Raw genomic sequence first — 72,089 nt, forward strand, 5'->3', positions numbered from 1 at the left:
TGGGATTCAGTGTTAGATTCTCTTGGCAAGTACACTGATAAATTCTTAAAGGTAGCCGTTTCTCCATGGGAGCATTGGAGTGTCATCCCCCCCAACACTGCTACGCAGAAAGCTTGACAAAATAAAATGGTAACAAAAGTATTTTATTACTATTATATTTTTCACTCTCTGTCAGCTAATGGAGTGTGCGGGCAGGGCGGTGCCAGTGTGTTACTGCTGACAATGATTAGCAACAGTGTGGAGAGCCCACTTAAGTTTGAAGTGCACATGTCGGTTTGGCCAGCTACCTCGCTATGACCAAACCGACATGCGCAGTTAAAACCTCTCCAACCCGCCTGTCTTGGACAGCTGGGTTGGAGAGCAGGCACAGGCCTATTGTGCCTTTTGGAGCGCAGAGCCAGTCCACTTCAGCCAATGAAGAAGCTTTGCTCACATTGCTTAACAGCATGAGTTGACTGTAGGCTTTGCGCTCGCTGGACATGCTGCAGAACATCGATTGGCAGTGTAAGGTAAGTGAATTATTTATTTAAACATTTGTTTCACGTCCCTCCAATGTAATATGCCAGCAACCACCACTGCTTAAAGGATCATGTGGCTACTACTAAGAGCTACATTAAAGACAGTGATGTTATTAAAAACTAAATTGAAGGCATTCCTTTCTACAGTATGAAGGAAATTCTGGTGTGTCTGGACATTGAGGGGGAAATTTACTAAGATTTTGCGCAGTGTTTGCATCACAAAAGTGATGCAAAATGGTGCAAAACCTTTTTCTCCTAATTAACTTTCCAGCGCTAAACCTAATTTGCGCCATGGGGGCATACCAAGGGTCGTGCATGGGCGTTCCCATGCAACTACCCAAAGTTTCTCACGCTAAACCCAATTTACTAAAAACTGTAGATTGGGTTCAGTGTGAGTAAACTGCGCTCTTTTCAACTAGGCGCAAGGAAGGAGAACTGCTTTCATTTCTCCTTCCTTTTCTGACTTTGCATGAGTGCTGCACTGTGCAGCACGTATGCAAAGTGGGAAAGGCTTTGCTTCGTGCCTAGAATAGTATTTTGTACAGGAAGGGTGTACTTGCTGTACAAACCAATGCTAGACTCATGCACACACCCTAGCGCTACGGCGCTGAGGTGTGTGCATGGCGCACAGCAGCTGAAATCAGTACCGGCGCAAGTCTCCCTGTCACGCAACGCAGCACAGCCTCGCAGGGGGCTGCGCTGAATTGCGTTGAGATTTTGTAAATCTCCCCCTTCGTCTCTTTACATGACTTTACCCCAGACAGAAGCCATTACAATAATTGCTATCATGCTTAACGAACGCAATGGCCCGACTGGCATCTCTACTGTGTTCATTGTATCTTTACTAGAGCTGGCCCACCAAAAGCACTATTTTGAATTTGATGGGATAATATTTCCAACTTAAAGGGAGCTAAATGGGGGTTTCTTTTGTCTCTTATCTCGCCATTCTGAAAAGGGACGATTTTGTAAAATCAGCATATATTTGATGTCAGGACCAACTCCTACTCTAAGAATGTGCTGTTCTGTGAGAGACAGTTAGGCAAATCTTAGAGAATGGTTATTATTATTATTACAACGTTGCAAAGACCTGCTACCCCCGTAAGGCAAAAGGTTAGTTTATCAGTATAACAGTTTAATCCTACTAAGCAAAAGGGAAAGCTGAAAGTTAAATTCCATTAATGTGAATTCATTAGCATAGAGCTTAAAACAAAAGAGAAAGTTGGTTCAGCAAGAAAAGTCTCAGTCCATCAGCTACCAATTGTAACATCAACAACTAGTCCAAAACCAAAGAGGATGGTTTGTGATACCGAAAAATCAATCAGAACGACAAAGCGTCAGCATCTCATGAAGGAAGGGAAATATGGTGTTGGCCATCCTGTGGGGTTTCTTCTTTTATAAAGTTTTTCCAAAAGTCCAGTGGCGTAAAATCATATCACCATCGAAAGATCATCATGTGTTCACCATGAGCATTATGTCACCTAACTAGTCGCAACATCAGGATGGTTTCCCATGCTCGACATCAGGCACAGCCCATGCAGGTAAGAGTGGTGGGGGGAGATTCGACAGACGACGATGAGGGAAAATTAGTTATTCACTTAATTTTCCCTCTGCATTGTCTGTTGAATTCTCCCCACCCACCTTGCCCCTCCACTCTTACTTGCACCTGCTCGCCATGAGAAACAACAACTTCATGAGTCCACAGCAATTATCAATAGCGGAAAGAAACATAATTGCAACTTATAGACTGGTAGAACTTTCAGTCTTTACCCATCCTTTCCCATGGGAATAGTTTTACGGAAGGGTACAAGAATGTCAATGTGCGGTACAAGAAATGCTACAGTTTACAAATACAAACTAAACTATTGTATCAGTAGAAAGTAAGTATTAGAGAAGGCAATTTCAATAAGGCCTTTAAGTTGACTTTGCACATTTTTATACACTAAGCGTTAACGCATCACTACATGAAGCAAATCATAAGAAAATCATAAAGAAATTTATAAATGTCCATGAATCATTATTACATGAAATTAGTTAAGATTAGGAATTTCCTATTTATGCAAGTTTCACCATGTTATGTAAATGCACCTCTTTCTAGATAAATGCTACCAATTACTACATTTTCATAAACTATAACAGCTCTAATATCAGCTAATAAAATGTCAAGCTTATATCTTATTGCTAAAAGATGTAGTACCTGTTTTTCTAAGTGGTTTATTCACTATGGAAAGCATTCAATAAAACTAGGCCACTTCACATATAGCATCAAATGGTATCCGGTCGTGTATTATGTCTATTAAATTTCATTTCATGCTCCATCAGGCCCCCCCTCTGATGGCAAATCAAGCCATCATCTTATCTACCACATCATATTTAATCTCTGATAAGGATTTGCCGTTTTAAGGACCTTATTACGAGTTTGATGGTCCATTTACAATCAACAAGCATCCGCACCGGTGGGGCCATACAGAGGCGCTGCAGACCGGGGGACATACATTGGACTGAGACCCTCCGCCACTGAGCACTGGGAGCAGTGAGGCTGAAAGGAGAGCGGTCTGGCAGTGAGCGGCCACAACGAACATGGCGGTGCCTGGCACCGACAGAGGGGCAGTGGTACACAGCATCCTGGCCTGTGGGTCACGGCCCCTGAGTTGGAGCGGGGTCTTGTTAGTACCCGGCAATAGGTGCTGAGCTCAGCAGCGGGATCCCTCCTAACCTAATCGGACCGGTGTACGGGGCTAGGCCGACATGTCCTGTAACACCCAGACCGGATGAAGGGTGGAAGCATGGCCCAGCAACGAGGGCTCTGGCCGGCTGGTTACTTGGGGCAGGGTGTAGTGTTGAAAATGCAGTCAGCAGCACGGATGGAGGGTGAGGGTGGTTGTTCTCGGCCCTTTGGCAACACCCCACTCACCCATGAGACCCGAGAATGGTGCGTCCTGGGCTTCCCCTCCTGCCACCATATCTACGACCCTGCATCACAGCCATAGGAGGAAACATCTCCTGAACGGTGGACCGGAGGACAACCTGGTGGTGACAGTGATGGGCCCATGACACAGGCCGGACCCATGCAGAGACCCATGAGGTGAGCCCTAAAATCACACCCCACAGTTCAGCATCATAATCGAGGTGCCGGAAGAGGGACAGACTTCTGACGTGCAGGGCCTCGGCGGGAAGGACTCCAGATCTGAGATCCCCCTGCCCGCCCCCGGAGCCCCATATCAATGCCACTGCTAGGCAGCAGAACACGTTAGCATGCCTCACCCCAAGCTTCATTTCAGCACCACAATCGAGGCGCAGCAAACGGGGGGACCCCACAGAGCAATGCGGGCCTTGCAGTTCACTGACATCTGCTTATCCCCTAGGGGCCTGACATCCCATGGGACATCAGAGGACATCTGTAGCCTTCCACAGGACAGGCACAATAAAGCTTTTCACACCCTGAGAGCAGCACCACCACCGGAGTGCACATCCGCTGAAGGACTCCCCCTCTGAGGGACCAACCACCACTTACCGGTTCTTCTCCACCAGACCCAGCCTACAAGGGAGAGCCTAGTCCCCTGTGTTTGCCCCATGAGCTCCAAGCCGGTGTCATCATTGAGGTGTGGAGTAAGGATCCCCCACAGAGTGATCTGGACCTTGCAGTCCCCCGACACTTGTCTACATTTTCGGGGCCCGGCTCCCATGGGACGGGACGGGCAGTAGGAAATTCACATGGAATAGACATTAGGGGTATGTATCGATGTTTCAACCAGCTTGCGCCTGATAAGACAGCCCCCCTTCGGGATACCAACCGCCACTTGCCAGCCCCGTCACCCTTGGCCCGTTCTACACGCTGAGGCCCAGTGATCCTGCAGGGGGCGGCCCTCCCAACCTTTGCTCTGAGACACACAAGGGAAGGCTGCCCACCCCATTGGTGAAGGTCCTACAACCGGCCTGGTCTCAAGGGGCGCTGACCATGGAGGAACGGGTATGGCCCATTGCAGTGGGAAGGTCCCTACAAGTTACCACTGAGGAGCACAGGGGAGCCACCATCCCAAAACCATGGAGAGGCTTCTCTCAAATGTTGTGCCACAGGGATCGGCCCCAACACGAAATTCCTTCCCAGCCACCAATAACCAGCAATAACCAGCAAGTGGACACCCTTTCTATGTCAGACAAATTTGACAAGATGTTAGCTGTCATAAGCACTTCAGGGTCACCATGGAGGATCTTAATCTCCTACAGGGTGATCATCGCAGTTGGGCGACAGGGTCTCAGAAATACCGGCCTCATTCTCCGTGGACAGGGCGCACATGGTCCCATCACAGCACGTAAATCCGGCTCAGCCACTGATGGTAAAACTTTTCCACTTCCCTGACAGACCATTTGGTGCTCCATGCGACGAGGCAAAATGGACGCAGTGAAGTGGAGGATAAACATGTCATGCTATTTTCCAACTACACTCGAACAGTAGAACGCCAATGGTCACCCTTTCTAGAGGTAAAGTGTTGCCTTCACCAGAAGGGGATTTAATACTCACTGCTGTTTCCAGCACTCCTACATGATGGGGTCACCTCCTTCTTCACAGACCCGGCTGAAGCGTCAGACTGGTTTGATCACCGCCCTCTGGACCCACAACTCTTGGTGTCTTGGTAAATCTCATGAGCACAAGGACCCTGGAGCAGGCGTCGACAAGAGAGAAAAATCCATCCACGCTCAAAATCTCTACTCCGCGGCTCCCCCAATTTAGAACAAATTATTCCAGAAAGCAGGAGGGCCTTACAGGCGGTGATCCTGGGACCCGCTTCTCTGGCCTCGGATAATGGGAGTGTCATGTCCTTTAGGCTAGTCCTGTCATGTATGCCCCCGTTTTACATACATTGTCCTATCCACACGGCAATAACGGTTCTGAACAGGTGACCTTTTACCTAGTAGCTTGCTCCTGTCTCTTCGACACCAAGCTCTTAGTATTTTATCACAATCCCTGTAACTGACGTACATAAAAATGTGCTCGAGCTCTGCATAATTATTCTGTATAATGTTCACCACTTTTTTCATCCTTGTCCAACAGGCCCGCTGTGCATGATCGCATTTGTTTGGAAAAACACTGATGATTGTTTTCAAAACATTTATGATTGCTTTCAAAACATATTCATTCTAGAAGAAACCCTGGAGTGACCACTCTAGTGTATAAGACCCTTATTCCCACCTACAAATTAGAGGAGAATTTCTTCCACGCCGACAAGGAGTCCTGAATGCTGAATATCCAACACGCAGCGGTCTGATATCCCTTGCGGGGTGTCATCCTCGGAGCAGAGACAGGGTCCTTCATTCTCTACCAATAGGTGAGGGGGTTGCTTCTTCTCTAGGGGATTTTGGCTATTTACATATATACCTATACTCATATACATGCTACACCTACATATCTAGGCTAGGTACGTTTAGGCAAATTACATAGGGGGCACATTTTAGGAGTATGGAAGTGCTACTGTCTTATATGAACTGTATATGTTCATGTTCTGAGCACTACAGTAGAAATGTATCTACTGTTTACTATATTATTACTTGCAATTTCTTTTGTTTGCTTCTCTCTCCTGATTGTCGCAGCAAATATGTTTTACACAAGATTGACGCTGGACCAATAAATACTTATTGAGACATCCCAATCGCCATCCTGTGCATTTTCTGAGAATAAGTAAGCACGAGTGACTGAGCAAAAAGTACTGTACTGTTTTCTACAATCCCTGAGGAATTAGGGTTGTCATGTTCAGTGGTTGCCAGATCTACCTACGCCACTGTAAGATACAATGCTAGCTGGTCTAATGGCTGACATATTCTGTGGGGTGTCCAGAAGCGGTTTGATCACCAGCCTCAGTTTAGGTCATCCAAAACGTGCAGGTCCTGGGGATTCCTAGGAACTACATGACATGGAGCCGCCGACGTTGGTTTGGTTCTTGTGTTAAGAGTTAAAATCAGAGTAGTTCAATCGTGATTTTTCAGAAAGCACTAGTCACACTTTTCACAGACGTCTTAAGTTTGAAGGGAGATCCGCCTCAGCTGAGCAGATATACCCGGTGTATTGGCTGAAGGTTAAAAAAGCTTTTTAAAATAAAAGGTTCCCACATTGTGCAAAACCCTAATTACTGAAAAAATGTATTCTTCTCCTTCTGAGAATGCCTGACAACGTGAATGGTGGTTCGGGGGAAGACGAATTTGCAAACACTGTCAACATTACAGAGAACTGCAGACATGCAGTTACAATAAAGTTGTTAGAACATGGCGTACCTGCAACAGGTGGCTATGTTACCTCCTTGATTGAGGCACACAAGGTATTCGGATCAGTGGTATTCTATACTTGGGTTCAGATCCCACCTGCAGATCCACAGATGAAATTGTTTCACAGTGTAGTTGTACCACCAGAAGAATACATTCCGTACGATGAAATTGAAGTCCTGTTAACTTACCAGCAACACAGAAACTGGTTTAAAGGTGCCCTCCAACACACAACATCCGTCGTAAGATTTGGTCCACTCAGCATAGAAGGAGCAACTTTGCCGGTCTTAGCGACATACACTCCAAATCCTGAAATAGATAGACTACCAGTGGATGAAGTCCGTTCAATATACAAAGACATAGTCCGGCTATACAGACACTTTGTTCAGTTTGTCATGCGAACATTAACAGCCCAACCTGCGAGAAATGCTCCAGTTGGTCAACATCTGACCACATCTACGATTAACCCACAGACACTAACATTTGTAATTGGGACAATCCCCTCCAAACGGGAGCAAATTCCATTCTGGATAGTACAAACAATTGCATAGCTGGAAGCAGTAGTTTCCCATATGGGTCAGCAGGAAAAACACAGAATGCTGACCATTTTCCTGCCAATGGGGATGGTTCCCTCGAATGATGATTGTACCACTCGGGGAACAATCTTTGCTGACGTTTACATCAGAATACACGGTACTGCTTCCATAGCAGTCATTCCAGAGGTATTGAAACAGATACAGAATGAGTAGGGAGCATAACCAGCCCTGGACATGGGGATGAAACTGATGGGTAATTTTGCCCAAGTATCTGCAATCATGCTGAGCAACATAAAAGGGGATGCAGCAGCAGTGGCCATACACCACCGCCTAAGGGAAATAGCTCCTATAAATAAGGATCGAGAATTACCAAAAATCATCAAAGAAACCTATGCCACATTAGGTAGAGATAGTTTGGGAGCCAAACCAGGGAAGCCACAAATGGCGGGCAGTCCCGACAAGGACAACTCAAAGCAAACAACCTCTTCTTCCAAAAAGAAATGGGATAACAAACAATATAAAAATAACAGTACAGAAAATAATTAACAATCAAGGTGTGGGTCTCCCCAAACGGGAGTCCTCTGAAAAGAGGTATAACCTTTGGGATCGTTTTAAAATTAGGAAATCTGACAGGTATCAGGACTTTGCTACACGTTATTACATTATCGAACAGGAAGAACAACCTAAAGCAAAGCCTCAATTCAAAAAGAAGAAAGCAGCTGGCTTGTAAATTAGACATGCCTAGATTACTGACGGCTCAGCTTGTGAACTGGGAATGGGCTCTGACGATGCTATCCAGCGCGGCAGAAGTAACAATAGCTCACTAGAACCTGAAGGATTTTCTGGTGACAGAAGTATTGAATGAACATATCACTGTGGAAACACCTGATACAAGATTTAGTGTCCCAAATAGACTATACGAAATTACACTCCAAATAGAGAGGGACTTCTCAAGAAAAGTTAAAGGTCTCTTTTGGGAGAACTTGACATTTGGATATAACATCCTGTTAGCAGAAACAAATTGGCCGCCTGAATTTGTGATGGATTGCCCAAAAGGGGAAAGCGTTATTTTGCCTGCTTTCTCCGTCCTCCTTCCAGAATCTTTAAAACATTCATATATGCAGAAGTGGGCACTAACGTTAACTCTGGCATTATACCACAACCATGTAGGGTGGGACCTGGAGTCTACTCACCACGAAATCCCATTAAATTCTACTCTAAATCCACAGAGGCAGTACCCTATTAAAAATGATGCAAAAAGACAGGTCAAAGAAATCTTAGAAAAAACTTGAATACCAAGGTGTGATTGAGACTTGCACCTCCCCAATGAACAATCGTTTGTTGTCCGTAATGAAACCTGACAACTCCTATCATCTAGTTTTGGATTACTGACATTTAAACACATGCACACTAACATTTGCAATTCAAAACACAAATAGTGCTACATTAATGAATAACATTCTGCGGAAGAAATATAAAACAACATTAGATATCTTGAATGGATTCTTCTGCCAAAACATAGCTCCAGATAGCAGATATTTAACAGCATTTTCTGCCCTCCACACTAAGCGTCACACCTGTAGTTTGCCCCAGGGGCATAAAGACAGCCCAGAATTACTACAAACATTCAAAGAGAAGGCAGTGTCCTATGTAGATGATCTCTATCTGATGGATGATGATTTACTTGAACACTTGTGCAGGTGAACAACATAATTGTGGGATTCACCAATTTGGGCTACAAATTTAATTTCAAGAAATCAAAAATTGCCCCTGTCAATGTCCTATTTTTGGGATTTGAGCTATAAAGTGAAGGCAAGAGCCTGGCAGCCAACTTTTTAGAAAAGTGTGCGCTGCTCCAACCTCCGAAGACTCTGAAGGGTTTGCAATCCATTTTAGGATTTCTAAATTTTGGCAGAAATACATTTTGGATTATGCAGAACGAGTAAAACCTTTCTACGAGTTAATCAGACCTGATTTTACAGCACATCAGTGGACACAGGAACACACAGATATTCTCCATTCCATTTAGGCTGACATGATAGCATCAAAACACTTGCATACATGTGTAAATTCCACCAACTTGGTGATCCGGGTGATCCCGGGTTTATCAGGATATACATACATCACTTTCAATGAAAGTGAGACAGTCTCAATTGCATACAAATCACATTTACACACAAATGCTGAAATGCGATTTGGGGCCTCAGAAAAAACTATAGAGGGCTGTAGTGAGAGAAAGAGCACTTGCACAGTGGAAACGCATAATCGTTGTAATCCCGGTACTAACTTTAGAAGCTGTGACCAAAGTGAGCATTCCAAATGCAAAAGTGCTGCATCCACGATGGATACAATGGGATAATTCTCTCACTGCAAGAGACGTAGATTACAAATATGATCCTACACTGAAAACACAAGCATTCCTGCAGTACGAACAAGAATACCCTCTCCCGAATGAAATATTGCCTCTAGAAAAATATGAATACATCATTTACACCGATGGTTCTGCTCATCCTGCCATTGGAAGTAAACAACAGTATAGCACATGTGCTGTAGTGAAGGGACGTATGAGGGATGGTAAGTTCCATCTCAGCAATACAACTACACAATCTCTAGGATATTGCACAGCGCAGCTGGCAGAACTGAAAGCCCTGATACAAGCACTATAATATATGGATCGGGAATTCCCCACACTGACAGTGTGCGATTTGTTTTATTGTGTACAGTCTTATAATGAATATCTTCATTACTGGGGCCAGAATGGCTTTAGAGATTCCAAGCGTTGCACAATTAAGCATAAATTTTTATGAGACCAAGTGGCAAAGTTGAAGGAATGCCTGCCAAGGGCTCAAGTTATTCACACCCTGAGTCATCAGCGTGTTGGCATATACTTTGAAGGGAATTCACTGGCTGATGAAGCCACCAAGGCGACAGTGTGTACTGCTGCTGTTTCTGCAATCAATAGTTCTAGCACGAGGATAGACAGAACATACTGATAGCTGTCAATGCCTCAAAAAATGACTCTGCCGTGCCGAAGGGCTTTCCACTCATATACTCCTATAAATTAGATGCGCAAAATACACTGTATGCTTAAATTCCAGGAGTGGGGGATAGAGTTATACCAAACATGGATCGCAGTTTAGGTTTATTCTAGCTGCACACGAGGGTCTGGGCTCAGCACACTCAGTAGTCACTGCTACAATTTCAGTACTGAAGCAGCGATATTGGTGGCCAGGTGTGTCTAGACAAACCAAGGGTTATGTCCTAAAGTATGACATCTGCCAGCAGATGAAACGTTCCACTGTAGTACGGCCACTGCAAATACCATAACTCATTTCAGACAGACCTCTTGCATGTGTCTATTTGGACCTCTGCGGCCCCCTCAATTCAGATGGGGCCTACAAGTACATCTTGGTGACAGTGGATTCATGCTCTAGAATCCCATGGGTTTGACCTCAGTGCTCGGCTGACGCCCAAACTGTTATAAAGGATTTGAGAGTCTTCACCGGGATATACACAATTGGCATGTTACACTCCGATAGTGGCCCTGCGTTTTGCTCTCGGGCTTACAAGGAAGCCATGGGAAGTAAGGGTGTGGCCTTGCTGTACTCCTCCCCCTATCATCCAGAGGGAAATTTAGGGATAGAGAGGAAAAACTGAGACCTAAAGAAATCCTTCAGAGCAAGGATATTAGGTGTGGGCAGTAGTTGGGTCAATCACCTGTATGGGGTCCAGAGGGCACTTAACTATGTGCCAGGAAAATCCTTGGGAGGATGTACTCCCTATGAGATCCTGTTTGCGACAAGAATGTGGGTACCTGATCTCGATTGTGTTAGCACAGTTGCAGACGCTAAACCATTTGAATTGAATGATTGGTTGACTGTTTTACAGGAACTCAATGAATTCCAGGTATTACAAAGCAACATCCAAGTAAAATGCACTGCCGCTGGGGAAGTGAAACCGGTTCCTGTCTGGGTCCCGAAGATTGGAGATCTGGTCAGAGAAAAGATCATGGACAAGAAGAAGTTTGGGCCATCTTACAGAGCACCAGTACCTGTCCTGGCAGTCGCAGAAACGAGAAAAAAGATATGTCTCCATTGATCTGATAAAACCACACTATGGGCCTCATGTAGGTAGCCAAATACCGGTCGGTAACGGCCGATTTTCGGTAAATATGCCGTTACCGACCGGTATTCAGACAAGTGAGATGTAGGAGTCCAAAAACCACCTTTCGGTAAATATGAGGCGGTAAATACCGAATCATATATACCGAATTCTAAAATACCGAATCAGATTTACCGAATACATACTTAACGAATCGGTAAATATGAAGTGGTAAATATGAAGTGGTAAAAATGAAAATGACATGTAGGAGCACTCGGTAATTAAGAAATCCAAGAAAATCGGTAAATAAGAGTCGGTAATTAACACGGATTGAAAGCAGGTGGTAACCATCAACAGTGCATATTAGCAATCCCAAAATGCAACAGCGTGGACAACATGGCCGCTATGTATGTCATTGCAAGGCGCCTACGTCTACAGGCAGCAGGACTGAGGGTTTGGCGACGGGAGGAACGCATCTACAGACAGCGCATCACACTATTCCAGCTGACTGATGCAGAGATACATGAGAGGTACAGGCTACACCCCGAAACCATCATGGACTTAATCAGGGACCTTCACCCACTCCTAGACCAGCCAATAAGAAGGGCGCACGCCATACCCCCACATGTGCAGGTGCTCTGCAGCCTACATCTGCTGGCATCCGGCAGTTATCAGGTGGTGATAGCTGCGGTGGGTGGGGTATCCCAGAGTTGCCTGTCCCGTTTCTTCAGGAAGTTCCTGGATGCCATGATGCAGAGAATGCACCACTACATCAGCTTCCCCAACACACAGGCTGCACTGCATAAAACAAAAACAGACTTTTATCACATGGCACAGTTCCCCCATGTCATCGGCTGTATTGATGGTACACACATCCCAATCTGTCCACCAGCTGACACAGAGCACATCTACAGGAACAGGAAGTCCACCCACTCCATCAATGTGCAGGTGATCTGTGATGCAGGGAACATCATCACACATATCGTTGCAAAGTTTCCTGGAAGCACCCACGACTCTTACATCTTCCAGAATAGTGGGATCTACACACGACTGAGTGCAGGAGAATTCGGAGAGGGATACCTGCTAGGTAAGTAACAGTGACGCCCCTTGCAACCTGCAAATCATAGTGTATAGAGGCATGTGACTGATGTCACCCTGTTACTCATCTAGGCGACAGTGCATATGCATGCCGGTCATTCATCCTCACTCCCTACCTACACCCAGCAACCCAGAGTGAGAGACGATACAACGTGGCACACAAAACAACACGCAATGTGGTGGAGCGCACGTTTGGACTACTGAAGAGCAGGTTCCGCTGCCTCCACAAGAGCGGAGGCGCACGCCAGTACAAACCCATCACCTGCTGCAAGATTATTGCCACTTGTGCAATGCTGCACAACCTTGCCACGAAAAAAGGGACAGATGTGGAACTAACATATTTTGAGGACAACGAGGATGAGTCAGGACAGCCACAGGGCAACGCAGCTAGAGTGCCAACTGCAATAGATGGGAGAGAGAGACGGGCAGAGATCATGCAACTATTTCTGAGTAAGTAAGGGGACACAGCCAGTTGTGAGAAGTCATGACGTAGTTTAATGTGGCACCACGCCATGAACACATGAACAAGCCAATCTGGCAATATCCCATCTATACAAGAAGTAAGTCCAGGGTTACGTCACCCAATGGGAAGTGGCTAAGCAGGGCCACATCAATGTTTGCGCATACGCGCTGCAGTGGTGGATGGCACGGCCTGTGCATCCTCACTAGAGCCAACCCCAAGCCGCCTGCTGCTCCTGCGTGCTTCTGGGACGGGGGGTGTGATGCTGCTCCTGCTGCTGGTGTCGATGCTCTCCGCAGCATCCCCTGCAGCAGTTGTCGACGCCTGACTAGTCAATAGCACCCCTAGTGCACTTGTCACCTGCACCATCCCCCGAGACAGGTCGCTGCAGCACTGTGTTAGGCCCTCCTGCATCGTCACAGAGCGCCGGCACAGTAGAGAAGTCGCAGTTGCCAGACGGTTGAGTGCCCTGTTGGTAGTGTCCCTTCTCTGGCGTTCCCGGCGCCGTGCTTCGATGTCAGCATCTAATTTGCTGCACAACTGCTGGATTGACTGGGACATGTCCCGAATGCCCGCAGCCATGCCGCTGATGTTATTGTCCATGGTGACTAATGTGGTTTTCATCACCCGCATGTGCCTCTGGACTGACATGACTGTCTTTGTTTGCAGGCGCTGTTGCTTCAACATTTGGCCCTCGAGACCCAAGAAGACACCATGGCCGTCAATGGGTGCTGGTGGACTCTGGACACGCGACCTGCGGCGCCCTCTTGCTCCCGTCTGTGCTGCCTGTGAGGTGTGGGGCACAGTGGCATGGCTCCCTTCCTGGGACATGGTGAGTTCGTCAGGGCCCATGCTGTCGTCTGACGAGGTGTCTAAGGCTCGTAGCCTGGCTGCTGGACGCCTCATCATTCTCACACCTGCAAGCGGAGATGTGGCCGGTGACTCAAACATGAGTGGCGATGCTGGCTCTTGGTGAGGTGATGCTGGCTCTGGGCGAGGTGATGCTGGCTCTGGCTGCGGCGAGGCTGCCTGTGTTGGTGGTGCGGGTGCCAGTGGGCCTGCTCCCTGGTCTGTACTTGTGCTGGCTAGAGGTGATATTTGTGGCTGGTGTGCCGTCTCTCCTGCAGCATGCCCTGTCTTGCATGATGTCACATCTGTGGACAGAAATACAACAATGGCTCAGTGTCCCCGAAGGGCTGCATTGAAAGCGTCACAATAAATCATTTCACATTCCAAAATGTCCTCTGTCTCCTTGTGCCTCGAGTGCGTGACATGCCTTGTTGCCCTGTTACATTTACGTCATGGTTAGTGTTTCCCTGACTACATCTCCCGGAATGCATTGCCTGTCTGCACTGACACGTGTGGACTGCAGTGTGATTCTCGTTTCACAATGGGGGATGTGGGATAGGGATAGGGGGTGCTACATTGCTGTGCTTTCGTCTTACCTTGTTGTGTGGCGGCTCTGGCAGAGCTGTCGGCGTCCCCAAGACCCACGACGCTCTCTTGCTCGATTGTGGCCCCCACCAGCTCCTCCAGTTCGGTGAGGGCAGGTGCCCTGTTGGTTCCACCTCCAGTCTGGCTGGCCTCCTTCTGGATGTCGCCCATCTTCCTCTTGGTTACAATCCTCAGGTCATACCAGCGCTTCTTTAGGACCTCTATGTCCCTGTGGGTCACTCCCACTGCATTCACCTGGGCCTGGATGGCCAGCCATATGTTGCGCTTTTCCGCCTCAGGCACTTGCAGGGATTGCCTTCCGAACAGCTTCTGGTGCTGCTTCACCACCTCCTCCACCAGCACCTGGAGTTCCTTGGGGCTAAATTTCAGCTTCCTCCTCCTTTCCCCTCCGTCTCTCTGTGTTCTCTGGCTGGACATGATGTTCGTTTTCCCGCTCGCACAGGCACCGGCTCCCTGCCTCTCCTCTGCACTCCAAGACTCTCCAGGGTCGGCTAATTATGTACACCTGCCTGGGTGTGGCCACTTCCTGGTTGGGTGGGCTGTGGTTGCACGGGATTAGCTGTTTCGTCAAGTCATGTGATTTTATTTGCCGAATCCGTACATACCGATTCGGTATTTTCCGATTCGGTAAATTCCACCTCGGTATTTTCCGATTCGGTAAATACCACCTCGGTATTTTCCGAATCGGTAAATACCACCTCGGTATTTACCGATTCGGTGGATTCCGAATCGTGATTACCGAATGTTACCGAATCGGTAACTGTTACCGAATTTTTACCTACATATAACTTACCGATTCTAATTTACCGATTCAGTACGGCTCGGTATTTAAGAAACGGTAAAATTTATTTACCTACATGAGGCCCTATGTGGCCGAATCTCAACAGTAGGCCGCGTGGAATCCTCAGTAACCGCATATCACCTCTTGACACTATACAAGAAGTTCAGATGGAAAGACTAATAACGTTTCAAGAATCCCCTGTGCGAAATGCAGGAGTATCAAATAACGAAGAACGAATTACACCAGTTGAAATTGAACAACATCCAAATACAACTGAAACACAAATTGCAATTCAGCCCAATAATGACATCTACATCAATGCGCCTTCACAACTGACACCTGCCAGTTCTACAAACCCTGCAGAGCTACCAAAGATAGATCAAACTGCATCTGGCTAATTCATCAAGTTTGATTACTTTTCTTCAGATCCAAGTGAACCTGAGCAAACGCCACCCATTTTCAAAAAAGAGAAATTTCAACAATTCTATCTCTGGCTGAAAAATACTTACTTCGTGTACCCTTGGTTGCATCTTTTGTTTGCACTAGGAATCCTGTTCCTGTTTATTTGGATTGGTATAGTAACTGTCTTTTTCATACTACTGAATGGACATTACCCCCCACAATGCTCTGCAGTACGATCTGTGAACTTGGTCCTGAAACCACATACGTCATCTCACCGTGAAAAGAGAAACCTGTCCCTAGTGAACATCACAGCAGTTCCAGTACCAGATGGTATAGTTTGGGATAGGGTTTCATATGATGTATTTGGTCCTACTGAACTTGTAAAAATTCCACATGTATTTAAATTTCATTGAATGATTTCACTCTCTAATGATTGGGACATTGAAACTGTAAATATTATGCTCTCAGACTTAAAACAATCTGCTGTATTTTCTTACAGGGAATTGTATGAAGATACACCTGATTTTGATGCCATGTATTGTTACCAACATTATGATCATCACTTTTTACACAAAGCTAGTGTCCTATGTACTGTTAACACTTACTATCAATGGGAACATTGCCCGACACTGCCAAAAGGTAGTTCTGCCACATTTGCACAGAAATATGCATACTTTATAGGGTTCAATACATCAGACCCAGCGTCATACTACTATAAGCTTGGGCAAACAAATGCAACTACGAAGAAAATGATGCTGACAAATACCAAGCTTATATATTCAGCACCCTTTCTTCGACTATTGGAGTGACACGATAGACACAAAATCCATCTGGGGGACAAAAGAATGGCAGGTTCAGGGAACAGAGGCTTTATTTAGAGCTTGCCTCATACCATTATAGATAATCTTCCTGAACGAAACAGTGCAACAGACTACCTGCTATGGGTTTGCAAAAATAAAACATCTGCAAACACCACACATCCCCTCACCCACACCTGTTTAAGGTACATCGAGTGATACACTGATAAGTGAGGAGGTACTGGGTACAATAATACAGAATGGTATTATTATTATTGTTATTACACTTATAAAGCGCACAGCTACCCGACAGGGTCTCCCGACACTCAATGGTACAGACAATTCATCAGCTCCCAATTGGAAGGGATGGTTGGTCTGGCCTATCAACACAAATAGGTGTCAATCAAGATTCAAGGGTACCACCGGAGGGTTTAGTATCCATAGGCCTGACCCATGCTATGTACACACAGACAAGCCAGGAGTAGTGCCTTCTTATAGTGCTGGGAAGTTATGCCTAGAATGGCTAAACACCACAGCACTATTACAGGCAAAACAACACTTGTCCCTTCTTCTGATAACATGGATCTTAGGGATTTCTTGCTAGATCCCAAGACACCGCGTAAGAACGCTTCTTATTTGCCATCTACAATAAACTATGGGAAGTCTCCCAACAGGAAGCCGCTGAGAGATTACTTGAGATTGATAGAATTAACCTAGAAAAGGCCTTAGCTGTGGTAGACAATGGAATGACCACACTCTCTGCATGTATTTATTCACTGGGCAAAATTGTGTCCTCAGCAATTGACATAATGGAACAAAAATTGTCTATTCTACAACATGGCCAATCTCAATTGTGCTCCAATTTGCTTTTAAACTGAACGCTACAATCATTGCATTCTTGCCACGTGCCATGGTGGTACATTAACGCCACAAATCTGTTTTTGGCTTATAATCTGACGGACTGTGCACTCAGAGATGAGAAGTAAACCATGCAACTAATTGAAAACTTAGAGAAGATACCTTTTACAGTAGCGGAGTCACATCTATGGAATGGTTCATTCATGGCTAAATAACTCTGCCAATCACGACATTCCAGTTCCAATCCTGCCTTAGATACCACCAGGCAGGTATGAAGTGTTCGGTGAAGGGTACATACAGGAAACCTTGGAGTTGCCGTACAGATATAGATTTAGAAATAAGGATACTGAAGTTTTCCTAAGTGATTCAGACAGTGAGAAGGATTTAAGAGGTTCTTAGTGTGCAAGGAGGTCTCGCCTCACAAAGCAGGTAACACTTCAAAAGCGAACTATTGTTGCTACTTGAAAAGCTCCCCAGTTGCATGATTCATCTAGTTTTTGAGTTACTCTCGCAAGGGAGTTATTTAATGCTGAACGATCAAGGCTGTTGCAGGATGGCACCAGGCATCGCATATCTGGTCACAGTAAACTTCAGGGTTGTTTGCTGTAAGCAAGTATTGTTTCCTCCAGCGTGCATAGTTAGGGAGGCACCACTGTGGCCTTCATTGAATGTTTCCAGTATAAGGATTGATTCTCTGAGCAGACTGAAAGCCATGTTGTTTTACCAAAGTGTGGCCTTAACTTCAGCCCGGGAGACTTTTTATCTCCAGATTGCAAGGTCTGCGGCATAGATACAGGCCCTGGTCCGCTTGAACTTCCCGATCCATTTCGGTAATAGTTCATCACATCTTTAACATGTCTGATACGAGGGGGATTGTACACTTATTTAAGTGCATTGGATGAGGTCTGTTAACCATCTTTCAGACCATCCAGCTTTCATACTCTCCGTACTTGGAAGCGTTTTTGGAGGGCTTCCTTTGGTCCTGCTTTCGGTAGTGGGCATCCTGATTTTAAAACTCTTGCTTCGCAATGGACGTCGCAATCCCCCACGAAATGGAGAGAACACTGCAGGAATGTAGTTGTTGTGATCGCACGGTGTTCTACCTGTCGATGCCTCAGCTTTGAGACCTGAGTGAGCATTGGTTCCTTTCTTTCAGACTGGTCTGGCTATACTGTGTCTTGCCCGTGTTCCTTTGCCTATTTTGCAGATTTGGCTGAGCGTTAGACCCAGTGGCGTAGCTAGAGCTCATGGCGCCCGGGGCTATCCCCCAGATTGCCGCCCATGGCAGGTAGCGGCAGGGGGAGGGGGGGATCTGGGGAAAAATGACCGCGAGCAGCAGGGGTGGATTGGCAGGGTTTAAGTTACGACGCCACTTTCTACTCCACTGCACAAGAAAGGGTGTGACACTGCGGCGTAAGCATAGAGCAAACCTCGAAGGTCAAGTCTCAGTTGATGAAGGCCCACCAGCACTAAAATGGTAGCTAAACGCATAAGTAAATGTATCCCTTCCTCCTCTTTACACCACTCCTTACTTAACTGCTGCTACAAGACCACAGCAGTAAAACCACCCGCTAGACATCAAGAACACCAAAACGACTCCCACATAGGTCACACTCTACACCCACTCTGTACACAACCAGAGCAGAAAAAACACTTTTACACCCTAAACAATGCTATTATGATTGGGGGATGAAGGCTGGACGCCTTCTGGCCTTGCAGGCTCACCAACAGGAAGTATCTGGGTAGAAACTAATACCAGAGGTGCGGCATGAAGCCACACTTCAGTAGCTTCTAAGATCTTACAATTCACAACTCACAGATCGGAGCACTCTGCGTTTAACAGAGCTATTGGCGATGAACGGAACAGGCTGACTTCATTCCCCCCCCAAAAACTCAGAGCATTAACCACTAGGTCACCCCAAAAAAACCAATGCAAGCTCAGCTGCTGCTACATCAGTGACCTGAGTGAGTGGCCCGAGCCCCCCCCATTTCGGGGGCCCTGAGGCAAGCCACAGTGGCCAGCTGGACCATATGAGAAGAACGAAGAGGATTCATTTGTTTAACAACCCTTGGTCAATAGTATCTGGAACCCAACTGCAGCACAATGGTGGGTTGTTAGTTGTTTTTGAAACAATTAATAAATTTAAAAAAACACAAGAAAAAATAATAACTTTAACTTGCACATTCGTGTTCCATTAAGGACAAAGTTTAATTGATCATTGGCACTCGTGTGTACGCTCGGAAGGGTGGCAGAGCATACATACAACCTTTTTAAAACTTTTTTTTTTAAAAGCTCTTTGATAGAGTACATGCTTTTTAAAAATATTTGTTACTTGCATTTTCTCTCATCATGTACAGGTTTTAATTAACTGAATATATGATTACTAAATTAACTCCAGTAAAAAAATAACTCGGAGCAGTTTACCAAGCCAATTAATGGGCTTACTCAAAAAGAATTAGTCCCGCAGCTGAATAGGCAACTCATAATATAGCACAATCCCAATTACATATATTACCAAATTCTGACAGGAAAAAGTACAAGCCTGACTCCGCGCTGATGAGAAAACCCTGAGGAAAGGGCCCTTATTAAGCAACTTTGAGTCAGTTTCCCCAAACCAATCTTAGGCAAAGATTCAAAGAGGCTGTGCTAAACAAGGTGAGAGAATCAGTAACGGCTATATCAAAAGTATGCATTCACGAAGCATGTAGCAGGACATAGAAATGGCACATAGTACACCGCAGGAAGCAGTAGAGTCTGCCAACTACTTTCAACAGCTATGAAGCAAAACCAAAGAATACGTCATTGAACAAAGAGAACTGCAGTCACGTTTTCTTTCCTACCAGATCGTACCCCCAAACACACAGTCTCGCATACAGTCAGCTAGCTGTCCATAAGGGCGTTATTTCAGATGGCGATTTAATCACCTGTTGTTCTAGAACGAAAACGCAGTCTGTCCAGGGCTGCCCCAGAGTGACAAAGAGCTGCATCTTCAGGGGAGTTTGGACAGGGCGTCCACTGAAAGTAATCGGAGGCGTCTGCAATATTATTTTGATGGTAACATGAGCGGGACTATAATCTGCACGGCTTTCCGCTGCCAATAAGAATAGTTCAGAGTTTTGCAGGCGGACAAGAGACCCACCCGATTTATAGAAATGAAAGACTCTAACCGAGTACCCTGTGAAACGGAGAATACAAATAAAATTGGACTGATTATGCATTATATATTAACCCTGGACTGATTATGCATTCTATAATAACCCTATGAAACGGAGAATACAAATAAAAATGGACTGATTATGCATTTTATAATAACACCACCTACTATGTTCGTGCTGGCGGCCGCTCAGCAGAGACGAGCGTGTGACGCGTCACTGCCGCCGTGCTGCGCTACGTTTCAGCGCGAGGGCTGGCAAAACATTATGCCCAGGGCCGTCATTGGTAGCGCTTTCGTGCGCTACAAGATTGACGGCCCTGGGACAGGAACCACAAACTGGGTACGTCACTGCTTAAAAAGCAGGTGCGCGCGCTTGCTGTTCAGACGGGGCCTCGCGGCCCGTGGCGGCTGCCTTTATCATTTATTTGGGGACAGGACACTACTGTGGACTGAGTGTCCAAACAAATGATAAGGCCGCCACCACGGGCCACCTATGCCGCGCGGCTGCCGCCTCAAAAATAGTGCCGCCTGGGGCGGACCGCCCACCCCTAGCTACGCGCCTGGTTGGACCTGTGTCTGACACTTCCATCAGTTCACCGCCGGACACAGACGTGCTCCTGGAGCCCTTGCAGGCCCTCGTGTATGGTTGCCCACAGCATATTCCCATGTTGATAATGACATTTCTAGAGTCTACCAGGAATGCTTCTGCTCCTGTTCGAAGGGAATTTGGCTCTGCTCCAGAGGTGCAGGCATCGGTTCCAGGCATGCAGGCATCTAATTTTTCCCTGGCGGCTGCTGTGGGAACCGGAGATGACCATCTTTGCTCACTCAACATGATATTGGTAAGTGCTGGAGGGATTGCCACCTGCGGATGTAATGCTCAGCAATGTTGAGTCTTCTGCACAGGATTCATAAACAATCTGGCCTTCCCTGTGCTGGGAACTATTCTGCAATTTTTAAATAAGCATTTACCAAATTGAAGGTCGAAACTGACTTTGTTTTATTTTTCTTATTCTCTGCTCTAACTGAGCATAATGGCTTTCAAGGTGCTCAGTGTAATAATAACCACTTATACAAGTTTAGAGGACCTTTAAAAATGCTTTTTGTATCCTAGTTATAAATGATTTTTATGCTTTTAATGGCCTTAGCTTTATTATTACCTATCTGACCCTGTTGACCTTTTCATGAGGAGTGGGTGTCATGCCCTTTAGGCTAGTGGTGCCATGTATGCCCCCTTTTTACATACATTGTCCTATCTACACAACAATAACGGTTCTGAACCGGTGACCTTTACCTAGTAGCTTGCTCCTGTCTCTTCAACACCGAGCTCTTAGTATTTTATCACAATCCCTGTACCTGACATACATAAACATGTCCTCAGGCATTGCATAATTATTCTGTATAAGGATCACTACTTTTTTCATCATTGGCCAACAGGCCCGCTGTGCATGATCGCATTTGTTTGGAAAAACATTTATGATTGTTTTCAAAACATTTATGATTGTTTTCAAAACATATTGATTCTAGAAGAAAACCTGGGGTGAGCACTTTAGTATATAAGACCCTTATTCCCCCCTACAAATTTGAGCAGAATTCCTTCCACGCTGACACGGGGTCCTACATGCTGAATCTTCGTCAAGCAGCAGTCTGACATCCCTTGAGGGGTGTCATCCTCAGAGACGTGGTCCTTCATTTTCTACCATCAGGTAAGGGGGTTGGTTCTTCCCTAGGGGATTCTTGGCTATATATACATATATACCTATACACATATACATGCCACACCTACATATCTAGGCTAGGTACATTTAGGCAAATTACGTAGGGAACGCATTTTATGAGTATGCAAATGCTACTGTCTTTTTTGAACTGTATATGTTCCTCTTCTTAGCACTATGGTAGAAATGTATCTACTGTTTACTACATTAGTACTTGTGATTTCTTTCGTATGCTTCTCTCTCCTGATTGTCGCAGCAAATATGTTTTACACAAGATTGATGCTGGACCAATAAATACTTATTAAAACGTCCCAATCGCCATCCTGTGAATTTTCTGAGTATAAGTAAGCACGAGTGACTGAGCGAAAAGTACTGTACTGATTTCCACGATGCCTGAGGAATCAGGGTTGTCATGTTCAGTGGGTGCCAGAAACTACCTACACCACTGTAAGATACGGGGGTAATAGTGGCACTGTAGAGCTAGCTGATCTAATTGCTGACATATTCTGTGGGGGTGACCAAGAAGCGGTTTGAACACCAAGCCCTCAGTTCAGGTCATCCAAAACGTGCAGGTCCTGGGGATTCCTAGGAACTACATGACATGGAGCCGCCAACGTTGGTTTGGTTCTTATATTAACAGTTAAAATCAGAATAGTTCAATCGTGCTTTTTCAGAAAGCCCTATTCACACTTTTCAGAGACGTCTGAAGTGGGAAGGGAGATCCGTCTCAGCTGAGCAGATATACCCGGTGTATTGGCTGAAGGTTTAAACAAGCTTGTAAAGATAAAAGGTTCGCACATTGTGCGAAATCCTAATTACTGAAAAAATGTATTCTTCTCCTTCTGAGAATGCCTGACAACGCAAATGGTGGTTCGGGTTCGGGGGAAGACGAATTTTCAAACACTCTCCACATTACAGAGAACTGCAGACATGCAGTAACAATAAAGTTGTTAGAACATGGCATACCTGCAACAGGTGGCTGTGATACCTCCTTGATTGAGGCATACCAGGTATTCGGATCAGAGGTGATCCCCAAAACAGAAGATACGCTCATTTGAATGATAGTTGCAGTGACTCCTGTTCCCCCCCTTTGAATTTTTGACTATATCATAATCCAGACACCAAGAAAGTGCTGACAGTGCAGCTTCCTCAGGCTCTCGGTCCCACCCGATTTCCTGGTTTCTCATGGGCTGCTCATGCCACTTGCTTTGGGTACATACATGGTTTAACCCAACAATTCACAAGTGCATTTGCACCATGTTTGGTTTGGATGTACTGCCAGTTGCGGATAGGTCCCAAACATTGGGAACATGTCCCACCCCAGTTCTTGCCCTACCATCCTGCCCTTCCCTACATTTTAACCCTGTCTATATGGTGGGAAGGTGCCATTGAACCATGAAAATGGCTATCCCCAGGGTCTCGGCCAAGCCCTAGAGGCGTCTCTCCATATGCCCTTCGCCCCTGACACCACCATAGTGTCATCATGACTCTTATATTAAACGCCAGCCGACACAGATAGCCCTATTACAAGAAACGCACCTTACTGCTGGAGAACTAGACCATCTGTGCAAGCGTTGGCGGGTGCCCTCTGCGCCATGACATACTCAGCATATGCACGGGGGCACTGATATGGCTACGGCTTGGGATCCAGGAAACCTGCAGGGTGGTCGATACAGAGAAACAGTATGCATTTCTACAGGGGCTCTTAGACGACCTGCGGTCCTTCTAGGCAGCACTTACGCACCTAAAACTGACCAGGGAAAATTCTGGGACTCTCTGTCATGACATCGCCATAGATACTGGGAGGGGACTACAATTGTGTGCCCAACCTTTATCTGGACAGATCCCACCTTCCCCTTCCCCACTTACTGGCTAGCGCATAGGCAGAACGCTATCGGACCTAGGTGTCCTGGGTGAACCATTGGTCGCTTGTAGATGTCTGGAGATGTCGACATCCAGCGGTCAATCTATATTCTTTTCACTCCATCCCACATAACCTCTGAGTGTGCCTCGATCATTTCCTCTGCTCTCCCACGGTTGTCCCCCTTCTTCAGTGCACAGACTGTTTGGGGCAGGTTGTATCTGATCATGATGCACACCTCATAACCCTCAGAAGGCAGCCACCCTAACCCCCGGTTATCACCTGGCGGCTGCCACACAACTGCCTTGAGGACCCAGTGTGTCGCCATGAGCAAGAAAATAACATTTGGTGCTACGTCTCTGAGAATGCTAATATGGCCTCCTCTAGGATTCTGGAATGGGATGCCTTTAATGTAGTTACCAGGGGGTCATGCATTCAACAGATAGTGGGGGTCCTTGCAACACTAGACCAAAACCTAAAGGCAGCAGAGCATAAACTGGAGGGGGCACTGGTGGCCTGGCTTATCAGGCCAAGACACTGACATTACAGAAATAGTCACTCTTTCTGGGGTTTTGGTCCACTCCCAGGTAGAAATCCTACAGGCCTTCTCTGACTACTACGCTGGCGTATCTAGGGCTCCAGAGCAGGATTGCTTGGAATCGATAGACATATTTCTTGCAACCCTTCCTTTGCCCCGAATTGCTTCAACCAAGAGGACCTCCCTACATGTGGAGATCACATCAACTGATGTGAAACAAGCCATCTTGGCCTTGGCCTGCAACAAAGCCCCAGGCCTAGATGGTCTACCACTAGAATACCATAGCACGTTTTCCACCGTTCTGACACCTCAATTGGTGGACATGTATAGGGCGGCGCTAAAAGGCGGGGAACTCCCTGGTTCACTTGGCAAATCCCTTCTGGTGTAATTTTTAAAGCCAGATCGAGATCTAACTCTGTTGGCCTCCTACAGGCCGATTGCCATCCTATCAGCGGATTACGAGATCCTTGGTAAGATCCTAGAATACACCCACATGCCCAAGCCCTCCCAACACTTGTACATCCGGATCAGTGTGGGTTTGTCCAGGGCAGGGGCACCTCCCAAAATATCCGTTGATTACTCGATGTCCAGGATCGGGTAAGGGGGCTCTTTCCTCATGTCGCTTGTCTGTTCTTGGACCTGGACAAGGCATTTGAAACCTAGTCCTGGTCCTATCTATTTGCGGTGATTTAGTGGCTGGGGGTGGGCCCCACACTCCTGGCCTACACGAGGTTTTAATATTCAAACCCTAAGTCTCGAGTTTGTCTTGGCTGCTACATCTCTGCTCCCTTTCCGGTGTTGCGGGGCACATGCCAGGGGGGTCCGCTCTCACCCCTACTCTTTGCGCTAGTGATGGAGCCCCTGGCAGTTCCTATCTGGGGGAGGGCAGAGACTGGGGTATTCCCCTGGCAGGCGTTACCCACAGTGTCTCTATGTACGCTGATGACCTGCTAATCTACGTGCTGGATATTACAATGGACCTCGAGCCCCTCTGGTTCACGCTCGCCGACTTTTCTGCCACGGCCGGGTTGAGGGTCAACTGGATAAAATCCTCTATTTATCCTCTTGGTCCCGAACTCTCCCCACGGGAGGTACATATTGGAGACATCAGTCTCGCCTGGAGTGCGCGGGCTTCTCGTTATCTGGGTATTCGACTTTACCACACTTCCCATGATCTATATGAGGGCCACCATGTAGGGTACTGGCAGGAATACAGGCACTAGTTGGTTTCTGGAAGACCCTTTTGTTGGCTCCTATAGGGAAAATCGCACAGGCAAAGATGGTCCATTTACCTCGCATTCTCTATCACTTCACAAATTTTCCTGTCATTCCCCGTCCCTTTTTCCAGGAACTAGATGCCCTACTCTGCTCCCTTATCTGGGGTAATGGCTGCTGACAAGTCACCCTGGCCAAGGTGCAGCTTCCAGTCAACCAGGGAGGTTTAGGGGCCCGTCATTTGAAGCATATTTCCTTGTGGCACAGCTTCAGTGGCTGTCACAATGGATGGCGGGCATTATTTTACTAACTACATTGTGGAGAAGTGTGGCTCAATGATGAGAGCGGCAGACCCTGATGCAGAGGTCTAGCCCGGGACCAGGGTTCAATTCCCTGCCTCGGCGGGTCTTGGGCTCAAAAATTCCACGGACCTGGTAATTCTCGCCTCGGTGCCATTCTAATCATGGAGTCCCACTCTGCAACTCTGGGCAATAGCTTGCTTAATCTCCACAACGGCCCCCACAACGCTAAGGATGCCTGGCCTTCACCTTGGGGGTGCCCAGGAGTGGATGCCTCACAGGGAAAAGCCAGGATGGGTTCCACAGCGGTATTCGTACAAGCGCCGAGAGGCCTCCGGGTAGTCGTGCGCTATACAAGTATCCATACATTTACATTTACATTTATTTGAGGGTGGCCAAATCTGGCACTGGACCCTTATAGATACCGACAATCCAACGCCTGCTCCTGCCAGGAACCTGACCTGTCTCGACCCATTCAGTCCAGGTGGCGGTGGTATGGTGTTGCATGCTCTGAATCCATCTACTGTCCCAAAGAACTCCCCTATACACCTCCCTGCTCCCACTGGCAGGCTTGCCCTGGGGCAAAAGTCACTAAACTGCCCAGGCACTGCAGGCCCGGACGGACCATTCGATTCTCGAGGTAGAGTCCCTTTACGCTGACGGCCAGCTTCTCCCATTTGATCGATTGGCGTTGGAGAGTGGACTCCCCTGAGTGCAGTTCCTTCTCTACTGGCAAATTATCTCAGACTTCTGCCGGCTTTGGGATCTGTGAACCTGTGATGCACCCGGGACTTCACACAGTACTTTACATGGGCTCCGGCTGTCACTTAATCACCTGGATATACAAGGCCATCCGCGAGCTCACAACCGTATCACTCACCCAACTGAGGCATAAACGGGAAGAGGAATTTGAGTGGCCACTACACGACAAGGAGTGAGATAATGCCCTAGAGCTCCTGGAGAAAAGTGCCCCAAAATACTCGGCCCAAATGGATACAATTCTTTATATAACATCGAGCATACCTGACACCGGTGCAACTTCAGTGCTAACACCCAGAGTGACAGTTTTCCTGCCCCCGTTGTCTGGCCTCTAGTGCAACATTTCTGCATATGTTCTGGGACTGTCCCACCTTACAGCACTACTGGAACAGTATGAGCAATGCATTGCAGGAGGACACGGGGCTCTTTGACATTACCACCTGGGAGGCCTGCTCACTAGACATATTCCAACGCTGGAAACATTACAAAGTCCAGACTCGGTTCACAACCCTGGCCCTCCTTTTAGCTAAGCGAGGAATCACAATACATTGGAGTGTGCCTGTGGGGCCCCCTTTGTCGGCCTGTATAGGAGCAGTCTGTAAGTGAGGTGAAGCTGAGGAGGACGATGTTCGACACAAAGAGGAATTAATTGGCCATGCTCCTTCAGAGCTACCGACACATGACTGAGAATAGCCTGTCATCTCTACCACTGATGGTCTCACCCAAAACACCCTGCTGCATGCCCTACCTCAAGGTCTCAAGCAGGCCCTCCATCCTGAAGTCCCGTACATGGCATACATGAACACCTAATGACAACAGCCCCATATGGGGGCCCCCCGGTCACTTCCCGCCTAGGCCTGCAACCCCAACCGTATAGCCACAAATGACAAGCATCACACCTCTACCCCCTGTCACCTAGTCCTGGTTAGTCCTCAAGTTCGCAATTCCCTATGTCTTCCTATTTTCCCTTACCGGGTACACACGTAGGAAGAAAGCCCCCCTTCTTTGGGAAGGACTAGCTCCCTTAAGGCATCATTTGAATTATTCGCATTGTCCATTTCTATATCTTCTGCCTGTAACCATGATTAAGTACCTGTGATATGTCTTTAATGTGATTCCTGTAACTATGATTAAAAACAATGTGCATTGATCCTGGAATGTGAAGAACCCAACAAAATGGTTTTAAAAAAATCACTAATCCATTTCCTAAATTCCCCAACCAGTTGCTAGCATTTGATAATTCTTTACCTATAGTTATCCAGGCACTGTCTGCTTTTAAATCTTTTAAATCCCTACTTAAGTCAGTAATATGTTTGATATACGTCTGAAAGTCTTTGCTCCTGTCAGGCATGAATGTGCAGTAATATTGAATCTTTGCATGTAAGGAAAGACTCTCATATCGGTTTCGTTGATGAGTATATTCAGGAAAAACTGTGTCAGTCCTTCAGCTGGCAATTCCAGATTAAAGTTCAAATCAGCAACACAGTTCACTTCAGGGAGGTTTAGATGGATGTGTATTGTTAAATCAAAAGTCGCAGTACTTCTCTCCCATTCATTAGCATCGAGATATGTCCACTCTGGAGATACGTACTTTTGCCTTGGGACCTTTGCTCTTTTTGACCTTCTCACATCTGTTTGCTCATCATCAGTATCACTTTGATCAGACTGTTCATAACTTTCAGCAATAGTTGGTGGTACTCGTTCTGCGGTCAGGCAACTTCTCAAGATATAACTTCTTCTGAGGCAATGGTATCCGGGTACTACTCACTTTCTTGCTGCACTATATCCTTTGCTGGGGTCTGCATCTCTCATAGTCAACTATCCCTGCTGTGACTCTCTCTGACCCCCCTCAGGCCAAACAAGTACTGTCCCAGTAGCTTGCTGGTCCCTGGTCGGCCAGTGTGGAGTTTTCGGAGTTGCGCAAACTGTGGAGTGCATTAGGTCATGCCGTTCACGCTTATGTTTAGCATCAGGTGTTTGTCCTGTGCTGTACAATCAGCATGAATGGCACCACGTGCAAGAGGGCGCTGCTTCTTTTTGCCGCTCAAGTAGGTGTTATACCCCAGTGGCAGTTTCCCCAATGTGAATGGAAGGTTTCTCAATACAAGCAGTAGCGACCATCCGTGACCACCCGCATTGGGAAATCTCGCTGGGAGGGAGTCTGAAATAAGATTTTCCTCTCTTGCGCTTGCCAACTATCTGTTGGTGAGTGCTAGTGAGGAAAAAACTCCGCTCCGCAAATGTTTTTGGAACTCCACTTGCTATGCAGAGTGTAGAGTGGGAAAAGCTCTGCAAACTTGCCGGCAGGGTGGAATTTTATGCCCAGGCCTAGTCCCCAACAGCTTAGCTAACCTGGTCCCTCTGTCTCACTCTTACCACCGGCACATTAGAAGCAGGCACTGCCGTCTCATTCAGGGTGCCTGGGACTTTGCGAGTGTGCACTGCATGTACTGTGTTTGGGAGACATCCACACGTGACAGCAGCATCTTCTGGTACGTCCCCTTCCAGCGAGGTTCCAGACAGGGTTTATGAATGTGTTTCTTCAATGGACCGAGGTCATGGCACTGCTCCTGTCAGACAGTTTGAGTTTCTTCTCCAACCTGCAGAGAAACAGAATGTACCACATCAGCAATACCTTTGCAAAAATTCAGTAGAATATCAACAGTAATGTTTACTAAACCATTAGCAGGAACTACTGACAGTCTCATCACATGTCTCATGATCACTTCATGAGGCGACAATACTGTTCTCCTGTTTGGAGTGCTTCTCATACTAATCAACACAAAAGGCAATGCATCTGGGCACTTCAAAGACGTTGAACTACATACTTTGATCAATCTGGATTTCATTGTGCTGTTGATCTGCTCAGCCAACCCGGAAGAATCTGGTCTAGAACTGCAATGGAGCTTCTGATCAACCTGTAGTGCTGTGCATAACATTTTAAAGGCCGCATTGTTTAAATGAGTTCCGTGTTCTGACTCAAGAGTTTTTGGAAATCCGAACCTCTGAATAAATTCACACAATAATAATTTGGCTACAGTCAAGCTGTCACATCTACGAATATGATAAGCTTCAACCCACTTAGAAAAATTACACACAATGACCAAATCATATCTCAGACTATTGCAGACGGATATCTCTATAAACTACATTTGCATCCAGTTAAAGGGACCTGCAGATTTTCCATTTTGATTCAGAACAACTTGTGTTCTTCCTGGAATTTGCTGCTGACATATGATACCCTTACGGCACAAAGTATCTGCTGTTACTCTAAATCTGGGATTGTACCACAACTGTTGGAAAAGGTGCATCATTGCATCTTTCCGAAGATGTGCATGACCATGGTAGTGTTGTGCCATTGGCAACAGTAAGCTGTCAATACTGGTCTGTCATCAATATATACCCATGCATCATCTTCCCTTTTTGTGCAACCTGCCCATATCCAACACTGCTTTTCTGCCTCTGTCACCTAGTCCTGTAGTTTCCACACCTCTTCCTATGTGTCTAAGGGCGACAACAGCAAATTACAATCAGTGACGTTGGATGTCTTCATTGAATGTGTGCATTCAGAGCACAATAAAATGCCATCTTATCTGCATAGTGGTTTCCAACTGTAAGATAGTCACTTCCTTGTCAATGTGCAACACATTTAAAAGCAGCAATTTGGGCAGGCAATTGTAGTAAACGCAAAAGGTTCCTCACGCATTCCCCATTTCTAATGTGTGAACCAGAAAACATCAAACACCCATGCTGTGACCACAATTGCCCGAAGTCATGTACTTCTCCTGAGCCATACTGACTATCAGTATACATTGCAACTCAAAGTTGTTCTGAAATGGTGCAAGCTTGTGTCAAAGCTTTAAGCTCTGCCAGAAAATACTCCTTGCAGCCATGATGCTTCCACAACACCTCCAAATATGCACACAGCAAAATCTGATTCAGCCAATAGTTCATCATAGATATCTGAACAGGGTTTTGTACACAACTATGTCACATCCAAGCAATCATTATCAACGTCTTCAATCACACTCTTATTTCCAGGCAGTAGCATCAAGGAAGCTGAGTTCAACAACATATCTCCCTTCAACATCACATTTTCCGCACCCAGCAAAATTTGTTCGTACTTAGTCAATTAACTATTGGTTAAATACTGCTTTGAGTACAAGTATTTCCACTAAATGAGGCGCAAGCACTGTTAGTGGGTGACCCATAACAATACTCTTACATTGTTCAAGACTCACTCATGTAGACAAAACCACTTTCAGACATCCTGGCAAAGCAGCCACAACAGGATCAGGGGTAGCTGAAAAATAGGCAATGGGCCTACGGTTGCATCTGTGCATTTGTGTCAATGCTTAAAGAGCACAACCATCACTCTAACTGCAAACCAACACAAAGCACCTATTGTAGTCAGGTAAACCCATTCCTGGTGCCTTGCAAAGACATTCTCGCAACTCTGTGAAGGCTGACATGCAATCATCATCCCAGGGTACAGTATCTGACACATCTTTGTGTGTCAACCTCTTTAGAGGTTTTGCTGTGAGAGGAAAATTCAGTATCCACTGTCTGCATTAACCCACCATTTCCAAAAACATGCAAACTTCCTTTTAAATAACTTGAAGATTCTTTCCTGTGATACTTTCCTCACACCTTTCTCAAAGTGGTGTCCTAGATACTGGACTTAAGTTTTGCAAAACTGTATTTTTGTCGGAGATACTTTATATCCATTTTATTCCAAATGATTTAGCAAAGCAATTGTATAAATTCTTCATGCTTCTTTTGTAGTAGATGCCACAAAGAGATCATCAATGTATTGAACTATACTGAAAGATTCTGCATCACCAAAGACTCAAGATCCTTTTTAAGGATCTGATTAAAGATCAAAGGGCTTACCGTATACCCCTATGGAGCTCGGCACCATTCCAAAACACAACTGCCCAACCAGAAAGCAAATAAAAATTGGCTATCTTCATGCAATAGAATTGATAAGAAAGAAAGGCTAAAAGATCAATAACTAAAAATTATTCCGCCTCACATGGAATTTGGAATAAAATCACAGCTGGATTAGATACTACGGGACAACAAGGAACAACAATGGGATTCACCTTGCGCAAATCCTGCACAATGGGATGCTTACCATTTGGCTTCTGTGAGCCCATAATGGGAGAGTTACAATAAGTTTCCATTATTCCTTTCAGTATTCCCTGTTCAATCATTGAATCAATTATAGGTGTAACCCAGCAATTGTTTCTGGAGACAAATTATACAGTGGTATACTTGGGAAATCTACATTTGGCTTGATCATAATCCAGACTGGATCAACACCTTTGATTAGTCCAATGTCTTTACCTATGAAGGCCTAGACTACAGATAGTACTGTGCCTTTTAATTCAACGGGTAAATCTTCACTCATCAGGAGAGGATACAAACCTGTTTTCTGTTGGGCAAGTTTAAAGACCACATCTTCATCATTCATGTAGAACTCGATTCCATCGGGTGTACAATAGATTGAACAGTTTAATTCACAAAGTACATCACATCCAAGTAGGTTCACTGGCCTCGTATCACATACCAAGTATCGATGATGATCCTGAAAAGATCCTATTTTAATATTGACTGGTTCTGGAATTGGGATGGGAATCTATTTATTTGTAACACCTACAACCTGGATTCTTTCTCCTGAAAGGGGTAGCTGAGGGACCATAACTTCTTTGTACCTGCCCCATATTATCAATACCCATCTGGTTGGGACCCTTCTACACCGATGTTATCTGAGCAATCATTAGCTTTTCCTTAAGCTTCTCTCATCTCATGTCTGTGTCATCTGCCCAATATTTAGTAAAGCGCAGAATTTCATCCACTGATTTACTCTGCCATCAAAGAATAAGTTGTTTGATCCTTGCAGTAATCTTTGGTATCAATCCCATGACAAATAATTTGTAAACAAACTGTCCCACATCTTTCTCTGTAATTGTATCTGACCCACTATACCGTTTGAAAATCTGCACCGATCTTTCATAGAAGGCATGCACTGTTTCTTTCAGCTCTTGCATTGCCCTCTCTATCTGCAATCAATCAATTTGTTTTGGAGAAACCATTGTCTTCAAATGTGTAATGACCTGCTGGTATTTCCTCATTACCTCTGGAGATAGTGCTCCTGTTCTAGAAACCCTTGGAGGTTCTCCCTCCGGCCAATCCACAGGAATCTTACATTCGATCAACAAATCTGCTGGTACCTCAATTTCAAACAAAGTATTTAAATCAATCCTCAAAACCTTTGGAATTTTCACAAATTGTTCAACTTGATACCATTCCACTGGATTTTCTCTCTGTCTAGGGAAAACATTCGTAAAAGACAAAATATCTTGCCCATTTCATGGTACATGGACATAGCCTCCTCCTGCTACTTCTCTCATAGGGAGCATCTGCACACTGAAATTAATTGGTGATGACTGTACCTGAACTTTCATTATGTCCTTCTTCTTTGCTATCTGTCTTTCCATTTCTTTCGTTCATCCCACTTTCAAATTAATCCCAATAGCTTTTTATCTCCTGTTTCTTTCCTGGAGCTCACATGTTTTCAATATCTTTATCAGTAAAGTCCATCCTGTAAGATCTCTGTAAACTCTTTGAATTTCGAATGTCTACATTATATATCTGTGCTAGTTCAGCACGGCTTACACCAACTGACCTATCACAGCGCGGCACACTGTAACCTTAAATTTTCTAGAATCCTCAAATTAAATGTTCCGTAACAAGGGAGCTGTAAAGTCTCATCTTTCTCAGTAAGTGTGTGCCAATACGTGAGTCACAGACATGGATGTAACCCTTTGTCCATCATAAAAATGTATCCTGGCGTACCCTCAGGTGACACTTTTACCTTTGTTTTAGCAAATCCTGTTTCAACCTTCTTAACTAGGTTTCAAAATGTCTGGAAAAATGTAATTTTGTCTTTATTCTGTATCCAAAAATGATGTCTATAAACTCAAGAAATATTATTCTCCCACAATTCACCTTGTTCAGCAATATCAACCAATAGCAGCGTAACTCTAATGCTGTAGTCAACCAGCTTTACACCAACCGACCTATCACAGCACGGCACACTGTGACGTCAATCTTGCTCCTCGCAGTAGCTGACCCTCCTTCACAATTCTCTCTTTGCATGTTTACTCAAGGCAAAATTACAATACAATGCGAACAACAAATAAAACTGTCTGCTCCACTAAAGGTCATCCACTCTCACAAGGTAACTGAAACTTTGCTCTGATCATTTACGGTGATGAAATCGTGACCAGCGGAACTTCACCCTTAATTGATATAGTTATTCCCTGTGCACTGGTGATCAACCATACCAATTGTTTACCATTAACATACAAGAGATCCCTTACCAAGGTGTTGTCAATGATGCCTCATGATCAACAACACAAGCAGCAACTTACTCAGTGTCTCCTACACTGAGACCACCCTTAGGCAAATATCTCAAGATCCTAGGCCAGGACGGACCTGTTTACAACTTCAACTTTGCACAACGTGCCACAATCATAAATGGACTTTAACCAGGTGGACTTTAACCACTTAATTCTGCTCCACAACACACAGCCATTTCAAAAACTGCAATCTTAGGCAAAGCAATAGCAACGTGCATCTCTGTTAATACTCAGACTCCTGTTGCTGCTTGTTAGACCTGTCACCTTGGCGTGGGTCTCCCTTCCATTTTTGCTGTTGCCTCGTGTGTTTTTGCTGGTGTTAGATGCTTTGGGCACTGTGCCACTGCTGTCCAGTGCCACAGTGCAAGTGCTCCCTATTGTAAATTAATGTATGAATCAGTGATTTCATGATTGGTTGGTTTGGCTTACCTGTCAGGCCCTAGTACAGTGCACCAGGAGTGCCCAGGGCTGATAATCCAAATACTGCTGGTGGGCTTGCAGCACTGGTTGTGCCACCCACAGAAGCAGCCTGTAAAAGTGTGTCTAAGGCCTGCCATTGCAGAGCCTGCGTGCAGTCTGGTACTGTCATGCTGACTGGGCAAGTGCACCCACTTGCCAGTCCTTAAACCTTCCCTTTTCTTCATATCAGACACCCCTATGGTAGGCCCAAGGGCAGGGTGCATTGTAAGTATAAGGTAGAACATGCCCTGGTGTGTGTGGCATGCTCTAATAGTGAATTACAGCCATTTTCGTTTTCCACTATTGCAAGGCTACCTGTTCTCTATAGGCGAGAATGGGCAGTTTGATTATTACATCTTATAATCCTAACTGACTCAGGGAACATGGTAGAAATTCGAATTTAATATGCCTGAACTCAGAATGATAAAATACATCTTTTAGTGAAGTTGGTTTTAATATTCTGTGTTTGAAAATACCACTTTTAGAAAGTAGGTATTTTCTTGTCTAACCATCCAAACCTGCCTCTGCTAGGCTGTGTATTCCTTGTCTGGCTTTTGAGTGACAGGGGCTGGGGGATTGCAGGAGACAGGGTGAGTCAGCACATGGCTGAATACAGAGATCTGCATCTAGATGGGTGGGAGGAGTTGCACCTGGGACATGAATAGGGCTGTGCCTACAATGCTGGCTCCACCTCCTGTGGTACGTCTGATGTCTCTGCCCTGCACTCTGAAAGGAAAGAAGGAGTCAGGTAAACAAAGTGCTCCAGGACTGACCAGAACTGGTTTGGACTAGGCAAAGGCCTCTCTGCCTTCGGAGAACAAAGAGAAACTTGGTATAAATATTGGGACCCAAACCCAAGAACTTTAGATCACTTTGGGTACAAGAAGAAACCTTTCCTGAGGAGTAGAAGCAGAAGAAACTGAGGAGAGACTATCCCTAAGCTGAAGTGCTGCTTGGGGGATTGGCCTGCAGTGGTTGCCTGACTTCTAAAGAAAGTAGAAAGGACTTTGTGTGCATTTTCATTCAACTTGTGAAGGATCTCCAAGGGCTTGGAAAAGAACTTGCCTCCTGCTGAAGTCTCAGGGACAACAGACTTCACCCACCAGCTCCCCAAGAGTTATCTTGAAGTGCCTGCAGCTGTGCTGGAATCTTTGCGGACTTGCGTGTCGCAAGGAGCTGGAAGCGCGACTCAAGAACCAGAAGCGTGTCACCGAACTGCCGCTGCTGCTTCACAACACGAAGCGCCTTGCATCGCCGGAGTAGAATATCGACGTCGCCGCAGATGCTGCCGCATCTCCGGGAAGCGGGTCGCAGAAGAATCGTTGAGTCAATGTAAGTCCACCGAAGCACCACGCATTGCCAGGAGAGAGGATCGACGTCGCCGCAGACGCCGCCGCATCCCTGGAAAGCGTGTCGCTGGGCCTGTCGTAGCTCATCGCCGGAGAAGAGGATCAACGACGCCGCAGTTGCCGCCGCACCACCGGGAAGAGTGTCGCAGGGCCTGTCGCGGCTCGCATCTTTGTGGAAGCAACTCGCATCGCCAGGGGAGAGGATCAATGTCGCCGCAGATGCCGCCGCATCACTGGGAAGCATGTCACAGGGCCTGTCGCTGCTCACATCGTGAGGAATCATCTCGCATCACCGGAGAAGAGGATCGACGTTGCATGAGGCGCCGCCGCATCTCCGGGAAGCATGTCGCATCAAGAAGAAAGCACCATCTTTGTTTATTTGCACCGGATCTTCAACGCGATCACTGTCTTTGCAACACTTTTGTTGCCCTGCGTGTCACACCTGAGGTACATTGAACTCTGAGTGTCGCATTTATCATCTTAAGAGAACAAATCTAAATTCTACCATTTTAAAGTAACAGTATTGTGGATTTTTGTCGTGTATGGTCTTGGGTTAAATCTATATAAAGAATAATTATTTTTGATATAAAACTTGTGTGGTGTCCATCTGTAGTGTTGTCACTTCATTACTGAATGTGTTCACAAATGCTTTACACACTGCCTCTGAGATAAGCCTGTCTGCTCGTGCCAAGCTACCAAGGGGGTGAGCAGGGGTTATTTTAGGAGTGTACCCCTTTACCCTGACTAGACTCAAGGGTCCCTGTTTGTCACAGGTACCTACCTATGCCAACTAGAGACCCCCAAATCTAACACTGCTGCTACATGTTGAATTTATCCAGAGCAATACTCCATCAGCACTTTATCAATCCTTCCTGTTGCTAAACCAAAAATTCTTGGACTCTTTAAACTCGGGCAGAAGTATTTTTGGTACCCTAAAATCTCACTTCACTAAGCAGAACTACCAGATTTCTTAGCATGCTGAACCGCGCAGGTATTTGTATTTTTACCCTCCCTCATCTTTTTATCTTAACTGGGCCCTCTACAATTAGAGTAACACTTTCTTCAATATCCATCTACCACAGAGGCAATGGTCCTCTGATAAATCTTGTTCCACCGATAGTATGGGTGAAAATTAGGGCTCTCAGACACAACAGTTATCTGCTCAATGAGAACCATTAATTTACAGCCAACATTCATTAAACATCCCCACATTAAATCATCAACTCTAATTGCCCAGTTTGAAAGATACAATCAATTGGATTCAATAATAGACTCAGTCAGATTTCGATTGATTTGGTTATTGTATTAAAGCATCAAAGTCCATTGCACAAAGCAATTGCTTCAGAATTTAAGTCAAAAATATCACAATTTGCATTGGAATGCCCAACATTTAGGCAAATCTTAGAGTATAGTTATTATTATTACTAAGTTACAAAAACCCACTAGCCTATAAGGCTAAAGGTTAGTTTGTCAGTCTAACAGTTTAAATTCTACTAGGCAAAGGGAAAGTAAAAATTTAAAGTCCATTAAGGGTGAGCCCATCAGCATAGAGCTTAAAACAAAAGGGAAATTTGGTTCGGCTAGAAAAGTCTCGGTACGTAAGTTACTGATTGTAGCATCACAACTATTCAAAAAACAAAGAGGATGGTTTGTGATACCCAAAAATCAATGAGAACAGCAAAGCGCCAGCATCTCATGAAGGAAGGGAAATATGGTGTTGCCCCTCTTTTGGGCTTTCTTCTTTTATAAATATTTTCCAAAAGTCCATTGGCGTAACATCACTCTACCATCGAAAGATCATCATGTGTTCACAATGTGCATTAAGTCGCCTAACTAGTCACATCATCAGGATGGTTTCCCATGCTTGCCATGAAAAACAACAACTTTATGAGTCCACAGCAATTATCGACAGGGGAAAGAAACATAATTGCAGCTTGTAGAACTATCAGTCTTTGCCCATCCTTTCCCATGAGAACAGTTTAATGGAAGGGTACAAGACTGTCCATGTGTGGTACAAGAAATGCCACAGCTTACAAATACAAATTAAACTATTGTATTTGATCAGGGGAAAAGTCAGCATTAGAGAAACCAATTTCAATAAGGACTTTAAGATAACTTAACACATTTTCATACAATTAGGGGCCGATTCCGATCTCGTTGGGAAAGCCCTCCGTCCGAGTCGGATCCTTTCCGACCGAGCCGTGCCCCTGAAGTCCGACCGAGTGAGTACGATGCAGCCGTATGCTGACGGACTCGGCTCGCACGGACTCCCATTGAAGTCAATGGGAGCCAGGCGTATGGCGCATACACGGGCTGCCATTGACTGAATGGGTACGTTGCGAACAAGGGCTCCCCCTGTAGTGTGTACGCATTGGTGCCATCCGAACCATACATGCATGTGTAGGGGGGCCCCTTGGTTCCCCTCCAGTGATTGACTCGTAAGGCTACGGGTGAAGGGGGGTCCGGCGCGGACCCCTGAAGACGACTTCCCAGAGCGTGTACGTGTCGGAGGCTCCGACTCGATCCGGCTGTCCAAATCATGCATCGTACTGGCTCAGTTGTAAATCGCCTCGATTGCACAGCACGGTTTGCTTATGGATGAGACGTACGGAGCCGGAAACGATTCGGTCGGTGAATTTTGTGTTGCTCGCATCGTACTTGCTCACTCATACAGCTGTACGAGTCGGACGGAAAACACGCGTATGGCTCGTACTTTTTTCGGCCGGATCGCGTTCGGAGTTCTTCCGAGCGAGATCGGAATCGGCCCCTAAGTGTTAAAACATCATTAAATTAAATAAATCATAAGAAAAGCATAAGGAAATATATACATGTTCACGAATCATTATTAAATGGAATTAGTTAACGTTAGGAATACCCTATTACTGCACATGTCGCCATTTTTTATAAATGCTCGTTTTTCTAGATAAATGTTTCAAAAAGCATTTCTACATTTTCATAAACTATAACATCTCTAATATCAGTCTACCAAATGTCAGGCTAATATCTTATTGCTATAAGACTACGGGCCTTATGTAGGTAGCCTAACATTTACCACTTCATAAATACCGAATTTTACTGATTCGGTATTTATGAAGTGGTAAATGCTATGTAGGTAATCAGTCGGTAAAAATTACTGATTCGGAATTGGTCGGTAATTAAGAATCGGTATGTACCAATTCGGTAATGGTAACTGGCTTCCCATTGATTCCTATGGACCAGGAGGCCCATAGGAATCAATGGGAAGCCAGTTACCATTACCGAATCGGTAAATACCGATTCGGTAATGGGGGAGCACAATCAAGGGTGGCAGGGTGTCACAGTGACACCCTGTTGCACCCCTGATTCCTGCATGTGTGCACATGTGGCACACATACATGCCCTAAGGGCATGTATGTCTGCCACATTGCACACTTCTAAGTGCCAAAAAATGCTTTTTCTAAGACATTCGTCATTTACCACCAACTTTCAGTTGGTGGTAAATAACGAATCCAAACAACACCCACACACTCCCCCTACATCTCATTTCAGGATTCGGTATTTACCGAATCGGTAAAATTACCGAATCCTGAAATGTCCCCCCTACATACCAAAAGCCTGAATACCGGTCGGTAACGGGATTTTTACCGAAAATCGGCCGTTACCGACCGGTATTAGGCTACCTACATATGGCCCTATGTATCTATTTTTCTAAGTGGTATTTCAACAAAGGAAAGCATTTAATTACACTAGGCCACTTCACATATAACATCAAATATTGCCCATTTTATATGTATTTGTGTAAATTTGCATAGGCGTCTCTATTTTACGTTATTACGTTTTGAAAACGCGCTTTGTTGATGCTTCTAATACACTTCTCTCTCTCTCGTGGGTCAACGTGTATTATGTGCAAGGTGTAATTCCAAATTCATTTCATTTCAGTATCATGTCGTGTATTATGTCTGTTCAAGTGCGTGCTCCATCTGTACTGGGAGAAGGAAAAGTAGGACTAAAAGAAAATACTATTTGCAGCAAATAATCAGAGAAGTATTGAAGACTCTAGCGAAAATAATTTTAAATACAATTTCCCCTAACGCTCATGGGGCGTGAAGGAACCCTTAAATATTACGGCGGGCAATTACGTCACGATAATGCCCGCTTCAGCTTTCAAAAATGCTATCTAGTGTGAAAATGATCCGTACAAAGGACATTATACACATGTTACGATCATAGCAAAAAATAATTAAGAGTAACTAACAATCATACTTTTGCAAAAGTCACTGGGAGGTGAGGAAGATCTTTATAAAATGAGAGTAGGACTTCATTATTGATTAGGGCCTGCGCCTCTTCATTGTTTCAACATAAAAAAAACAATTTACAGGAAACGACAACTCGAGAGTCCTCTCTCACTATTGTTCTGGGAGTGATATCTCATTCACTACTGAAGTTTTAGCACAGCACAGTGACCGTTTATTCCTAAATGTATGTCATGAATAATTGAGCAACCGAATCTTTTATGCTGCAGACAGTGGTAGAAAAGGAAAGCACAACACTGGCTGTGAGAGCAGCTAAAGTGCGGTGTCTTCGTTTGTGTTTAGAAGCTTATATTAATATCTGGAAGCTGATCACACATCCTTTGTTGTAAGGAAATGACATTTAGTCAGTGTATTTACCAAATAGCTGAAGAGCTATCTCGACTAGAATAAGTAAGGTTAATCTAGTGACACTACTTCAGATCTCACGCACAGGCAGGCATAATAGAATCTTTTTAATCCCACCAGAATGCTGGCATTATACATACTTAACAGAAGGATTTATGTTTGGAGAATGAAAGCAATAAATGCAGCTAATTCTAGAGAAAGGGAAACCGGTTGAAAATTAGGAATTTGCCGCTGGAATGCTCTTTTCATGATGATGCTAATGCAGAGTATACAAAATGCAAGTCTAGTTTCTAAATTATGTTTATGTTTATGTTTGGGGGATTTATTAAGCGCTTGTTCACCGAAAGGTCTCCTGGCGCTATCGGAGATAGGAGAACCGTCCTGAAGTATACTCTAACAGTAGGCTTGGGTGAACGGCCAAGCTTTCAGTTTCTTTCTGAAACTGATGTACCCAGACGGTAGGGAATTCCAGAGTATTGGGCCGAGTACAGAGAAGCGTGAGCCACCCATTCTCTTACGCTTAAATCTGGGGATAGTCAGCATATTCATAGAGGCTGACCTGAGATTCCGTTTGGGAAGGTACTGTGAAATCTTAATGGAGATTAATTTGGGGCCCGTCTTGTGGAGTGCATTGAAGATCATGCAGCCTCTTTTAAGCATGGACCGCTGGGTCACAGGAAGCCAGTGAAGCTGCTTCATTAATGGATTAGTATGACAGTGTCTCGGTTGCTGAAAGACTAACCTAGGCGCCTGATTCTGGATCAGCTGCAATCTATGGGTTTGATTGGAAGGGAGGCCCAAGTAGATAGCATTGGCGTAATCCAGCCTGGACATATTTAAGGCCAGCATGATTACCATGCTTGCCTACCTCGTAATAGATCTCCTGATTTTCTTGAAAGTCCTTAGATGGTAGACCCACAAGGAAGTGACCAGACTAATCTGTTCATGCATTGATAAGTTGGCATTAATTTTGTTCCCAGACTTTTGACTGAGTTCTTAGGGGTAGGTGGGATTCCTAATGCAGCTGCCAGTGTCCTGGCATCTAATGATGGAGTCTGTTATTAGAAATGACTATCTCTGTTTTGTTAGAGTTTAATTTAAGATAGTTGTGACTCATCGAGTCTTTAATGAAAAGCATGGTATTTTGGAAGAAGGCCTTAGATTCCTCCGTCTCAACAATTGGGAATATCAGCTGCATATCATATGCATTGTTATATACCTTCACTCCCCTGCTTTGGAGGGCATGAATCAGGGGGCAGGTATAAATGTTGAACAGGTGGGGGGAGAGGGATGAGCCCTGAGGTACACCACAAGTGGTATTGACCCTGGCTGAATTAAAGGGTGCCAGTCTAACAGACTGGGTGCGGTCCCCTAAGAATGAAATCATCCAATCCAGGGCTGTGCCTCTCAGGCCTGCCGCTGCCATTCTGTCGGCTAATATGGTGTGATCCATGGTATCGAATCCAGCGGACAGGTCGAGCAGTACCAATGCCTGCGTGCACCCTCTGTCGACTCCCTCCTTCAAGTCATCCATTACGCCTAAGATGACTGATTCAGTTGAGTGTGACGGTCTGAAACCTGCCTGGTGGGAGTCCCAGAAATTAGTCTCTTCGATGAATGGGCAAAGGAGTTTTGCTACGTGTGCTATAATCACTTTTGCTGGATATGGGAGGAGCGATATGTGTCTGTAATTACTCAGTAGGTTAGGATCTACTCTGGCTTTATTTTGAAGCGGGACTAGCACTGCCTCTTTGAAAGCACGTGGGACCACCCCTTGCTCCAGGGAGAGGTTGAGCAGTGAGAGAAAGTTATCTGGGAATTATGCAAGAATGTCTTTTTGTATCTTGGAGGGACAGGGGTCTTTAGGGAAGCCAGATTGTATCTTGCTTCTTAATTCTGTGAGCCGATCTGTGGTAGTGTTTTGAAATCTAGACATCGTTGTTGAGTTAGTAAATTGCTGATATGATTTCCAATAATGAGAGCTAGGAGAGATGGAGTTCTGGATAACCTTAATTTTGTCAATGAAGAAAGCATTCAGATCGTCACATAAGGCTTGGGAGGGAGTAATGGCCAGTGTGACGCGGTAGGCATTGGAAAGTTCTCTGACTATCTTGAAGATGTCTTTGGATTTATTTTCAGAGCTAAGAACCCTGTTTGTGTGGAAGGATTTTTTTGCCTCCACGATGGCAACTTTGTAATCAGTTAGAGCAATTTTGTACATTTTCCTTTCTGCAGGAGAATAGCTTCTCCGCCATTTCCGTTCCACCTGGCGGGTTTTAAGTTTTACTGATTTTAATTCTATAGTAAACCATTTAGAGGCTTTGTGCCACCTCATACCTCTCTCTTTCCTTTGTAGCGGGCGTGAATCAAACTTGCATTTGATTGCCAGTTGGAGACAGCAATCTCCAACTCGTCAACATTATTATTTGTTCTAGGCGGAAGTTTGGATTTCAGGGTGTTAAGGAACTCAGGCAAGCGAACGCGGTTCCAGTTCCTAGTCAGTATTTTCGGGCCGGTCAAGGATTTAACTAGGCAAAGACCACTTAATGTAAAGTGTATTAGTTGGTGGTCTGACCACATGCATGGTTTAACAGTTAAGTTATGGACCAAGAAGTTAGAAGAAGTCCATAGTTGGTCTAATGCATGCCCTTTCATGTGTGTGGGTTCAGTAATATGTCCTTCTAAATTCAAGTTATTTAACAGGTCTGTGAGCTCTTAGATCCCTGACTCCACCCTTCCTCGGTGGACCAGCAATTCAGATCTCCAATTAACAGAATTTTATCATAATCTATGGTTAAAGGGGTCTTGTAATTAGCCAATTCAGTGATGAATTACCCGATTGAAGGGGGAGGTCTGTAGATCAGTATGCACACCAGCGTGGATTTTGGAAAAATTCATTTTAGGGTGAGGCTATCCACTGAAGCCACTTCTAATGGGGCAAAGGAGGTGACCAAGAGATCTTTTTTGATAACTGCCGCTCTCCCCCATCCTCTTTTCCCTGGAGGTCTGTTAACCTGCATCAAATGGTAGTTGCTTGGTAGCACAGCTAATATGTCAGGCGTGGATTCCACAGTTAGCCAAGTTTCTGTGATTAATAGTACATCTGGGGCTTCAGTGTCTAAGAGGTTAACATTTTCTAGCTGGTGCTTGACCATGGAGCATGTGTTGAGAAAAACTATGTTTAACTCTTAAAGTTCTGAAGTCTTTATCCTTGTAGTAGCGTGGTTGTGCGGGATTGGAGGGGGGTTGGATGCGCTGGGATAACCGGTGGTGTGACAGGACCGAGATTTAAAAGACCATAACGTTCTAACTTGTGTTTGGTTATAGGCTCGATCCTCAGGTTGGCCTTGGGTGCCAGAGAACGAAGTTCCGATGAGGAATATTTAATTAAACGGACATAGTGGCTGGCCCCTGGCCCCGACCGGCCGTGGACGGGCGCAGACGGGCTTAACTTTGGCGCGCCTTTGGCATGTCATCGTTCCCATTTGTGTTAAGTAGTGGTCGTGGCAAGAACCACTAGTCCGCTACTGTTGTCCTGGCCCCTCCTCCTGGCAACCGAAAGTGGGTGAAGCCGGCAAAGATGTCTGCCCCCTCTGCAACAATCGAGCACTCTGCTCATGGCGGAACGAGAGGGCAGCGCTTTAAGTCACCCCCACAACAGGACTCTGGTGAGTGCTGAGATCAAATGCACTGCGATATTAAAAAAGTAACTAAAAGCAGATTTAATTAAAATAGCCGCGAAGGTTAACTAGTATAAGAGTAGCTGCAAACAGTCTAAAATAATTAGGCAATTAAAATAGCCCACCGGTGAGTAGGACCAGTGCATGAGAGCTGTTAATCAGGACAGCTCCCTCTCTGTCCACGTCTCTGTCTCCATACTTGTTAAGCAGTGGTCGTGGCAATAATCACTAGAGCGCTACTGTTGTCCTGGCCCCTCCTCCCGGGAACCGAAAGTGAGTGAAGCAGCAAAGATGTCTGCCCTCCTCTGCAACAATCGAGCACTCAGCTCGTGGCGGAATGAGGGGGCTTGATGTCGCAGAGAGCAGTGCAAACTGTTCTGCATAAATAATCCTGCCCTGATACATGCTCATGGTGCACTAAGCATAAAACATCTTAAGTCATTTGCACAGTGAGAAGGGTATGGCTGACAGGGAAGTATATTGTCAATGCCCAGCCCCCCTTTTGAATATCGGACCTGACAGCAATGAAATAATTTCCAGCGTGTGAGACTGGGGGCAGGGGGAGGGGGAGAGTCTGAGGAGCAGAAGTTTTAAATGTATGTTAAATAGGTTTATATTTTAACTACATATTTTTTTAAAAATGTTTTTAACATATATATATATATATTTTAATTGTATTTTTTTATTCTAGATTATTAAAGCTATTCATTTTATATTTATAGTAAATCTTTATTATTTAGAAGCGAGAAGAATCTTTTGAATGCTGGTACTGCCTTACAATTTGACAGCCTCACCTGCCCTCCTCAAAACCACAAGCAGGGAGTACTCGAATGCCTCTCGTGTCCTGAGGAGGTTGAAAACGCGCTAGTAGCTGAGACTTTTGTAAGTCTTCCACCTTTAATAAACAGGACTTGTGTGGCTCCCTCAGTGCAACGGGTATACTGTGTACGCTGTGCAATAGGACACTCTCTTATAGCATCCCTCTGATATAGACCGAAAACAATGACACTGGGGGCTTATTTATAAGATGCTTGTGGCGTGTTTGCACCACACAAAGTGTTACATGAGTGATGCAAACCTCTAAATCAGATTATCGTAACCATGCAAAGCCACATTGCAAGGCTTTGAATGACTTCATAAATCTGGAGCAAGGCAACGCAGCGCAAATCACTGCATTGCCTTACTCTGCGCAAAGAAGGCCTTCCATGGAAGTTGCGGTGGGTGTTCCCACTCAAATCCCGTAGTTTTTGATGCATTCCCTGATTTACTAAACCTTGTGCACCCGTGAATGCGTCAAAAAGATACACCTCCCCAGGTGAGGCATAATGAGGAGAAATATTTTTATTTCTTCTTGTTTTTTCCTATTTCTATGTGTGTTGCATTCTGCACTACACATAGAAAGAGGAAAACGCCTCTATGGATTGTTTTTGTGCAGAAAAATGTCCCTTCCTGCACAAAATAAATTCTGCCTACAACACAGGCATCCTTTCACCATGTGCAGGGGTGCCTGTGTTGGTGCTAGACTACTGAAATTGAGCATGCACAGGAAGGAAGGTCAGGAATGCACAATAATGGGTAAATACAGTGCATTTCTGCCCTTTCCCTGTGATGCAGGGCAGTGCAGCAAGGTACCACTATTGTGGTAATTGCCCCCGGGTTTGGCGTGATTGTATTTCTATTTGGGGTAGTGACTGGGCCATTCTTATTGTAAAAGGACTGTGACTGATTTGCATATGGGTGCTCCCCATCTGGAGTGAAGCAGTGAGCAAAAAATTATACCCTGAAATATTGCCCAAACATTTGGCCATGGCTGAGACTTTTGGAAACGTTACTCCTATCCGATTTTGCTGCTGTATGTAACGTCTTAAGTGCTCTGAGCACTTCACTGATGAAACACAACCAGCCTCAAACTGGCCTATGTTTGCTTATGGTTCCTTTCAGACATAATGTGGTCTGGCAGTGCCAAAATTAATTTGCATATGCACAGCAGGCAAAAAAACAATAATTGTGAATGTGGCCTGAGGGATTGCAAGTGGGTGGGACGTCTGCAAGTCTTCCACCTGTTGCCTACATATTAACGGACTCTCAATAGGTTCTCACGCTTTTTGGATGCATCTTCTCTAATTTCATCTTATTCATTCAATGCTCATTCCTTGTAAATTGCTATTGTAAAATTAATTTCTGAACATAATCTGTTTCTCTCTTTTTGTCTGTCTCAACCTTTCTTTTACTCTCATTTGTTTTCTTCACTTCCCGCCCTAGCCCCTCACAATGGGAAAAATAAAATCATGACTGGCCTCATGTTCTTGACAACAAGGCATATCTAAACAATATTATACTATTACATATGCATGAGATGTAATGCATACTTTGTCTCTTACTTTGCTGCTGCACGTCCTTAACTCAACACCTTTGTGAATAGGATGCATCAAAGTAAGAAAAAACTTGATAGAAAAGGAGGCAAACTTGGTTGTACAGAATGAGGATGGGTGCTGTAGCAAACTATTCAATCCACTGAGAAGGCGGCAATGTGGCAGCATCTCACAGATCATGTGAATACCTAGGGGGTGGAACAATTATCAGAGAAGCACTGATCTGATGTCAACATGAGACAAAGTGTGTGAAGGTGAAGTGCACTTGGATCGTCCACACCCATTCCTCCAGACTCTTTGTTACCTGTTTCGTTAGTGGTTATTGTAATTCCTTCATATTTTAATGGAGCGTTTTAAGCTACTTTGATAATTAATGATTCCTTACCCTTATTTTTCAAACCCACTGCTTGCAGTTTTACACATTTTAACAACCTCACTGATTCTGTCACTATTGAGGGTCCTTCTACCTTCATAGCTGCAGCACTTTGTGGCTTTGCATTAATCAGAGTTGAGAGAATAGTGGTTAAAATAGATGAGACACAATGTGTTCCTCTGATTTCTCCATTAATGCCAATATGGAGGTCAGAACTGTGCAATGCATTTAAGGCTTCTGATATAACACATTCTTACAGATTTTCAGTTGGTGGTGTATTTGCAGTTACATGGTCATACACTTGTATATCCAAGAAAATAGTAATCTAATTCCAACAACTGGCTGCTACTTTTGCTGTGTCCTGAGGAGCACTTGGCTAGTTTATCAGGCTCCTTGTGTACTAGTACTCCAACAGTGATTCTTGCACCTGTTCTTGGCCTCTTCTTTCTTTGATCAGGTTTAATAGGTACATCGGGGAATATATAGTTGTTAGAAATGGGGGTCTCTAGTTGGCGGAGGTAGGTACCTTTGTCCAAATAGGGACCCTTGCTTCTAGTCAGGGTAAGTGAGATACACTTCAAAAATAACCCCTGCTCACCCCCTTGGTAGCTTGGCACGAGCGGACAGGCTTATCCCAGAGGCAGTGTGTAAAGCATTTGTGAACACATACAGTAATACAGTGAAAGCACTACAAATGGACACCACACCAGTTTAGAAAAACAAGTAATCTTTATCTAAACCAAAACAAGACCAAATGACAAAATTCCACAATACAGTAATAAAAATATGACTTTCAGATGGTAGAAATAGTTAAATTCAAAGCAAATTGCAGATGCGACACCTTTCACACAAAGTACCTGGGATGCGTCACGCAAACAAAAAAAACGGGCCTGAGGGAAGGTGATGCGTTGGTTCCTTACTCACAGGGAAGGTGATGCGTCAGTTCCTTGCTCCGGAGGAGGTGATGCGTCGGTTTCTTACTGCATTCCCCAACGATGCGACAAACTTGGCACCTCAATGCGATGCAATGATCCAGGACGATGCGTGGATTCTTCCAGCTTCCAGCAGAAAACAGTCTCTAGAAGTCCAAAACAACAGCAGGCACCTCTTTGCAGGTCAGAACTCCCAGCAAGGAAGTTCAAGGGAGCTGGTGGTGAAGTCTTTGTGTCCCTGAGACTTCCGAACAGGAGGCAAGCTCAGTTTCAAGCCCTTTGAGATCATCCTCAAGCAGGGGACACAGCAAACAGCAAAAGTCCTTTTCTCCTTTCCTTGGCAGCATGTAGCCACTGTAGGCCAACCCCAGACAGCAAACAGCCCACTGGCAGTATTCCTCCTCAGCTTCTCCGGCTTGATTTCCCAGAAGTGATCTAAAAGTCTGGGGTCTGGGCCCCTCTTTTTATACACAACAATCCTTTGTTCTCTGAAGGTAGAGAGTGTCTGTACCTGGCCAAAAACAGTTTTGTCCTCACTGGTGCAGCTTCCTGGCAGGAGGTGGAGACAGCCTTGTTGAAGGCAGACCAGGCCCATTCAGGTGAAAAGGAAATCTCCTCCCCCTACTCTAAATGCAGCTCAGGTCCATTCAGCCCAGCCCTGACTCATCAGACTTCTGGAGCCACAGCCCCTCTATAGCCCCTGTAATCCAAAAGCCAGACATGCAATACACAAACCTAACAGACGCACACTGGATAGTTAGGCAAGAAAATATCTACTTTCTAAAAGTGGTATTTTCAAACACAGAATGAAAAAGTCACCCTCACTAAAAGATGCACTGTAACATTCTGAGTTGTGGCATACAACACTTTCTTTTTCTACCTTGTTCCCAGGGCCAGTTATGTTTATAAGATGTTATAAACAAACTCCCCATTCTGTCATATGGGAACAGGTAGCCTTGCAATAGTGAAACACAAAATTGGCAGTAATTCACTATCAGGACATACCACACACATCAGGGCATGTCCTACCTTTCACATACAATGCACCCTGCCCACAGGGGTACATTTGGCCTACCTTACGGGTGAAAAGGGAATGTTTAGGGACTGGCAGGTGTGTGCACTTGCCAAGTCGACAGGGCAGTCCCAGACTGCACACAGGCTCTGCAATGGCAGGCCAGAGTAACATTTTACAGGCTGCTTCTGTGGGTGGCACAATCAGTGCTGCAGCCCACTAGCGGTATTTGATTTACAGGCCATGGGCACACACAGCACACTATACTAGGGTCTGACAAGTAAATCAAATATGCCAATCATGGAATCACCAATACATAAACACAATTTACACAGAGAGCATATGCACTTTAGCAGTGATCAGCAGTGGTAAAGTGCCCAGAGTCATAAAACCAACAAAACAGGTCAGAAACAATACAAAGGCAAAAGGTTCTGGGATGACCCTGCAAAAAGGGCCAAGTCCAGCAATAGTCATAACCAATTGGAGAGCCAGCTGATGTGAGCATGTCCTTGGGTAAAACTCGTAGGAAAACCTTCCTCCTTAATACTATCACTATTTTCTATATCATTGGCCTCAATTAATAACTTCCTTTACAATTCCCTGGCCCTGGACCGACTGTTGCTCAGCTCATCTCACCTCACCTTGTTCCACATTATGTCATCATTAGCCCTTCATTTATTTCTAACTCCTCTAGTTTATTGTTGGAAAGTGGGTTATTAGTAGTGATAAATATGCATCAACCACTGGATATAAAGCCTCTAACACAGTCTAGGGTTCAGAATAGGTCTCAGTAAAGTATTCCCATACTTATCCTTATGTAGATTGGCTGTGAGCAGGCAGTCTTAACTCAGGAGACAAGAACTTGAAGCCTTTAAAACCACAAATTCAGTACCTTCAATGAGGGGCAGGGCAACACCCCAAAGCATGACCACTTCCTCCAAAGTGTGGCATATTCTTCTCACAGAAAGCACTATTCTTCCAAAATTCATTATGGCTGAAATCTCAACAGAGGAGTGAGAACTACATAAACCAACCTCTATTATGGCTCATTTCCATAACTCTCCTCTTCCTACCATCTGAAAATGCCTGCCTTAAGCCTGCCACTTGCTGAGTCAGAGGGGCTGGTGGTTAGATGGACCTGGTATTCCCTGCCTGTCCTATTCCCCCTTTGAAGCTTCATATTTGGGAATGTTTACACAATACTGTTCCGATCTATTATTTCAATAGATTTTTCTCATCATCTCACTGTCATATTTTAATACACCATCTAGTTTATGAATTACGCTACTAAAGGTCATTCTCTGCATCACACATGTTGGCTCAGGTGGATAAGTAATGTCATAAAATCAATTCTCCAGTCAGTCAGGCCTATTCACAAATATAAATCTATACATGTATATTTACTCATTTGTAAAATGTGGCTATTCAACATTTCCGAGTGTAAATTTGCTATTAGATACAGACTTATAAGTCTTCACCCCCTCAAAATTAGAGGTGTATCTGCTAGAATAAGATTTACAAGTTTAAATGTACTGCTAGTAACTGTTCACGCATAGATGGAGGTCTCTGCTACCGGGGATGAGTGGAGGATCTCCCTATGGTAAAGTATTGGGAAAAATAGTCAAGTATTGTTAGAAATGGGATTTCTGGTTGGCTGAGGCTTGCGCCAAAGCCAGGCAGAAACCACCACTCTAGTCAGAGCAAGGGAGTTATACGCTGAAGATAACCCCTGCTCACCCACTTGGTAGCTTGGCACGAGCAGTCAGGCTTATCCCAGATGCAATGTGTAAAGCGTTTGCGCAACACACACACAGCAGCAACAAACTAGGCACACCACAAAAGAAACTCCACACAAGGTTATATATAAAAATAGTCTTTGTATTATCCAAAACACATTAGAATAGTAATCACACAATATGCACTGTGCCAACTGGCACTAGGTCATCAATTTACAGGGGATCATATACAGGACCGGGCCAATCGGGCCATGGTCAGAACCATTAGAAAAGCACAAGTAGCAAAATATAAAACCAGTAAGTACTGGTACAATATTGACCTCATCATTATCACATTAGACATAAAACACATTATGCATCTCATTAGGTTTAAACCATATTACGCCTAAATCACATTGGTCATAAACATATTGTACAGGGACTCAGTAGCGCATCACAGTAACACTACTAAAAGGTGCTCACATCACCTTAGGGCCTTGCGCCCTTTTACCATCACTCAACTGACCCCCAGGCCAACTGGCCTTTCGCTGGGGCCCCCAATGCCCTATATCCAGAAAGTCAGGGTGCTAAGGGGGTCCTCTCACAGAGCCCCCTGGCTGCCTCGGCAACAAGCACAAAGTGCGCAAATGCGCTGGGACATGGGGTGTACTCACCCCTTTCTCACCTAGAAGAAATGGCCCCCTCGTTGCAGCTGCCTGCGCTCTCACAGTACAGCAGTGGGAAACCAGCGCTGGCACTCACGGTGCCTCTGGAGTGCCCCACTGGGACTCTCTAAAAAAAATGTGCCACCAAACGTTGCAGCTGCCCACTGTCAGGCGGGGCAGCTGTGGCAAAAATGAGCACTGACAATGTGCCCCAATTGGCACTACCAACGTGCAATTGTGAAGCTCCATTCCAGGACTTTGTGGAGGAAATTGCCCCCAATCGAAATTAGCACTGGCACTCACTGTGCCTAGTGAGCCCCGTTCACCGGGCCCCTCCTTGTGCCATCACTTGGCACCACCGAACTTCAGGAACTCCTCAGGTGCAACTGGCACTCACCGGGGTTCTCTGTGGGACTCCTTTGGTCTCCTCCAAGGACGGAGAAGGCTCGGCAGCATCTCTCGGCTGTCCTCTTCTCCAGGCGGCATATGGGGCTCCCACAGCTCATGGGAGCCCCGGTTCAACAGGCCGCCGCCTCCGCCTCCTGGCTCCGTCCACAGTCAGGCAGCTTGCCCGGCTTCCGGGTCAGCCGCACTGCCTTCCCCGGGTCGCGGTAGTGATTCTCAGCAGCAAAACGCGGGTGGGCTCCCGCTAAAGCAAACAATGCGGGGTGGGCTCCCGTTTTAAATAAGGACCATTGCAGGGTGGGCACCCGCTTTCTTCAGATCTGGGTGGCTCCAACGGGTGGCAGCAATGCGGGGTGAGCACCTGCTCGTTAATCAAGCATCAATGTGGGGTGGGCACCTGCAAAATTAAAGGTGAATGCCGGGTAGGCTCCTGCTTAATCAGGCAATGCAGGGGAATCCCCACGCCGGGATCCCCTCGGCGCACACGATGCAGCACAGCGCTGCAGATGCCAGCTCCTACCAGCAACACCAGCAAAACGCCCTTTAGAAAAAGTAAAGCGCTCACGAGGCGCTAGGAGTTCAAAGTCCAGGGAAAGCTGGGCCCAGGCAGGCCAGCACACAGGGCCCTCAAGCAGGGAGGCAGTCCCTCGTGGCGGTTCCTCCTGAGGCCCAACAGCAGCAAGCACCCCAAGCACAGGAACAACACTTTCATGGGGTCCCAGCCCCTATATTTATATGACATCTTGGCTTTGTCTGCCCTGGCACAGGGCGTGGGGGAACCAGCAAAAACCGGCTCAGGGGGGGGATTTGGAGCACTTTGTTTACCAGGCACCTTTTCCCCTTTGTCAGGTGGGGGCTCATCATCAGACACACCACAGGAGCCAGCATTGTACAGGCTAGGCATAGACCTATTCAGGGACCAGGAACTTATTCTCCCACTACTCCAAATGCAGATGTCCCATTAAGCCTAGCGCTGACTCACCCTGCCCCTCCTGGAGCCCCACAAACCTTACCAGCTACTGTTGCTCAAAAGCCAGACATGCAATCCACATCAAGTAGGCAGACACATAGCACACAGAAATGCCAACTTCTAAATGTGGGGAAAAAGGAAACAGCTGGTGTGCACTCAGATATTAATAGTAATCCCAAATTTAAGACATAGTTCACAAACTTAAATAAGGCTTGGTGTGCTGACCCTGAGGTGGTTCCACCCACCACCTGTATTCAAAAGCGTAAGGGACTAGAGCGAGATGCACTAGACAGGGACTGCACTACTCATAAAACTCAAAACTGAGTAAAGAACAAGTTAAGCATCATTTATCAATTTAACAAGGCAGTCAATTGTGTACATCATCAAACCATCAATGATTATTTATGAATGAAAATAACAAGTCATCATTTCTTCTTGTCAGAGTGTTGATTTATTTCACACTTCTACCAAGATCAAAACAAGATCAAAAATTCATGTATACAACATCCTATAGTACATATAATGTAGCTTGATCTTCCCAATGCATTTCGGGCGCAGTATTCGCCCTTCTTCAGGGGTAATCTAGAAATGAAACATCAATCAGTCATATGCTAAGTTATTACAAAGAACAAAAGTTTACGGAAGGCAATTCTGGCGTCACACGGGTCTTAAAACAAGGTGGAAAAATGGGGAATTAAAGTCACTGAATTGTGTCACCAACGAGTTGGTGAGAATGCTAATAAGTGTGGACAAAGAGGAGGTGTGGTCCCAGCAAGAGAGCGGCATAGATGAAAGCGAAGGAGTGAAAGACACCATGTGCAAATGAAGGCGGTCACACGTGAACAATATAAAAGCATCAAACCGTCACCAAACCAGAAGAACAAATAAATACCTGAAAAAGCCAATATCTCTAGAGATTATCCGGAGTTGTAAACAATGGGAGACACGATCTAAAGAAAATGAGGACTAGGACTTAACAAGGTCTAAAAAAGGGTGATGAAAAAACTGTGATGAAAAAACGCTAAACTGTTTGGGTGATGAAATAAACTTAAATGCGCTTACCGAGAGTTATATCAGCCCTAGCGGACAATACAAAACAGTTGATGACTGTGTTAACAATGGCGCAGGAACAGCGATGTAATGGAGCAGACAGAAACCTGCGGGTAATGAATGCGGATGGTTAAGCACAACGGTATGTGCGCTAAACCGGAAAGAAATTAAAGGCTTTAGGAAACTTATAAAAGAATCAGCTATGATACCTGGAGGTTACTGAAGATATCTGCAAGAATAGTCCATCGGTTCATAGGGCAACGAGTAGATCCGCACGTGGATTCCAGTGAAGTACGGGTACACGAGTGGAAGCAATAGTGTGCGAAAGTGAAGAGGGGCTTATATACAGAGGAGACGGGGGCGGCCATATTAAGTTGGGAAGTGAATTCAATAGATGACGAGTCAAACAGCAAACGAAAGAGGACAGAATATGAGAACGGAATGAAAAGTACATACAAAAATGTTGTGAGGAATAAAGTATTTGAAAAGATGAATGATAAATGAAACACATCCTGCCTATTTACAATTTCACGAAAAATGAATTTTCACAGGGCAAACATACTACCTGTTTACAAATTAAATCGACAAAAAATGCTGACAATATCTCTAACCATAGAAACTTTTCTGTGGGCGTCCTGCCTATTTACAATCTAAAAAATGACGATTCTAACAGTATATCTAACAAATAATACCATCGCCCATTTGAAATATGATAAATGTGTGAATGAGTGAGTACCAGTGTGTATATGAGACAGTAAAGTGGTAATGTTGACTCATCTCCTAGTATAACGTAATGTATCCTAACTATTTTGCATATGCGTGTAAAAAATGAAGGATCCAGTGTCCTGTGTGTGGCTTAAAGCCCACGTATATACGAAAAAACGAGTGGTGGAACGTACCAAAGTTTGAGTGAATGAAAGATAGAGACATATGAGTGCTCGAATGCGAGATAGGGACTACTGTGTCCCCCCCTTTTTTTTGTCCTTAAAAGCATTCAAACGGAAGTGTCTACAGGAAGCATGCAAATTCAATTTTATCATTGAGACCCTTAGGACTCAAGGTATTGAGATACCGAATCCAAAAGGACTCTCTTTGAACAATCAGTTTACTCATGTCGCGATCGTTAGAATGTTTAATGACTTCAATGACACTGCTGTAAGCAACATCTTAAATATGACCATAGTTCTTTTACGCTCTAGGTATAGGACTGTAACAACCGTTTTATACGAGTAGTACATGGCTTCATGAGTCATTGAGCATAGTACTCTCCAGTAACATTATCCACATGTCATGACATCTATTTAAACAGTCAACAAAAAGTAACATTATCACCAGAAGCCAGTATTTTTACACTCATCTGTACACACTTTAACTGTAATTATAAGAAGGTTTTTAAAAATATGTTTGAGCTGCATTCATGATCCTTGACTGATTAAGTAAACAAAGACAGAAAAGCCATGCTGAAAATAAATTCAGATGATTCATACATTTCAATAGATCTGATTGAGACGGGAGACTCCTGGTTTTTAAAGCGAAAATTGCTATATTTTGGCTGTCTCCGGCCTGAAATGTGGAAACGGTAATCTCAAATTACGATACACTAGATATTGAAGCAGCCCACTGCTACTATATTAGCATACTGACATGGAACCCAAATGGTACATCAAAACAGCTGCTCTAACATGTATATTTTGCCACGAGGCCAAATGCCAAAAGAAACGAGGCCAAATACCAAAAGAAACATACAGCAATTGAGGAACTGCTGCTACAACACTTACAAGTGTCAGCTCCAGCCTGTGTCCCCCATGCTGGTGTTTACCGGTCTCTGCTGTAGATGGCCCAGAAGACCCTCTCTTTGAGCTCTGCAGCACTGATGTGAATCCGTCGACCTGAAGGGCCTGAGGCCCGAGAAGGGAGGCGGTCAATCTGCTTGTGAGTGGGCGCCCCCCACGCCTAGGGGAGGGGCGCCCTTAGTCGCGCCACGGAGCCCAGCCTCCTCTTCCGGGGGGCTGGTAGAAGAAATGAAATCATTGAGGGGGGCGTCTCCTACACGTAAAGGAAACTGAAACTAATCACAAAGTTATTTAAGGCGTTGTCCCAGGGATTTCGTCCTCTTTGTCTCCTTGGATCCCTGGGAAGCCGCAGGAGCGTCTGAAAGGGTGCAGTGTGGCGCGGTGGGTTCAAGGAGGCCTTGGTGTAGCGTTCATAAATGACGGAGGTTAGCAGTTAAGTAATTCACAAGTCATAATCCAAGTACTAGGGTTCGATTCCACTTATGGGAATTTGCATTTAGTTAATTTTTCTTTCTAATGTCATTTTCTTTTGATTTTAATGCCTGCAACTGCCTTTATGTATTTTATATGTATTTAAATGTTTAATCAGGGAGGTACCGAGGCTGCTTTGTGGTGCGGGAAGCGAAATGTTTTTTGAGGCTGCCGTGTTGTTGAGGGCGTGCCCCTATATGGTTGGGTGGTTTCAATGATTGAGCGTCGCCTTCGCCAGTAATGCGCTTTGGTGGTACGGTTTGTGGTGCGGTGCTCAGGGGATGCCCCCGTCTCGAATGTACATCACACAAGTCAGCGGGAGGCGGCCGTGTTATGCAGAGGGCGTCTATCCTCTCTCGTTCTGGAAAGTCACTGTAAAGGGAGGAGCTGGTGTTTCTGGTATGCGCCGCATTGCAGCCTGTACACCACACGAAAAGAGCTCTAATAGTTACCATTACTGCATCAGTGTAAAAACGGCATTGTTTTAACCCTTTCATTGTCGGTCCTACGCATATTTTCAAACTGTATACTTCTGGCACATAGATGGAGTTGCAACGCACAACTCTTTGAATGCAGCTGAGCCAAATAGAGATCATGTCATCGACCTATGTTTTTACATTGGCAGTGTTTGGATTTGGCCCGGACGGGAGTTGCGCTCAGTATGCGTGCAAAATTAAAGATGTGCGGTGGTTTCATAAATTTAAACTCGCTCCTCTGGTGCGGGGGAGATACCGTGAAGTTCATCAGCTATATATGGAAAAAAAAAACAAAAACGAAATTGTCTCATTTTTCGCCGCATGATGAGTTGTTGGGCTGTGTGGGATAGAAGTGACACGCCTGGGTGGGGTGGCCTAGGTGCGTGGATAAGGTGGCCTAGCCATCCACATACCGCATTGTTTTTCATATGTGCGGTTATTAACTGTTCGATTGCCAAGGGCTAGTTTTCCCTTCCTTTGGCGAAACGTATGACATTGAAGTGTCATGTCCATTATGGTGCACCGCGATACCAGCCTGGAGCGACAGTTTTACCTACTTTTCTGGCAGGTGGTGGTATCATGCGCAGCAGCAGTTGGCATGGGTGCAGTTTTTCGCGGGACCTTAACATGCGTTACAGGTCCTCATTGTGGGGGTCCATTTCAGTTCGTGGCAGGGTGGACTGCATGGTGGCTGTTACTTAGGGTGAACCTCACAAAGGCTGCCAGAAATGTGGTGGAAGTGTAGCCTTTTGGGGGGGTCATACGTAGCAGTGCATGTCTACATGGGACTCGTGATTGCTAATCAATCCAATTACTATCCCCAGTGCGTAGGGGACGCTTCCTGCTTCCGTATTGTGCTTTACGGCGCTTGGGGCCATGGCGGGGAGCAGGCTTGGCTTGCAGGGCTGCCCGGGATGCGAAGGCCTGCTCGTTTGTAGAAGGGGCGGGGCTTTGCATTCCTGCTCTTTTCATCTTGTACACGGCCAGGATATGGATGTATTGCTTGCACCCGTTGTTATTGCTTGGTAATTGACGCTGTCATGTAGGAGTACAAATAACAGTCCTTTTGTTTTGAATATGGAAGCAAAGTCATGGGCACTGTGGGTAGGCTTGTGACTATGGTGGCGGCAGTTAGGGGGTTTGATTCCGGCCTTCGCCTAGGTGGGAACGATATAAAAAAAAAAAAAAAAAAAAAAAGTTTTCTAAAGGGCGCAATTTTGACACTTAGGGTTAACTAATAATAATAAAAAAATAAAATAAAAAAAACCACAAAAATAAGAACCTGCAACCAATTGTTAGGCTGATTGTTTGGTTTGCAACGGGGGATTCAGATAACGGTGCGATAGCTGTACAAATGGTGGGCGGACCAGTGGTGCATGCGGCAGTGTGACGGAGGTTTGGCTTTCATCAGGGGCCGACAGGATGTGCAGAGTGCATGCACAACACTGGTAATAAGGTTGTTATGGGGCCGGTAAGATAAAGGGGCCACCGTTAATAATGTACCAGGCGCATAATGCCACCGGGCTTATGTGCCCTACCTATCATACTCCTAATATAGCTCCTTTCAATCTGTCTGGATTGCCAGTGTCTGCTGGGGACCTTGTTGGCAGCTCCCATGCATCTCTAAAAGCTTTTAATCAATACCCTTTAAATTAACATAGTTGCTAAACTGGTACTCCCGCAGTTGGTCAATGTCAATGAATCTTGTAATTATAGTTCGCATTTTATTATGTTGGATTCGCTAACATGCTGGCATAGCCTGGGATTAGGCAGGGCATTACATACAGTGATGCAGTGAAAATCTAATGCATCAAGACGGATGCATAACGGCGTAATACACTTAAACTCTGTCGGAAATATTTTACAATCAGTAAATTTTAAGATTACATGGACACAATTAATTATAGGTGATGTTACAGCCAGACCTGCAAGTTAGCTTTTGGGAGAACAGGGTTTAAGACGCTGCACTTAATCAGAACACCAATGTTAAGGTTGGGTGTATATATTATATGTGGGTAATCATGAGGGCTAGCTTCCTCAGTCGCAGGAAAAACAAATGCATTTTATTTTGTTTAATAAATGCGGAAGTACACCAAGCATTAATAGCTGGTTATTCTTTTCCCTTACATGATCGTGGGAGGTGCACTGCGAAGACATCACGGGAGTATATGCTCTAAACGGCGCCTGGCAGGAACGTCAGGATAACCACAATAGCTGTACCGGCGTGGACGGGAAGGAATTTTGTGCTCCCTGTGGTGATTGGTTTGTATATTAGAGGCAATTGGGCTCACAGGTAAATATAGCCTGGCCTTTGCAGAGTCGTGCAGTTACCTTTCCTTGCACCAGAATAAGGCGGAAACACTACAGGCATTCTGGCTAATTTGACTTAAGTTCTTGTTCACATGTACGGGGACAGGACTAGGGTGTAGGGTCTGCCCCTTTAAGTAACCAGTGATAAGACAGTACTATGAAGGTAGATCCAGCGAAGTTTTGCTTGCAGATTTAATACAACTTGTAGGGATGAGCGCCCTGGCAGCAATAACACCCGCGATTTTGTTACTGGCGTTTTCTTGCAAAATGTTCGGTCACATTACTACTACCAGTGCCAATGAGGGTTAATTTTCTCCAGAGGGAGTAGGTCCGGCTTAACTCGCCTGGGTCAGTTTGGTACCAGCCTCCATACCCATGCTTGCAGCTAAACACATGATCCTTCTAATAAGTATAGAGCTACAGAGCCAGGGCGCAATCCTTCTCGAGGCAATGGTCTCATGACGACCACCTTCCTCCCAAAGTTGGGACAATCAGCCCCTGTCCATGTTGAACAGACTATATTCCTTTCGTCAAGGGCGGTTAAGACAACTTTCAGTGCCACCCTACTAGCCATAGTGGCGGCACATGAGCGCAGTAGCAGGAACAACCAAATGCGAATGCATAAGAAATGGGTTGCTGTACCGAAATGGTTGCTGCAGCGCGTCGGGCATGCTGGCACAATGTGCACAGCTGAGTGGGCCGCAATAAATGAATCATAAATCCGTCAATTACCGCTTACCTTCAACAAGGGCAACATCATTTTTTTGCTTATTGGTCGGTACTTCCTTTCAATAACAATTGATAAGTGCTTGGGTTAAATAGATGCAGAAAGCGCAGCGTAGTAGGGCCAGCGGGCACAATGAGTGCAGTTGAGGGGGCCGGAATAGTTAATTATATAGACAACCTCTACAGCTTGCCGTCAACAAGGGCAACACAATTTTCGTATTGTTTGGCACTCATTTTGAATAACAATTTATAAGCTCTTGGGTTAAATAGAAGCAATAAGTGGAAGGGACTGAATACGTGTCACCAGTTCAATGAAACGCACTAGCCGTTCCACGCTCAAAATAATTTAGCACAACATAAGCTGAGTCATTTACAGGAGGTCGTGTTTCAGTTGGAGTACACAGCAGGTCCAGCCTCTCTGGAGGCCGCTTGGTTTAGGTTGTCATAGGCCACATGCCCTGAATTGCAAGTAATAAACTTCACCGGAGGCCGTTGGTGCCGGCAAGCACAATGTGTGCAGCGGAGTGGGTCGGTTAAGTCGCCCAAGTTCAAATGTAAGGCTACGCACCCTAGATGGCAAGTAATGAACTGTTGACTTTGGAGCGTTAAATCCTGTTGGCACAATGGTCGAGTCGGCCAAATACTAATTCAAGGTATGGTCAAGCGCCCCAAATTGCAAGTCCTAAACTTTTTGCGGTAGCGCATTGGGGCCTGCTGGCATAATGTGCACAGCTCACTAATACAAGGCCAAGCGGAAGTTCAAATGTAATATCGTGCCTAATTTTCCCGACTGCCATTCACAGGTGGATGTCAATACAGTTTGTTACTAGGAATAGTGTTATATATATCCAAGTCCAATATTTTAACCTGGTAAAAGGCCTGACACCTTGGACCCCTTTGTAGGGGTGGTGATAAGGTAACGTCTTCACAGGTTTCATCTCCGGTGCACTAGAATTACACCTTATGCGGTACAATATCATAAGTACACCAGCAGTAACACCCATGGGTGGCCAGTTTTGTCCCAGGTTTTATCCGTATATTTACAAGATCCAACACATTGGGAGCAACCTCAGACAGCAGGGGGAAGCTGTAAATCAACAGAAATATCTTAAACGCACGGCTTTTCTCATAATGGTTTCCTATGGGGTAGAGAGCATTAGAGTTCGGCTCCGGGACGACATTCCATTTCCTGAGCTTTGCAGTCATGTTCAAGTTTACACAATACTTACCGGCACCGTTAATATAGTGGTCGGAATTAATACCGCAGGTCGTAGGGGTTTTCATACACGGTGCACGCTGGCCACAAATCAGCACAACTACCTGCAGATAAGAAAAGGGTTTGTTCCGTCGGGTTCTGCTGCAGCTGGTCAGCTGAAAGGGTGGGGAATCTTATCCAAAATATACTGAGCTATTAGGCAGCACAGTCAGCGCCGGGTGGGGGGAGGGCAAGTGCGCCAGGAACCTTCTCACCCTGTGGCAGAGCGCTGACAGATAACAGCAAAGGGGCATGCACGGCAATAGAGGATCAGCGACTGGATGGACCCCAGGAGGGGGTAGGATGGAAGTGTGCAAAGGGTAGGCGGGGAGGGGACTGACGTGCCGGTGGTCCTGGACTCTACTGCCCTAACCCGCAACTTATGGACTGAGTGATATTTTGGGCAGGTTGCCTGTGTTCAGGTACCCCGGAGGGCTGGTGCGCTATGCGGTGCCCTGGATATCAAGTAATGAACTGTTTGCAGCGCGTTGGGGCCTGCCGGCACAATGTGCACAGCGGACTGAGTCGGGCAAATTCAAGCTATGCGGTGCCCTGCATTTCAAGTAATGAACTGTTGGCTGTAGCGCATTGGGGCCTCCCGGCATAATGTGCGCAGCTGAGTGGGTCGGCCGAGTCGGCCAAATTTGATATGTGGATGTCGCAAAAATCTGAAGCTGTGAATAATGATATATCCAAGTACAATGCTTTTCGCTCGTAATATACGACTGTTTGCTGTAGCACGCTGGGGCCTGCTGGCACAATGTGCGCAGCTGAGTGGGTTGGCCGAGTTGGCCAAGTTTTAATTCTAGTGTAAGGCCAAGCGGAAGTTCAAATGTAATGTCATGCCTAATTGACTTTCTGCCTTTGACATGTTAATGTCGCTAGAGTTTGATGCTGTGAATTAATGATATTTATCTAAATAGAATACTTTACTCTTGTAATGGTTTGTGGTGAGTCACCTGATTTGATATGAATAAAAGTCTACGCCTTGGACAATATAACCTGATTCCTAAAGTTATTGGGCCCGGTGGGGGCAGGAAAGGGATCAGAAGTGGGGGAGGAGGGAGTGTTGCGTTGTGCGCGTACTATGAGTAGGCGCCCCCCACGCCTAGGGGTGGGGCGCCCTTAGTCGCGCCACGGAGCCGAGCCTCCTCTTCCGGGGGGCTGGTAGAAGAAATGAAATCATTGAGGGGGGCGTCTCCTACACGTAAAGGAAACTGAAACTAATCCCAAAGTTATTTAAGGCGTTGTCCCAGGGATCTCGTCCTCTTTGTCTCCTTGGATCCCTGGGAAGCCGCAGGAGCGTCTGAAACCACCCACTCACCCAGCAGAAGAGCAAGGCGGAGCGCTGACAGATAACAGCAAAGGGGCATGCACGGCAATAGAGGATCAGTGACTGGATGGACCCCAGGAGGGGGTAGGATGGAAGTGTGCAAAGGGTAGGTGGGGAGGGGACTGACCTGCCGGTGGTCCTGGACTCTACTGCCCTAACCCGCAACTTATGGACTGAGTGATATTTTGGGGAGGTTGCCTGTGTTCAGGTACCCGGAGGGCTGGTGCGCTATGTGGTACCCTGGATTTCAAGTAATGAACTTTTTGCAGTCCGTTGGGGCCTGCCGGCACAATGTACACAGCGGACTGAGTCGGGCAAATTCAAGCTATGCAGTGCCCTGGATTTCAAGTAATGAACTGTTGGCTGTAGCGCGTTGGGGCCTCCCGGCACAATGTGCGCAGCTGAGTGGGTCAGCCGAGTCGGGCAAATTTGATATGTGGATGTCGCAAAACTCTGAAGCTGTGAATAATGATATATCCAAGTACAATGCTTTTCGCTCGTAATATACAACTGTTTGCTGTAGCACGCTGGGGCCTGCTGGCACAATGTGCACAGCTGAGTGGGTTGGCCGAGTTGGCCAAGTTTTAATTCTAGTGTAAGGCCAAGCGGAAGTTCAAATGTAATGTCATGCCTAATTGACTTTCTGCCTTTGACATGTTAATGTCGCTAGAGTTTGATGCTGTGAATTAATGATATTTATCTAAATAGAATACTTTACTCTTGTAATGGTTTGTGGTGAGTCACCTGATTTGATATGAATAAAAGTCTATGCCTTGGACAATATAACCTGATTCCTAAAGTTATTGGGCCCGGTGGGGGCAGGAAAGGGATCAGAAGTGGGGGAGGAGGGAGTGTTACGTTGTGTGAGTACTATGTCCCGAGGGTCTTAGAGGAGCAGTGCTGCTATCCAGGCGCCTCTGAAACTGGCTTCCTCAGTGCAATTGTGTGTCTCCTGGGCCCCTGCGCCCCACGTGAAGGGCAGCTGAATATTACCACTCAATCTGGCCAGGGTGCCGAGCCACGGAAATATGCCTGGGAGGCAAAGGGTGCAGAGGCAGGCAGACGGTACAGGGCCTGCAGGAGTTTCCAAAACTCCATGCCAGTGAGCGTAACCTGACCTCTATTGCCACATACCATGGACCAAAATAAGGGCCGACTTCCAATACGAGCACCAAAGCGCACTTCCAACCTTGGTTCAGCCGGGAGTCTGTGCGCTGCACACGAGCCGGATATTGATCTATTTCGCAAGCACGTGACATCGGGTGTGATCTGTAATTAAACGGTGGCCGTAACTCCTGAAGTCTCACAAGATGTTGCAGCGCATGATCCAAGGGGGTATTGTATTCTTTGTTTCCTGCATCAAGCCTCCAAAATACAATGCGCAAAATAAGTTTGCCTGGAAGTGTTTGTGATAAACCTGTAATATATGGTTTGTTACGACCGTTACGTTCCATCTGGGGTTGGCCTAACACCGCATGAAGAAAGCTGTAGTGTTGGTCCCGGAAAATAAGTGCCGGTGCTGAGCACCGGAAAGCTCCGGAACAAATTAAGCTCTGGTTGTCACGATTTTAGTTATTTTTGGTCCGTTTGTGCATTTTTGTTAATATCTATGCAGCAGATGATGTATTATGTGGCAAATTCAGCAAATCCATAACTATGCGGAGAATACCGCAGCCAAAATTGACTGCCTTCTTGTAATCTTCAGTACACCTGATTCCAGGTCTCCCCCCTCAGCTCTTGCTCCACCGCCCTCACTCGAGCTTGAGTACAGTGCAGCAGCTGGCACAGAATTGAGGGTCTGCAATGTGAGGTGGCAATTGGCAATTGGCACAGACCAAAGGGTCTGCAGTGTGATGGGCCGCTGGCACACACGGGTGCGCACAGAGGGCGGGCCTGTGGGCCTGTAGAATTACACAGGAGCAGGCACACATGGATAGGCACAGAGGGCGGGCCTGTCTGCTGGTCTGTAGTGTGGCACGGCAGCAGGCACACACAGGTTGGTGCAAAAGGTGGGCCTGTGGGTCTGTAGTATGATGCAGGAGCAGGCACAATTGAACAAGCAATTTTCCCTCCGACTTGCAATCTCTAACCATGTTGCAGGGTGCAACACCTTATGTGGCCAAAAGAGGTTCCAAGGGACACATAGTGACAGCCTGTAGTACTGGACCCTTTCACTGCTTCATGCACAGGACAACAGAAAATGTTGCTGCACCCACAATAATGTGCTGCATAGCTAAATACTTATAAGTAGGGGTGGGCGGAATTTGCGCAATTGCGTTACGCAAATCTCCGCGAAACGGTAAAAAATCTCCGCGAACACGCAGAAATTCAGCGAACACGCAGAATTGCTTGTTCCCGATGCTTTTTTCCTGTTCACAATTGCTGTTTGCGTGCTCGGGGAGAAATATCTCGCGAACCCGCATTTTGAGAACGCGAACAAGCAAAAATTTCGCGAAATCGCGGAAAGCAGACTTTTGAGCAATTTCGCGTTCTCCGCGGAACGCGAAATTACGCAAATTCCGCAAATTCCGCGAGCGGAACGGAATTTACCGCCCAGGCCTACTTATAAGGTCCCAAAGGCAAGATCGATTGCATTGCAAATGCTTGGTTTTCGAGCAACGCCACATGGTCTCAACAGGTTTCAAAAGTTAGAACATAGATGATCAGAAAGTGGCAGGGGATTTTTAAGTTTTATCAAAAGTTGGGGGGTCGACTAGTTAAGGAGATGGTTGATATATATGAGGTAAGAGGGCTCTCCACTGCCATACATTTTTAAAGTGTTTGTTATGTTTACCAGCGTCAGCGTCATCTCTGATTGTTCAAAAGGAGGTTTGATGGCAATCTATGGAAGATCTGCTCTTTTTAAAACCCCCTATTACTATGGTTTTCCATTTAGTCCAAATCTGAAACAAGTTTTATTAAATCGGTTATGTCAGACTTCCTCATTCTGAAACATGTTTTTATTTATCCATTGATTTCTTATATAAATGTATCATATAGCACACCATTTAATATGCCTGTACTGGTAGACCCATTTAGATATTTATCTCTGGATAGGAGTTTTATTAAGACATCCTTTTTTAAATATTGTCAGTATCGTAGAATGCATGAGGAACTTAGGAAGCCAACTATTGCCTTTTACGTGTTGATTTATCTGCAGGATGGAAGTCAACATTACTAGACTTTTGCGAGTTTCATTCAGCATCATGTCGCTCTGGCCAGATTGCATCATTTTGCTGTCTTTCCTGAAGTGAAGGTACGCCCACCAGATACGACGTGCTGTCCCTCTGATGGTCGGTCTAAGCAAACCACTCACCACTTTATACTATTTTGTGACGTTAATAAGAATCTAAATGATATTGTCTGAAACCAATTTTTCTCTCACATATTAGAGATTATGAATCTGCACTAAGATACCTGTTTGCTCTTGAAGAATCCTTTGTATGTTTTAAGTTGCACTTTTTACAAGGGGGGCAATACACCTCAAGAAAAGTATTATTTGTTAGTGTACAAGGAGGAAAATGGGCTGTCTTTTAATCATATGTTTTAAACTCACCATGTATTTTTATGTTTTATATTTATTGATGATACTCTGTATGCACTTTTACAGCTATTTTTAACTTGCTGAATAAAGTTTTTGAATCAAATCGAAGTGATGCATCAAAGTGATTGCAATAGACTTAGATTCTTCTGCCTGTACCGAGAGGGGAAAGGGAAGGCAACAGAATTCATAAGTTACGTCAGCTGGAATCAAAGTATATAATCAATATGCAAGCGAAGATGCCAAGAGGGCTCAATAGTGACGAGGAACTTTGGCTTCATATAGGGGATTAAATCCTTGTGAATCTTGACTAGCTGCTAGTGTAAATGGGTGAGATTTTATTTTATTTTCATGTGGGTGCTTTAGATAGGGGGTGGAAATGCTATTGGGGTTACACCTCGATGTTATCAATTTGGTGAAATATAACAATAACATAAGTTAAGGTCATGATGTTACACAGGGGTGTAATAAGGATATGCAATTTTAAGTTGGCTGATATCCAAGGTGTAAGAGGAGGTATGAGGTAAGATGGTGATATGTCAAGAGTAACAGATGCATTTGGGTTGTACAAGGAATTTAGAACTCAGAATCCTGGCTTAACGTGGCATTAGCCTAGCCCATACAGGGTGTGATTGATTTCTGAAAGTAAATTTATATGCATTTTTCTGAGCAAAAAGTTTATGTGTGGCATGATATGTGTTGTCATTTAAATACCATGCCAGTCCTCATAAAATCTTAGGTAGGAGATATTCGGCTTTATATGCATGGAAATATTTCCGATTGTACTATAATCATGTTCTACTGCAGTCTTAAAGCAAAGAATGACACTATTCCTGAAAAAGAGGAACAGTTGTGGGAAAAGGGAACAACAAAAAATGCTGTTATGCAGACATTTGACTATAGAACAGTCATCGACATGGAACACAGGTCAGTGAGTGTTCAGCAATGAAAAGTCCTTGACGCTTTATATTTCAGTGATATATGTATCGCTGTAATCTTTACATTAAGGTTTGCTCTCTAATTTTAAACATTCTACAATAAAATTAAAATGCTTAAATCAGTTTCTTGAGTAATATGTGGTTTTGAGGAAGAACATTGGCAAGTTATATCACAGTCTGCCATGAGAAAGGGGTAGGGCCAACACAGAAAATCTACATGCAGTGTAGCTTCCCGATAAGTATTTGAAAGCCCACTTCCAGGCTCTTTTATAGATTAGCTTTAACTAATAACTTTAGCTTCGATCCAAGGTGTGAAGCAACAGACCCTGTGTTATTTCTTCACCACCTTCAGATTACTTTGGAGCAGAGAAAATATTCGTAAGTGAGTGAGTGAGGTAGGAAGGGGGGAAGGAGTGAGTCAGTGAGTGAGTCAGTGAGTCAGTGCAAGAGTGAGTGAGTGTACAGAGGGCCAAACTGAGTTAGCTGTCTCTGGGCATTGTTCTACTGAGAAAGGATAGATGAGGTAACAGGAAAACTAGAACATGTATATGTTCAGCTGTCTGTGGATGTATTCAATGGTTCTACACCATTTCAGATCTCATTGAGGAGAATTCCAGATATGAGGAGCTTAATTATTTTATTTAAGACCTGACAGAGCACATGAGATTAAAAATTTAAGGGTGCTTTATGTTGATACAAAGAAAGTGAGGTTTACATCATGAGGTTTGGAAGAACAGTAGAAGGTCAAGTTAATGAAAGAGATTACTGGTCAAGCAGAAATTAGAGAAGAAAAGGAAATTGAATAAAAATAACAGATGCATTTGGGTTGTAGAGAATGCCATAGTAAGGAAGGGTAAGAGTTTCAGGAGAGTCTTGAAATGTTTCTTGAACGGTAGGAAAGGAGTTAGGTGTCGCAAGGGTGCTGGCCAAAAGTTCCATGCCGATGCCACGGCTCTGAGAAAGATTGTTTGCTGACAATGGCCATCTGAAATGTTGGAACTTTAAAAAGGAAGGATACTTTGTCTCTCAAGCTTCTTGAACGCTCTGAGATGGTAAGTATTTCCGTGAGGTATGGAGTGTTTGAGTTATGGAGCGCTTTATGAACAGTAATGCACAATTCAAATTAGTTCTGACTGTGATAGGTAGTCAGTAAAAATCCAGGAGAACAGACATGATGTGGTCATTCTTTTTATCGCCATGAATCAGTCTTGCCCCCATATGCACAATAGCTCAGAGACGGGTAGGTATGGCCTTTGACACCAGGGGCCCAGTTGGGGAAAGGAACACCATGTGTAGATTATTTGGCCCATTTCAAAATTTTAACTTTAAACATATGGCCCAGATCCACAACTACAGGTTGAGTATTATATATCAGACAACCGAAGAGTGTAAACAACTGACGCAATTCCAAGGAGAAACTGCCTTTACCACGTGGGCTGAGCAGCAAGTGTAACAATGCTTGCCTGAACCACTCATCTGCCTTAAAAGTGCATATGTGTGGTTAAGGCAGATAGCTGTCTAGTGTCTGGATGGGCGGGAAGAGGAACAGGAAGTGTTGGAACAGGAAGCTCCAGACGTTGACAGGTAAGTGGAGGGCGCTTTTAGGGCTCAGGGTGGGGGTAGGGGTAGAATTTTTGCAAACGCATCTTTGGGGTCAGACCTTTGATCTCGGCAGAGCCCCGCTGAGGCACAGGAGTACTTCCACCCCACGCTCCAGTGCCGGCCGGGCTTTGCCGCTCCTCCCCCTGACCGGGACCGGACCACAAGGACCAGCAGCCCCGCAGCGACGCTCCCGCCAGCGCCATTGGAGCGCGCCAGGAGGCGCTACAAAGCCTCGACTGGGGCCGAGTCCCCATGGCAAACGCATCTTTGGGGTCAGACCTTTGATCTCGGCAGAGCCCCGCTGAGGCACAGGAGCACTTCCACCCCACGCTCCAGTGCCGGCCGGGCTTTGCCGCTCCTCCCCCTGACCGGGACCGGACCACAAGGACCAGCAGCCCCGCAGCGACGCTCCCGCCAGCGCCATTGGAGCGTGCCAGGAGGCGCTACAAAGCCTCGACTGGGGCCGAGTCCCCATGGCAAACGCATCTTTGGGGTCAGACCTTTGATCTCGGCAGAGCCCCGCTGAGGCACAGGAGCACTTCCACCCCACGCTCCAGTGCCGGCCGGGCTTTGCCGCTCCTCCCCCTGACCGGGACCGGACCACAAGGACCAGCAGCCCCGCAGCGACGCTACCGCCAGCGCCATTGGAGCGCGCCAGGAGGCGCTACAAAGCCGCGACTGGGGCCGAGTCCCCGTGGCAAACGCATCTTTGGGGTCAGACCTTTGATCTTGGCAGCGCCCCGCTGAGGCACAGGAGCACTTCCACCCCACACTCCAGTGCCGGCCGGGCTTTGCCGCTCCTCCCCCTGACCGGGACCGGACCACAAGGACCAGCAGCCCCGCAGCGACGCTCCCGCCAGCGCCATTGGAGCGCGCCAGGAGGCGCTACAAAGCCGCGACTGGTCCCTCCTCCCGCGAGGACGCGCGCGGGACGCGCCGGGAGAAGCCCGGGACAAGGGCGGGAACGTCTGAGGCCGTCGTAGGCCGACCAAGGCCGGGCTGGGCCAGGAGTCTGTCCTTTGCTGTTTCCCACCTGTGCCGCTTTGTGACTACAGGCAACCCCCTTACCCTGCAGTCATACAACACAGGCTATAACTTTGTGAGTACTCTTTGGTTTACGTTCTGCCTGTATCATTAGGTTTGGTCATCTTCTTGACTTTGTTTCTGAAGCACTATCCGTGTAAAAACTATGGAGAAGCGCACTTGTTCCGCGGGGACTTTGGACGCTTACCTCCTTCGGGCCGACTCAATAATAAGCAAAGAGATACATCTCATAGAACGCAGACTTTCTATCGACCCTTCCCAACAGCTCCCGCCCAGTCACTTGGCTCACAGTACCCTTCTCTCCCCTACCAAAATACCTTATTCTAGTTCCCCACCTATACCTTCCTCTCCTACTACACAAATTCCATCTGTCACCAGTGACACTCACCTGCACCCCGTTATACTCTCTACGAAGGGCCCACAAACTCGAGGGAAAGCGAAACATCCTCAAGACACGACCTCAGGGATTACCCAGAAAAAGAGCAGGGCAATAAAACAACGCAACAATCCTACAAAATCAAAAATGTTAAATCGGGGCACCCAAACAGACCAAGGGCAACCTTCTTCCACTCCCCAGCCCACCCTCAACGTAACTCTATCTGATTCTAACCCACAATTTAATGTTATCCATCTAGTAGAAGAATTAAAAAGTATCCTCGATCACAAATTTGACGCAATGGTCTCCAGTCTCTTTGTCAAACTGAACGATACACTCAGGTCCTTCGAGCTCAAGTTAAATCAATCTTTAGAGGCCAAAGATCCATCTAGATTACGAGCTTCAAGACCCGATGATCTTTCTCCTCCTTCTACTGACATTACCTGTTCGATTGATCCATCCCGTCAACTCGAGAAAAACATTCCGCACAATGGTACTTTGCAACAATCTAACAGCCCTCTAGTAAATAGGAGTACGAAAGACAAGAACTTATCCACGAAACACGTTCAACAAAACAAAGCCTTCACAACTAGCTATTCCAATAACTCCACTATAACCTCTCATTCACACTTTGACCGCCCAAATTTGCCGCCTGCCACTTGTCCATACATTGTAGTCTTAACTGGTGTTCCTCCCCTAGACCAACGAGCGGCAGAACCCTGGCCCTCTTTGCGAAACAAAGTGGTGGATTGGCTAGTCAAACACAGACACTTCAATGTGCTTAATACAAATCAAATAATCATGGCACGGAGAGCAGCCTGGATTGGTCCTTCACAAAAAACCATCCCGGGCGACTGTATTATCGTTAATTTTAGATCTCCCAGATTTGCTCGTTCCATCTTAGCACGAAAGGAAGATCCTTCGCCCAATCTAACTGCAATTTCCTCTGTCCCACTTGGATTTTTCTACCGCCCTCCCACTCATCTATTAAAATCATCGAACGGCTCAATTCTAATGCAAAACAGATTTGAATCACTGTCACAAATCGAGGAAGTAGATTGACTACTCACAATCGATAAGTCTCCCAACACTCCAAAATTCGCACAAGTAAATAATAAAATATTATCCCAACCTAACCTTAACCCAGAAGGAGTGTTCTCCTTACTGAGTAACTCACCATTCTCATTCCTTTCCCAACCCTTCTTGCTTTCCACACACTTACAAGTCACTTCACTCCCTCCCCCAATTCCCACAGATACTCAAGTTAACCCACAAACTATACTTCATTCAGATTCTAAACTGACCCTTATCCCTAAGGTTCCTCATCCTGCCCAAAAACCCTTCCCATCTACCTCATTAAAAAGTACAGTAAAACTTCTTGCCCATTACCCAGTTAGGATTACCTTTTGGAACATTGCAGGCCTACACTCTAAAATTCACCATGAGGGTTGGTTAGCATTTGTAAGGCGGTATGACATTCTCTGCCTCCAGGAAACCTGGGCTCTTTCTTCCATTCATTTAAACGGCTACAGGACTTTTTTCTCTCCTGCGATTCCCTCACCCTCAGGCCGGGCCAAGGGAGGTTTAGTGACTTATATTTCGAATCTTATTTCAGGTCAATTCATTAGTGTTTTAAAATCTGAACCTAATTACCAGATCATATCCATAATATTCAATAAACTCACCCATGTTTTGATTATAAATTTTTACAACAACTTGCAGGATTTTCAACTGACTGGTATGTTAAAAGAAATCCGCTCTTTCCTTATAGAGCACTACAACCAGCCCCAAGTTAAAAATCCCATCTTAATATGGGGAGGAGATTTCAACTTACCACTATGCGAGAAAAATAACATCACTTGCAGGTTTACGGACCACAATGAATCCCCTTCTACTCACTTCTCCCATTCCATCAAAGGTTCGTTGATGAACGAAACTATGTCCCTCCTACAAATTACTTTTTCTAATGAATTATTAACCCCAACCGTCAAGATAAGCCCTACATATCATGGTAGAGGCGCTCTGACTTGTATAGATTTCATATTACTGTCTTTTAGTGCAGTCAATCTAATTACAAACTTCTCCACTCATGATTGCGTCTACAGTGACCACTTCCCCATCTCTATCACATTGGATTTACCCGGTTCCACCACCCACGTACAAAACTCCCTTCACCAAGAAAACATGTCAGTGAACCGACCAAATGGTTATACCTTAAAATGGTCTCGCATTATTCCTGAAAAAATTCTGAATGAGATCATAACAGGGAACAGGGCAGCCTTCACAACCTGCCTGGCGGAGTCTTCTTCTCCTCACGAAGTAGTAGCAAACTTTAAAACTATTATCACCGAGATAAACAAGGCCCTGACTATTTTCCC

General features: G+C 45.5%; 1 long non-coding RNA gene across 1 annotated transcript; it reads right to left on the bottom strand.

The window, feature by feature from the left end:
• Positions 1-12,977: 12,977 nt before the first annotated feature.
• LOC146789177 (uncharacterized) lies at positions 12,978-55,762 on the bottom strand. Its single transcript, XR_014969764.1, has 3 exons — positions 55,625-55,762; positions 29,177-29,400; positions 12,978-14,119 (listed from the first exon to the last, which is right to left on the bottom strand). It is a non-coding gene; the product is annotated as an uncharacterized LOC146789177 (long non-coding RNA).
• Between the last annotated feature and the right edge of the window lie 16,327 nt (positions 55,763-72,089).

Source organism: Triturus cristatus, chromosome 10 (assembly GCF_964204655.1).
Source record: "Triturus cristatus chromosome 10, aTriCri1.1, whole genome shotgun sequence".
Taxonomy (NCBI): Eukaryota; Metazoa; Chordata; class Amphibia; order Caudata; family Salamandridae; genus Triturus; species Triturus cristatus.